Source organism: Megalobrama amblycephala, linkage group LG20, assembly GCF_018812025.1.
Source record: "Megalobrama amblycephala isolate DHTTF-2021 linkage group LG20, ASM1881202v1, whole genome shotgun sequence".
Classification (NCBI taxonomy): domain Eukaryota; kingdom Metazoa; phylum Chordata; class Actinopteri; order Cypriniformes; family Xenocyprididae; genus Megalobrama; species Megalobrama amblycephala.
This window is the reverse complement of record NC_063063.1, coordinates 9,617,443-9,673,088: the sequence shown is the minus strand read 5'-3', so window position 1 is coordinate 9,673,088 and position 55,646 is coordinate 9,617,443. Positions and strand designations below refer to the sequence as shown.

Genomic DNA, 55,646 nt, shown 5'->3' with positions numbered 1-55,646 from the left:
CTAAATTGAACTGGCCCCTTGGCAAGAAACAATCTAGCAGGGAATATGGAGGCAGTGAGTGCCCAGATCTGCTCTATTAAACATTCTCGATAGTTTAATAGCAGTCCCACTGTGTGGATCTGGTCTCTTGAGGTCTTATCAATTCTTTACCTATTTGTCATTCCTGTACCAAAATCAATTTCAGTATTATATTGTCATGACTGGACGTCATGCTTGATGCATGCAAAGCATTAATGATTCAAAATGTTTCTTAAATCAACTGCCCATTCTTCATAGTCTGCCTCTGCAGAAACAGTGTGGGCAGTGAGGGACTCATAAAACTGTGAATTTGATTATTATTGCCCTTTAAGAAATATTATTCAAAATCACGCCAAATCGCTGAGCTCATCGCTGGAGTTCCTCTAGTACAGTGGTTCCCAAACCTGTCCTGAAGGACCCCTAGCACTGTACATTTTGTATGTCACCCTTATCTGACACACCTACTTCAGGTCTTGCAGCAAAGCCACTGGAAGGCAAGCCTGCAACCTTTATCCAAAAAAACATAACGGCTAATGCTAACGCTCTGCTTCTGGCGGTACGCAGGGAAGGAGACCAGTGGATGTCAATGGATGAGAGGCTTCACTATGCTAATTAAACAGCTTAAGGAAATAGCTAATCATTTAATTAATCGAAAGCCTGTTCGCTAATCTTCAGGATGTTTTACACTAAACAATACTTTCGTTGGAAACTATATGTAGATTTTAGCTTGATAAAAATATATTTTTTAAGAGAAGGCAGATAGGGAATGTTGCGACAGGTAGTCATTTAAGGCATTTCCAACAGCAAATGTGCCGCATTACTGTTTAACAGATAGAACAATAGATGTTGTGTAAAAGCCAATGGAAGGCAAGCTTGCAACCTTTAGCCAAAATGGCTCCGGCTGTGGTGGTACGCAGGGAAGGAGTTTTGAACGGTGGGCACTGATGTCACTGCCATTATACAATAGGCTGAGAGGTGCCGCACATGATTACGTTAGCCGTTACGCTTTCTCCAATGGTAAGAGATACAGACCCTCTCATTTCCCTATATTATACAATCTCTGCTTGCAGTCTCTACTAATGAGCTTATGAGTTGAATCAGGTGTGTTTGATGAGAGAGACATCCAAAATGTGCAGGTTTGGGAACCACTGCTCTAGTACATATGGGTCCCATTTATCACAAATAACCCCAGAACTCACTTAACATGATTTTGCCCAGCAAGTCCTCTTCCTGGATCAATTAATCAATCAGGATGTGCGTTTATGGTTAGGGCTGGAAATAGGAGCATATTCCACTATTCACTATCATTACCAATCGATTTTAGGGGTTATGGTTTTAAACTTCAGCGGGAGCTGAGCAAGGCTATTTGAATATGTGATATTTAGATATTTAAATCTACATAAATAAAAATGTCATGGTCAATTTCTGTCCATTTTCCACAAACCTTTTATCCACTTTCTGTAGCTATTACCTAACCTAGGGTTCTTGTACTCACATACAGAAAAAAAAAAAAAAAAAAAAAACTACCCCAATGACTTATTTGGCCTATAATGGTTTGACTCATCAAACCACAACAACAAAATTTATTTACAGATATATTTTAAAAATATTCCCAAAATGGCTAAATGTATTAACATACATATATTTTCACTGTATTTCCTCATATGTTTATTACCCTAAATATATATATATTGTCCTATATATATTTTTATATATCCTATATATATTCTTGTATATATATATATATATATATATATATATATATATATATATATATTATTGTTCTATGACCAGCAAAAAATGTAGGTCCAGAAACGTTACACTTATCCATGCTTTGCCTCATACTCAAGGTTTATGATGGAACTTTGTTCATATGTGTGTAGAACTCATAGAATCTGGAAAATAAATAACAATCCATTAATATGACAGCCTGTATGGAAAGCTGTATAACATTTTCTGGATCAGTTGTGATATGCTGCCCTCATTTGTTGGTTTACTGGAGGCACAATGTGATCTGTCCACAGGAATACTATACAATTCTAGGCATTATGTAAAATGTACAGAAGTCAATATAATTAGCATATAATTAGCAGATTATAACATTATACTCAATATGTCTTCTGGCACACAAGCAATTCACAGCATATTAAATAAAATAAGGGATGTTTTTGATGACTTCAGGCTCTGGACTCGAGTAACAGGACGGGTTTGCTTTCATTTCCTCTTTTATCATAGATTCAGCTGATCTTGGAGGACAATGACTGGATCTGGGGTTGATCTGAGGGCAGAGATGACATAAATTAGGTCATTTAATTTAAAATTACAAGTCATATTTTACTGACATTCTGAGATGTATTTACTGGCAATGCATTTGTCTGTGGGGACTAACACTGCCAAATGTGTGACTGTTACATAATTCTAAAATGTATTACATCAAAAATCTATTGTCATAAAACTTTACAGCCTCTCTTTTAAAGACATGAATTGGCATGAACATTTCAAAGAAAAAGAAAATATATATTTAACAAAGAAAATGGCCATAATTTTGGATGGTAACATTATTTCTTTGACAGTTAAGCACATTTACTCAATTCTGTAATGAATTGAAACAATTGAATACAAAAACCTAATACAACAATGAAAAATCATTCTGTCCAAACACAATCATAATTTATTGTTAATTAAAATCAGCATAAATTATATTGAATACAGCAAATGCTTCTATGGTGTGTTCTGCCATGTATAATACAGTGGGTACGGAAAGTATTCAGACCCCCTTAAATTTTTCACTCTTTGTTATATTACAGCCATTTGCTAACACAGAAGTGTTGACATTTTTGCAGATTTATTAAAAAAGAAAAACTGAAATATCCACATGGTCCTAAGTATTCAGACCCTTTGCTGTGACACTCATATATTTAACTCAGGTGCTGTCCATTTCTTCTGATCATCCTTGAGATGGTTCTACACCTTCATTTGAGTCCAGCTGTGTTTGATTATACTGATTGGACTTGATTAGGAAAGCCACACACCTGTCTATATAAGACCTTACAGCTCACAGTGCATGTCAGAGCAAATGAGAATCATGAGGTCAAATGAACTGCCTGAAGAGCTCAGAGACAGAATTGTGGCAAGGCACAGATCTGGCCAAGGGCACAAAAAAATTTCTGCTGCACTTAAGAGCTCCTAAGAGCACATTGGCCTCCATAATCCTTAAATGGAAGACGTTTGGGACGACCAGAACCCTTCCTAGAGCTGGCCGTCCGGCCAAACTGAGCTATCGGGGGAGAAGAGCCTTGGTGAGAGAGGTAAAGAAGAACCCAAAGATCACTGTGGCTGAGCTCCAGAGATGCAGTCGGGAGATGGGAGAAAGTTGTAGAAAGTCAACCATCACTGCAGCCCTCCACCAGTCGGGGCTTTATGGCAAAGTGGCCCGACGGAAGCCTCTCCTCAGTGCAAGACACATGAAAGCCCGCATGGAGTTTGCCAAGATGGTGAGAAATAAGATTCTCTGGTCTGATGAGACCAAGATAGAACTTTTTGGCCTTAATTCTAAGCGGTATGTGTGGAGAAAACCAGGCATTGCTCATCACCTGTCCAATACAGTCCCAACAGTGAAGCATGGTGGTGGCAGCATCATTGCTGTGGGGGTGTTTTTCAGCTGCAGGGACAGGATGATTGGTTGCAATCGAGGGAAAGATGAATGTGGCCAAGTACAGGGATATCCTGGATGAAAACCTTCTCCAGAGTGCTCAGGACCTCAGACTGGGCCTGAAGGTTTACCTTCCAAACAAGACAATGACCCTAAGCACACAGCTAAAATAACGAAGGAGTGGCTTCACAACAACTCCGTGACTGTTCTTGAATGGCCCAGCCAGAGCCCTTACTTAAACCCAATTGAGCATCTCTGAAGAGACATAAAAATGGCTGTCCACCAACGTTTACCATCCAACCTGACAGAACTGGAGAGGATCTGCAAGGATGAATGGCAGAGGATCCCCAAATCCAGGTGTGAAAAACTTGTTGCATCTTTCCCAAAAAGACTCATGGCTGTATTAGATCAAAAGGGTGCTTCTACTAAATACTGAGCAAAGGGTCTGAATACTTAGGACCATGTGATATTTCAGTTTTTCTTTTTTAATAAATCTGCAAAAATGTCAACAATTCTGCGTTTTTCTGTCAATATGGGGTGCTGTGTGTACATTAATGAGGAAAAAAATGAACTTAAATGATTTTAGCAAATGGCTGCAATATAACAAAGAGTGAAAAATTTAAGGGGGTCTGAATACTTTCCGTACCCACTGTATATTTCTTTTATTTTATTTTTTTTTATTTAATACATCATTTTTACAGTATGAATGACATTATATTCAATAATGGAATCAGTCACTGATTCGATTTGTAAAGCTCCAAAGCAGTGTTTTGAAATCGGCCCATCACTATATTGTTGAAAAGTCATTATTTTGTTTTTTTGGCACACAAAAATATTCTCGTCGCTTTATAATATTAAGGTAGAACTACTGAACTCGCATGAACTGTTTTAAATATGTCTTTAGTACCTTTATGGATCTTGAGAGAGGAAATGTCATTGCTGTGAATGCAGGCCTCACTGAGCCATCAGATTTAATCAAAAATATCTTAATTTGTGTTCCAAAGATGAATGAAGGCCTTACGGGTGTAGAACGACATGAGGGTGAGTAATAAATTACATCATTTTCATTTTTGGGTGAACTAACCCTTTAAGCAGTTGTCTTGTATCAGTTTGGGCAAAAATTTAAAAACTGTATCCTCAGTTCCCAAAAAATTAAAAAGTTAAAAGGAAAGGTTATGTGACACAGTGGTAAACATGACTCTGTTCCAACTTTTTTGAAGTTTGTTACAACCATCAAACTCAAAAATCTGTTTATATTTACAATATACAATTAAATAGGTCAGTGAAAACATTGGAAATCTTTTCTTTGCACTGTTGTCAGTTAAATAAAGGTAGAATAGAAAAGAGAAAACAAACCACTTATTTTTTATTGTATTTTACGAAATGTCCCAACTTCTCTGGAAATGGGGTTTCTGCAATAATCCAAAAGCCAATGGAAAAATCCAATTGGGTTTTTGTCAAGGGAACCAGAGTCACTCTAACTTCAGAGTTGGCCTACAAAAACATGTAATGACTGCAGTACTCTATTTGATGGAGAGAATAACCAGTCCACCCTCCTTTTGTTCCTTACTCCTTAAAGTGGCATGACCCTCATGTCAGATTCTATGTCAGATTCCAGGAAGAACTAAATTGCGCACACTGTAAACACTAACACTAACTTAATTGTTTTGAGTAGGACAAACTTAAATTTAACAAATTAGTTTAGTTAAATTAACTGTTATGAGTATTTAGAACTTTCTTATTCTTTTGAGTTCACAACACTGACATATTTTAAGTAAACTGAACTGTTTTATTGTTTTGAGTTGTATGAACTAATTTCTTTTAATTTAGACTAACTTAAAGGGATAGTTCACCCAAAAATGAAAATTTGATGTTTATCTGCTTACCCCCAGGGCATCCAAGTTGTAGGTGACTTTGTTTCTTCAGTAGAACACAAAAGATGATTTTTAACTCCAAACCGTTGCCGTCTGTCAGTCATATAATGCATGTCAATGGCAACACAATCTATAAGAGTCAAAAAACATGCACAGACAAATCCAAATTAAACCCTGCGGCTCGTGACGACACATTGATGAAGAAACAATCGGTTTGTGTGATAAATCGAACAGTATTTGTATCATTTTTTACCTCTAAATCACCACTATGTCCAACTGCCCTCCACATCCAGTTAGTGAGGTCTGAATGCGCTCTGACAACGGAAATGATGTCTCGCACGCATTAAAGCAAAGCGCGAGCGTTTTCTGACCTCAACTAACAGGATGTGCAGGGCAGTTGGACATAGTGGTGTTTTAGAGGTAAAAAATTATATAAATACTGTTTGGTTTCTTGCACAAACTGATCGTTTCGTGTCTTAGGACATCAATGTGTCATCACGAGCCGCAGGGTTTCATTTGGATTTGTCTGTGCATGTTTTTTTGACTCTTATAGATGAAGTTCCCATTGACATTATTATACGATTGACAGACTGCAACGGTTAAAAGTTAAAAATCATCATTTGTGTTCTACTGAAGAAACAAAGTCACCTACATCTTGGATGCCCTGGGGGTAAGCAGATAAACATCAAATTTTCATTTTTGGGTGAACTATCCCTTTAAGTTTAACTAACAACTGGGCTGGGATTTCTATTTCCCAGCATGCTTTGCCCATGGCACTCGAAAGGGAGAGTAAATGCTAAAATTAAGTGTTATCTAATGTTTTTTTTTTTTTTTTTTTTTTTTGCAAAATTAATGGATAAGGGAGATTTAGTAGTGATTAATGTTTTGTTATGCAAATTTAGAAGAGTTTCTGTTAATGTGGGTTTTTAGAGAGTTAACCATCATGGTGACAAGTGGCACAAGCGGCTTGGTTTGAGATCAGGTAAGTTATATGTTTTAAGTTGCTGCACTCATTCAGAAAATGTTAACTTGTTAATTTGCTAACATGTTAACAATAGCAAGGTAGCAAAATAGCAATTTGGCATTTTCTGAATAGTCTTCTAGGGTTTAAAATTAAATAAATAACTCATTTGATTAAGGAAGACCTCAAAATAAAAAAGTTATTAACTAAATAATTTTGTTAATTGCTATCAAAGTGTATGAGTTAGCTAACTCAGTACTTCAAGTTAGTAGCAATTATCATGCATGAGTACTACAAACTCAAAACTTGATAGTTCTGCTTACTTAAAATTGGGAACAACATAACGCAAAAAAATTTGATGTAACCGATTACCTCAATGTTTTCGAGTTAGCCCAACTTATTCGGGTTTACAGTGCAGAAAAATGCAAACAAAAAAAAACTAATTTCCACTTCTTGATTAAATTATGAGTGCTTTAAGTATTTTCAGTGATACGCAGCCTATACATATCTGTTCACATCTCAAAAAATGTGTTTTGGGGTTTCATGACCCTTTCAGGTTTGAATGGTAAGGCTTAGATAGATGCATAGATGTAGATTTATGACATGCAGAGAAAATTAATAGGGTTCATTTTCATTTTATGTCAACTTTAAGGCTCTTTACTTGAGTTCAATCCATGAGCACCTGCATGAAGTGTGGCAGCAACACGACTTTGTTGATTCAGTTGGGCCAGTTTGACTCTGGTCCTCGGGGATACTGGCGTGGGTGTTAGCACAAAAACAGCCGCTGTTCGTCAGCGGTACCACCTCCACAGCTGACCCATTTCTCTGTGGTTACAAAACCCCTTTTGAAGTGGACGTCCCGCTCAGCCATTAGAAAACAACAGCTCACTGTTTGAACAAATCTGCCCATTGAACATCACTGTGGTGTAGACAGGAGACACCCATGTCAATCGGGATATAGTCTCACATGACAAGGCAAGGGTCAAACTGCCAACATAATAACAGTGGAAAGTTACTCCAAGGGGTCAAAACTGCTAATTTAGAGTTCTTTTAGTTATTTTTTTCATTGATTCATGTGGAGTTTCCTTTAGTGTAGAGTTTGTTCTTTCAGCTGTGTTTTCTTTGCTGTTCCTAAGCACCACAACTCTCCTTCACGGTTGATGGACGACTGCCAAGAATAGCTCAACTTCATGCTCATAGGATGCATGAGTGTTGTGGAGAAAGGTAGACGTGGTTTTCTGCAATGCAGGCTCTGAGACAACTAAAAGCTTATGTACTGAGAAAAGACTAGGTGAATGAGAGACGCAAGAAGAACTTGCATAGGAGTTTTGGGGATTATAGGATTTCCATTCAAGGAAAGTTCTGGGTTCAAAAGTTTGTGTGACTTGCTGCCAATTGCTACAAAAAAAAGAAAAGAAAAAAGTTTCATTCGTCGCTCAGTATGCAAAAAATATGTTTATAGTAACACATTCATCCAATGGAAGTCTAGGGGACAACAGAATGGTTTTAAAGCAGAAATGTGAAATTTAGATTTTTGTCAAAGGGCTAATTTTAATTGCTCCGCACCATAATCTTTTATTTGAGCTGTAATGTGTTAAAAATCTTCCTTTTAATGGTGGGACAAACTTTGGGTTTAACGAATGCTGCAATAATACTATGCCCTAACATTATGCACTCACAGTTTGCTCTTAATGCAGTAATAAATGTTAAAGTGCCCCTATTATGTTATTTTAAAAGTTTCTAATTTTGTTTTAGAGGACTCCTGCAATAGGTTTACATGCATCCAATGTAAAAACAAAACAAAAAAAACACTTCAATTTTCTCATAATATACATTGCACATCATCTCTTTTCTCACAGTGTCTGAAACGGCTCGATAAAGGATTCAGTGAGTGCATTTACATGCATATTCTTAACCCGATTATGTTTAATAGGCCGACAATGCACTTGGTCATGTAAACGCATTTACCCGTTTTCCTTTATCGGAGTAAGGTCATAAACAGCTTAAGCATAAACCGACTGACACAGCTAGATTTTTCCCCCTTACACCATTCGCTCAGCATATACTGTAAACGCAAACCTGCTTTCTGTCGGCTTATTGAAGTGCGCATGTGTGATATGTGACAGGAACTCGTCCTTAATGCGGATTTAAGAGCATCCAGACAGAGGGGGGAGGAAATATATTGCAAACTCAGACTCTTTCTTGACCCAAAGAATTATAAAAATGTGTTCTCATCTCGTGCAGCAGAAGCAGAAGTGGTACAGTCAGAAAGCTGCATCTGTAACTGCATGAGAGGATAATATATCAGTTTCCCGCTGACATGGTGCAATATCTTCTTCGGTTCTTAATGTTTTATTTAAATGGTTAGTTCACCCAAAAATGAAAATTCTGTCATTAATTACTTACCCTCATGTTTTTTCAAACCCGCAAGATCTTTGTTTCAGAGCACAAAATTAAGATATTTTTGATGAAATCCGAGAGGAATATGACTTGTCCATAGACAGCAATATAATCAACACCTTCAAGGTCCAGAAAGGTACTAAAGACATTGTTAAAACAATCGAAGCGACTGCGGTGTGTCAACCTTAATTGAATACTTTTAAGCGGCATAAGAATACTTTTTGTGCACAAAAACAAAACAAAAATAATGACTTTATTCAAAATTCTCTTCTCTTCCCTTGTCATTATCTTTACGCAGTTGTCGCAGTAAACACAGGCTTCTGTGTTTACGTCCGAATGCTGGCTCATATTGGCCAAAGCTGCACACGTGAACCGCACGATGCATGTGTGTGATGCTGACGCAGAAGCCGGCCAATAATGAGTCGGCGTTCTGACATAGAACCTGGGAAGTGCTGGACATAAACAATGTATGAGAATGACACAGAATAGAAGATATTGTTGAATAAAGTAAAGTCATTATTTTTGTTCTGTTTTTGCACACAAAAAGTATTCTTCGTCACTTTATAAAATTAGGATTGAACCACTGCAGTCACGTCGACTATTCTAACAATGTCTTTAGTACCTTTCTGGACCTTGAAAGTGTTGATTATAGTGCTGTCTATGGACATATACCTCTCAGATTTCATCAAAAATATCTTAATTTGTGTTCCGAAGATGAACAAAGATCTTACGGGTGTAGAACGACATGAGGGTGAGTAATTAATGACAGAATGTTCATTTTTGGGTGAACTATCCCTTTAATATCACAACCGACATAACAAATGAAATACTCTCGAGTCAGATACGCAAATTATTCACCTTTCATGTCACTACCGGGAAATAATCAGATTTATTAATAAAGTCATGTAAACGCAGTTTACCTGCATTGTCGGGTTACTGGTTTGCAATGTAAACCTGGACAACAGGTTATTTCAATAATTTTGTGAGTTATCGGCATACCGATGTGCTCAATCTAAACTTTATCTGCTCTGATTGGTTAGACGGCCCAGTCTGTTGTGATTGGTCTTCCGCTTACAGCACATGTCAGAAACTAAACCCCCATTTACCATATCTAAATTTCAGCTCTGGAGACTTCCTCTGCACATGCATACACGGCGATACGAACAGTAACAATGGGGTCGGTTTTACCATATAAATTCCAGCGCAAATCCTCCTCCTTTGGAAATGCATGCAAAGTGGATTCACAGCGCAGAAAACAGCATCTTCTCGACATGTCGACAACAAGACATGTTTCTACAACATGTTGCTTCTTCAGCTGTTGAGGGCAGGACATAGTATTATATAGACATTGTTCACAGGCATCCAATAAAGACCATAGACTGGCATTATGCAAAATTGTTACAAACCTACACAGATATGTTATTGAAGTGAGACGGGAATTGCTGACATCTCAATTTGGCAGTTGATTAATTGATTGATTCCTTCTTTTAGAAGACAATAACTTTATTTTGTCATGCACTTCACAAATTTACACACTACCCGGACAGCAACATAGTTTGGCCCAGATCCGGCCCACATCTGGTACATGTAGATTACATGCAGACCTGATGTGGGCCGGATCTGGGCCGACACTATGTTGCTGTCAGGGTATATGAAAGGTAATAATCGAAAAAACATACTAGGTGCACTTTAATATATACAAACTCTAATATTACGTTTTACCAAAGCACCCTAATAAGATGTAATAGACCCATGCAAAGGTAATATAATACTAAGTATAGTGTTATAAATGTACCTACATTTAAAAAAAAAAAAATTAAAATATAAAAAGGATTTACGATATTAATGACCGTTAAAATGCATCATCGCAGTCTGTAAAAAGGGTCTATTGTCATGTCAAGATGGGATTCATTTTAGGCAAATGAACAATGCATTCAGTGTCTTTCTTTTTACATAATAAAATCATTTCAGTACAAACTCAATATTTCATGTCTATTTCTTTCCTTAGTGATTGATTTTGTCAATATCCATAATTGGGTACTATTAGCTGCTATTGCATCTCAGATGTTGAAAGATGTGAGAAGTTCTGATGTTAGACTACACTGTTAAAAAAAAACTGTCAAATTTACGGTAAAATACCGGCAGCTGTGGTTGCCAGGAATATGTGGAATGTGTAAAAGACAATACGGTATACTGGTTTTGTAACCCTAAATTTTACAGTAGACAACGAATTTTTTTTTACCAAAATCATGGTAGAAAAAAACAAATATATTTGTCAATTATACAGTAATTTTATGTAAAAAATGCAACTTTCCATAGCTTTTTACGGATATTTGCAGTAAAAAAAAGTTATAATAATATATACAGTAATTTGTTGTTAATTTAACAGTAATACACTGTAAAAAAAATCCCAGTAAAATTTACGGTAAAAAAACGGCAGCTGTGGTTGCCAGAACTTTACCGTAAAAAATACAGTAGCAACGTTAAAAAAAATCTGTTAAATTTACGGTAAAATAAGGTATTTCATTAACTGATATAATGTTAATTTACCAACCTAATGAAGTACTAATATCGGTTTTGTACCTTTATAATACACTGATAGTCACCAAACACAGTGGTAATGAGAGTCACATGATGAATCAAAGTTCATCACAAGCAGATTTCCCACAAGCTGAGAAGGGCAACACTAACGTATAGAAGGCGCACACAGTGTCATTCACGCACACACTAAACACCATCATGGTAACATGCATGAAATTTAAAAAATGCAATAAACATTAATTTAACAACATTAGATGTAACATAAAACCCTAATGTACATAACTGATTAGAAAAAAATGAGAAAAACTAAGAAGAAACAGAGTTATTTCAACGAAAATATATCAAATGTGAAGTGTCAATCAGGGAATTGTGGGAATGTTAATTTATGGTTTTTCACTGTAATATTTACAATGAATTGTTATTTTTCACTTCCAAAAACTGTGAATTTAATGGTATTTTACCATAAAATTACATTAAATGTACCATTAGATTTATCACAGTTATTCACCGTATATAGTACGGAAACTTTCTGTAAACCAATTAATAGTTTTTCACCGCAGCATTTTTACAGTCTTTTACTGTTAAAATCACGGTCATTTTTTACAGTGTACATGACCATGTGTTCTGTACTGGAGACTGATCTGTATGTTATTTGTCTGTATATTATTTCTTCTCTCACCTTTGGATCAGAGTTTAAAATGATTCTCCATTCCAATCATCTGCACTCTCAGTGTCCTCACTGCTGTCTGTCCATGTTTATAACTTTTCCACTCACCACGTTTCCATTTTCTATAGATTTATGTTAAGAAATTATTAGATGTTTAAAAGTGAGTCCCTCTGCTTGAAAGTTGGCATCCAAAGCTTTGAGGGAAAATATATAGGCCTACCTCTGAATGCCATCTAGGATTTGTTGATACAGAAGCAACTCTGAAGTCCATCAGTTTCTATTAAAAAACCCTAGATGCTCCTTTAAGGAAGCATTTTATGATCTGCCATGGGAAATTACATCATGTGTGCATGTGTATATTATTTATGCTCTCACATTTGGATGGTTAAAATAATGTATGGTTTCCATTTGAATCATCTGCACTCCCTGTGTCTTCACTGTTGCTGTCCTCAATATTTTTTGACTTGCTTTTTTTTTTTTTTTGATACTTATCTTTTTCCCATTTTCCACAATCTTCTTATCTACCGGAAAGAGGTGTTATTTGTTTGGTTCAAAGTGCTTGTTAAAAAAGGTAAAATATCTACCTATGAATATCTTATAGTATGATTTGTTGATAGGAACATCAAATGGATATGAAGTCCATCAGCCTAATATCCATCAGAAACATCTCAAGATGCTCCTTTAAAATATGTTTTTATAACATTTTCTGATCTGACCTGGGAAATTACATTCCTGCATGTGTATATTTTTTGTCTGCATGTTATTTATGCTCTCACCTTTGGATGAAGGTTAAAATTATTTATGGTTTCCATTTGAATCATCTTCACTGTTGCTGTCTGTCCTCAAAATTTTGTGACTTACCTTCATTTTTTGGATACTTATCTTTTTCCCATTTTCCACACTCTTCTTGTCTAACGGAAAGAAAATAGGTGTTATTTGTTTGGTTCCCAGTGAGAAACTCCCAAGTGAGTTTCAAGAATATTGAGGGAAAATATCTACCTATGAATATCTTATAGTAGGATTTGTTGATAAGAACAAATGAAGTCCATCAGCCCAATATCCATCAGAAACATCTCAAGACGTTCCTTTAAAAATATGATAAAAATAAAATTTTCTGATCTAACCTGGAAAATTACATTCCTGTGCATGTTTTGTAATGAAGTTTGATTTGTCTGTAAGTTCAGAGGTTAAAATAATTCAAGGTTTCCATCTGAATCCTCTGCACTACTGTGTCCTCCTCATTGTGTCTGTCTGTCCTCAATATTTGTGGATGCTTTCCTTCTTTTTCCATTTGTCACATTCTTCTTGTATACTGGCCAACATATTAGGGGTTATTTGTTTGGATCCCATTCTCATCAAAAACAGCTCCAGATGCTCCTTTATGTGCTGCCGGATTGTTTTTTTTGTTTTTTTTCTGATCTGCACAATAAAATAACCAATTTAGATCTTATTCCTATTAAAAGATTCTCTATGCTAGCTGAAACGTTAGATCAAGTAATTTTTGTATATACAGAGCAAACTCCAGTAAACACAAAAGAACATGGTCATGTTCACTTTCTCCACCTGGGATGCAGCCAAACAAATCAAGACTATTAAAGGATTAGTTCAAGCTTTCAAGTGAAAATTAGCCCAAACTTTACTCACCCTCAAGCCATCCTAGGTCTAGATGACTTTCTTGTTCCTGATGAACATAATATTAATAAATATCCTGATGCATCCGAGCTTTATAATGGCAGTGAATAGGGTTCACGAGTATGGGCTGAAGAAAAAGCTTCCCTCCTCATCCATCCATCATAAATATGTGCTCCTCGCAGCTCCGGAGGGTTAAAAAAGGCCTTCGGAAGCGAAGCAATGCGTTTGTGTAAAAAATATCCATATTTAAACAAGTTATGATGTCAAATATCACGCTTCCGCCAGACAGCTTTCAAAATACACGTTACGAGGAAAGTGTGAACTGGCGTCACGTCCGTTACACTTTTTCCGTAAGTTGAATAGGAAACACAAACGCATCGCTTCAAAAGGCCATTATTAATCCAGATAGAAATTGGTGAAACCAGACGTTTGTTTTCTCACCAAAGGTAAAATCGGAGAGAAGATTCGGTGTAAATCTTCACTCTGTCAGACCTGTGGAAAAATGTAATGCAATAAAGGATTTAGAATAGTAAAAACAAAAAAAACAAAAGGATATTCCGAGCACGAGGGAGACTCGCTGTGCTGTTGGTTTCTAGAACAGTAGCTCAAGCTTTCTAGATGACACACCACGGCTATATTGTATATTTTCAAATTACCTCATAATACTTTAGAACGCTGTATCCAAGCAACTGAGACACAAGGAGCTGGAATTCAAAACAGCTAACTAGAAAAAGTAACTTTTATTATTATTTTTATTAACCTTTATTATTAATAATAGTCAATTCATTTTGTAATATTGTTTTAGTATCTTTTTGCTGTAGGTTTTTAAGCAGAAGTTGGTAACACTTTAGAATACTAATCCTTCATTAATGAATAAATATTCAGGAACAAATGAATAATGCATTATTAACACTCTAGTAACTGTTAACTAACAATACACTCTGATTAATGAATTAGTAAGTAATAGTGCTCAGTTGAAGGTAGTAGTTCACTATTAGCTAATCAGTAACTACTGTTTTTTCATACCTACCAGAGAACTACTATATACAGGTTCATAATTAATATGAATGATGCATAATGTATAATTAATTCTAAAGGTCATGGAAACCCACCAGTAATGACTGAAGTATTACCAAATCCTTCAGAAGGAATTACTAATTATTTGGATCAGTATTCTAAAGTGAAAAACATGGTAACTCTCTAGTAACTACTTAAGTCATTGTAAACAAATTGGCTCACAGTATCTCCACACAGACAAGGTTAAAAAGTGACACTGTTGTCCTGTAAAAAGTGTTGAGGGTACACTTTCAGGACATTGTATTTCAACGTTTATTTGGTTAAGTTTATTAAGGCTAGTTGTGTGCTTTGCTGTAAATGTCATCAATAGTATGTAACACATGGTTATGTCAAAATGAACCCAGAACTTTCAAGTAATATGGTAAGTATTATTAGATAAGAAAAAACATGACAAACAAGAGTTCATTGGACACATAGCAAACATGCAACATTATTCTTTAGTATAAACGGCATTTTAATGCTTTTTTTTTTTGTCCTTAGTTCTCCAGTATGAACAGTATTAACATATTAACATCATTTACACAAAGGCAATTTACAGTGGACAATACTCAATATTTGACACCGTCAGTGCAACCGTTGTTTGTACAACCTCTAAATAAGCTGTTGTTAACATTTGTACCACACTGTGAAAATATGCAGCTTCTAGTGCAATAGTACAAAAGAATAACAGAAAAAAATAGTTCTTGTAGCAGCATGAATAGAATTTTTTGGATAAAATAATTTATACATAGTATCAACAGTGTTAAGAACAGTTCATCAAGTAAGTTGTGATTTGTGAAGATCACCTGATACTGTTTGTTAATTACTGCACAAACAGTCTCTTGGGATGGACTCTTGAAGACCACCGACTGCTGTTTAAACTGTAAAACATTTCCATGAAAAGCAGTACAGACTGCAGGCAAAACAAAATGTTAAAACCATTTATGTTATAAAGGGACAGTGGAGATGAATTCTGCTTAAATATCTCTTTATAGAATATTATGGATGTCAGTGAAGCAAAAAGCTCCGGGCGAAGATCTTGCTAAAAGTGTTCAGGTTAGTCTTGTGTTGTTTACTGGTGTTGTTTATGAGAGAGCGCCTGCTGAAGCGTGATCTCCAGTCTCTGCTGAAGAGCGTCCAGACGCAGGTCCAGATGTTCCTTTAATCTTCTCTCCATCTCATCCATTCTCTTCTCTACAACCGTCTCCAGAATCTTCTCAAACCCTACACAGCACATATGACCCTCCCTGTAATACAAAAAAACAAAGAATGAGTGGACAATCTAATTAAATACATCAGAATGAATTGTCTTGAGTGTCCAGGTTAGTAATTTGCATAAAACACACCCAAACCATGCTTATATTTATATATTTAAAGGGGTCCTTGATTATGATTTCACTTTTTTTAACTTAAGTTAGTGTGTAATGTTGCTGCATGAGCATAAACAACATCTGCAAAGTTATGACGCTCATAATTCAATGCAAAGGGAGATATTTTCTTCTACAGAAATCACTTTTTTAAGGACTACAACAAACGGCTGGTAGGGACTACAATGACCTTCTTCCCAGGTTGGTAACATCATGAACCCCAAAACTGACATAAACCATGCCCTCAGGAACACAAAACAAATGGGGTGAGTCCATGTTGGGCTGCTTTAGAGAGGAAGAGTTGTTGTTGTAGTAGAGTGTTGTTGCCATGCTGTCATTTTACGCCGGACTTTTTCACAACCGAGGGTCAATTCAATGCTGGATTTGCACAAAAGATTAACATGACAGCACATGCTAGTCGATGAGTTGAATCAACTCCACAGCAACTACATAAATTTATCCACTAACCATTCAGAAACATCCAGTTGCATTCTAAAAGTTGTGACTTCTTCCTGAGTCTCTCCATCAGTGTCAGACTCCGGTATGAGCAATGTAAGGCTGAACACTGTTACTGACAATCGTCATTTTGGCTGCATAAGATTCTCCAGCTTTGTTGTTGAGCAACCGAATCATGAGCTGTTAAAGCCCCACCCTCTTCTGAAAAGTGGCCAGCTCATTTGCATTTAAAGGGACAAACAAAAACAGCGTGTTTTTGCTCACACCCAAATAGGGGCTAGTTGGTCCTATTTTTTTTTTCATTCAGAATAAATTTTAGAACAAAAGTTATTAATGAACCATGATTTGTTCATGAAAACGTTTGTACGCAGATTTCACACACACATTTGTGCATGCATTGGATAGTGAATGAGACCCATTGTTCACTGATAATGTTCCTTTCCACCAAAGCTCTTAAAATAGAGCACTCTGGATTCTGTAAAACAACTTCTTTTGTGTTAGAAATAATCTAATACAGTTTCCAAAAAAGTCTTCAGGGACATATTTACATTTTGGAGTCAACTACTGCTTTATCCTAAACAGGCTGAAAAGTAATAAAACCTCATGTGTTTATCGCTGCTATTATTCATATTAGTACTGTTACCACGATGAGCTGGTTCCCGCAACCAAACATTTGAGTGGCTTCAACAACTGTGGTAATTGAACCTCTGTTTATTGAAAACCACACATGACTCACACTTACCGTTCTCCATTCTTCTTTCTCTCTGGAGATGTGGCTTCCTCCAGACGGAGCTGTGTGACCTGACCGCATACGCTCTGCAGCATTGGAAGCAGGTCTGGGTTGATCGTGCCAGTTTCAGAGCTCAACAGGGCAGACATGGCACCGGGCATCTGGTTGCTGGTAGACAGAAGCTGCTCGAGGCCAGACGATGGATTTGGGCCTGACTCCGCCCCTGAGGCATTGGAAGCCACACCTCCTCTTGACAGACAGCCCAAAGCTCCACCTCCCATGAGCAGAGGAATGAATCCATTCAGCATGTCGGATTTATTCTGGACACGACACACACAAAGAGTGATTGTTCAGTTGTGATGAAGCTGTGTACTGGCTAGTTTTTCTTCTTCAATTTCTTCTTTCAAAGAAACTATTCTCCAAAAAACTCCTTTTGAGAATTGTTTTAAAAAAGGGAGGTGACAAAACATATATAATGCTGATAAAATGCAAAACTAAAAATACCAAATATACAAAAGAGTATATGACAGAACATATTTGAAATATACAGTAATAAATTTTACTTATCAAATTAAAAACAATGCTTACTTTATATCTTATGCTCACAAAGGCTGCATTTATTTGATGAAAATACAAATAGATAAAATATAAAAATAGTAATATTGTGAAATATTACAATTTAAAATAAATGTTTTCTATTTAATATATTTTAGCATTTTTTGTGGAAACTTTCATACACTAGGTATCAGTAAATAAGACGCATTCAATTGATCAAAAGTGACGCTAAATACATTTACAATGTTACAAAAGATTTCTATTTCAAATAAATAGTTATTTTGAACTATTTACTAAAGAAAAGCAAAGACTGTTGAGCAGAATATTACATTGATTTCTGAAGGATCATGTGACAGTGAGAACTGGATTAATGATGCTGAAAATTCAGCTGTGATATCAGAGGAATAAATTATATTTTACAATATATTTAAATAGAAAACAGTTCTTTTAAATTGTAATATTTCACAGTAATATATGGTGGTAAAGCATGATGAAGACATTGTCTGGGGCTGAGGCAACAATGCTGATCATATATATATATATAATTACTGGAAGTAAACAAAATAAAGCACAGATCATAACCACATACAGCCCTCCAATAGGAGTGGGCAAAAAATATCTACAAAATGATGTCAGACACTGACAGACTGTTACAAGAAACGCCTACAAGAAATGTTTCATGCCAAAGGGCCAAAATTTGCTGAACAGCAGAATATACTACATAAAAATGGCAGTGGGAACAGGACTTACCCATGTAAACCTCACCACAATGTTTGGGTTCTGCTGATATGTGTTTGCCAAGTTGTTATGGGTGATTGTTAGTGCATTTCTATGAGGCTGACAAATGCTAAGAGTGCATCGAGTTCTTTTTCATAGCTTATTGCAAATCTCTTGACATCAAGAACATCCCATTCTTTATTTTCTGATTCATGCATGTTTCTTTATCACTCTTATATGTATATAACTTTTAGTAGTACTGTGCTAAGCGGACATATTTACATGCCGCGAAATAAACAAAATAGTAAAATCTCGAACGATAGACACTTTAAACTGTGGTAACGATATATACCGTCATACCGCCCAGCTCTATTTATTATCTATCTATATTATATTATATTTCTTTTAGAGATGCACCGATTGCAATTTTCTTGGCCGATTCCGATTTCCGATTTTTTGTTAGTGAGATCGTCCAATACCGATTTTTGCCAATTCCGATTTTCTTTCTAAGAACTATAATTGACAACATATACAAACAAAAATCTACTTTTCTTCAATGCAAAGTTTTATTTTCATAAACAAAAAAACAAGTAAAAGTCAGTAATAAAATATAAACAGCTCAAATAAATGCAATAGATTAAAAGAGAGCTATGAAAGTTTTTTGGGTTAACTGGGTTTCTATTCAGGTAAGAAATACTACAGAAAATAAAGTAATCAAATGTAAAATGACACATTCAGTATTATTTTACATTGGTTACCTTAATTTCTGTAGTCTTTATTGTAAATATTAATACAGATCAATTCTTACCATTAAAGTTATAAAACATATTCAGTCAAGAGCTGAAACTGATTTTCTTTGTCTTTTGTTCTTTGATTAACATGACAGACAACAGCAGGAATATTGGTCTGCTGTCCCTTTAAGAGTTTATGAACGGTGTTCAACAGACCCAATAATGTTACACACGAAATGGGTTCACTTTCTTAGCTATTTAACGATTCAAAACTGACAGTGTTCATCTGTATACTCGCCAAGATTGCCTGTGCCGCTGGTTTTGACATACTTGTGTATGTATTTGACAGTTTGAGCGCAGGAAGGCGCTTATTTTGGTACTTGTGAGTCTGTTTGAGACTGAGCGTGGCTTGTTCACTTCACTAATATAGATCAGTGGAGCGTGCGCTTTCGGTGTGACCGCGAAACCTGCGGGAATGACTAAAATTATGTGCAGTAAGCATTATTTAACCGGAGCGAATGAGGCGAGAGAGAGAGAGAGGAGGCGCCCGCGCGGGTGTGTGTCATTTCACGTAACAGAGAAGAGAGCGGGAACGCGCATTTGACGTTATTGCCTGTGCCGCTGGTAACAAAAAAGATCGGCTCGGAATCGGTAAGAAGTGAGACTGATCGGCAGATCACCGATCCAGGCCGATCATGAGGAAAATCGGCCGATTCCGACCCCTGGCCGATCAATCGGTGCATCTCTAATTTCTTTTTATTAATAAAAGCCCTAAATGAAGTGAGATTCATTCCACAATGGAAAATGTGTGCATACTATGCAATATATCAAGTATGTAATATATCAACCATGTTAAAAAGTGAATATGCTGTAATAAGAAGCTGGATCCAGACCTTTTGCTGGCACTGCACCAGCTCCATGAGGTTCTGTGCTCCTGGTGAAAGGGTGGTGCCCATCTCCTTCATCATAGTCTGCACACGCTGAAGGTCGATGCCTGGGTCTGCACTCGGGCCACCTTGTTTGTCCTTGAGCGTCTCCAGTCCCACACCCACATGGGTGATAGCCACAGAGGAGCGGCCACCGAGAGAAAGCAGCTGTACGGAGACACCACACATGATGCTGAGCCAACAGACATCAGTTTGAGTGTTTGTGAAGAGAGCGTGGAGTTTATTTCCAGCTTTCCTTACCTTCACCTCACAGGATGCAGCAGGGCTTTCCAGCACCAGATGATTCCTATAGAAATGCCTCTTATCTTCAGAACTGACAGAAAACAGAACAATCAACAATAGTCTTTAAAAATATTAGGCTAGGTTCATTAGTTAAACAGTAAGTTAATGTATTAACTAACATGAACTAATCATGAGCAATACATTTGTTACTGTATTTACTAATCTTCTTTAACATTATTTAATGCAAAAACAGTTGTTCATTCATGTTAGTTCACAGTGCATTAACTAATGTTAACAAGATTTTAATAATGTATTAGTAAATGTCGAAATTAACATTAACAAAGATTAATAAAGGCTGTAGAAGTGCAGTTCATTATTAGTTCATGTTAACTAATGTAGTTAACTAATGTTAAAGATGCAATATGTAAGATTTTCTGTCCACTAGAGGCCTATTCAAAACAAAGGTGTAGCTTGATGACGCCAAATTTGAGCACAGAATCTTGGGACATGTGGTCTTCACCTCACGGCCGGTGGAAAACAATTGGGATAGGACTCGGGAAGAAATCATGTTCATGGATGCGATTATTAGTGTTACTGTAGTATGAAGCAGAGCAGGACCGAGTGTTGTGGGAGCTGAACGAGGCCACTGGAGCGACTGCGCAACACACGCCTCACGAGCAGCGGAACTTTTATTAGTCGCAAGCGCTGCTTCCGCTTTTCCAGTCATGAGTATGAGGTAACACAGCTCTGTTTATCATATTAGATATATTTGAGAGTGTTGAAAATTATGTTATAACGTTACTCTGTGCGTTCGCTCAGTGGCTGCTGTGAGACACTTGTTGCACACTGAAGTAAGCTAGATCGATATTAGAATATCCTATTAAATACTGGATGGCTTGTGTAGATAAATGGCATGCAATTAATTTTTAAACATACTCTATGATGGAGAAAATGCTGTATTACTGTTACTAAAAATAATAGGGCTGACCGATATATCACATGCGATTGTCACGCGCATTTCGTCAGTAAAGCCGGTTCCCTGATTACCGCTAAATCGCCATCACCTGCTTTCAAATGGAGCGGCATTTAATAGAAAGAGCCGTAGTTCACTGACAAGCCACGCAATATCGCGTTCATATCGCAGATGAATCGCCTTCGGGCTTGCTGCCCTTTGACATCATTGATCCCCACTTTGAAAAACCTGTTGTTTGCTGGGTCTGGTGTCAATAAAAGCTTTTATTGGACTAACAAGGAAGTTTTCAGCTCTAAAACTTACTGGAGTACTTACATCAAGTATGATGACCTTTTATATGTTAAAAGCTTAAGGAAAATTTGATTTCTCAGTTCATCACCCCTTTAAAACATGTAAATATTAAAGCGTCTTTGGTGTTTCCATGGTTTCTACAAAATAAAACCAGAAACCGAGGGTAACGCAGGTATGACACAGTTGACAGGCGACTCCTCACATGTCCCGGAGCCTTGGCTAAAAATGCAATTTTCTCACGATTTAAAAATAGTTGGAAACATTTGGGATATTTTAAGTACATGTATTTAGTTATCAAGTGAACAAAATATATAACACTGGCCTAGTGGTTTTTGGATATTTTACTCCAAAATTCTTACATATTGCAGTTCCCCGATATTAACTATTTCTTTGTTTATCCAAAGACTTTTTGTTCATTGCCTTTTCTTGTACTGTTACTGTCTTCCTTTTTTGCCTGGTTTGCCTTCACTAACTGCATAGACCGGTACTGTGAATTTTGCTTGCTGTTTCTCTGCCATTGTTTTGGTATTCCTAGGATCCATGCCTCTTGAATTCCCCAAATCAAACGTGCGCGCGCAAGTGGGCAGGTCATGTGTGGCAAAAGGGTGGTTGCCATGGTTGCGAGAGAGTGACAGCCGCCTAAGCCAATCCTATGTTTCGTCCCGGATGGAAATAATGAGCTGTGTTTAATACAGATTAAACGGTGTAGAGTCACTCGATTTTTATACTCTTTTTATCAGAGTTCTTACATTTTAATTATGCATGTATATATATAGAAAGTTTAAACAAATTTGGAACAAAATTTCTTACCTACCCTGCCTTTAATGGTTAAATTAAATGTTAGTAACAAAAAAGAATGTCTAATTAATTGAAATAATGAAACATACAATTTAACAATAAAAGTTGAACAAAAACCCTACGAACCCTTTTAGAACCCTACGAAATGTTTTCCAGTTTAATTTTTCTGAATTCCATTATAACAGTTTAGTCCAAATGTTTAATAACAAAAAAGTCAAACTTTCTAATGTATTAATTTATTATCATCATCATCATTTTTCCGCAAAATGCATGCAGTTTTGTTTTTTAACCGCTAGAGGGCCAAAAGGTACATTATACAATGTGTAACTTATACATAGTGTAAATTCAACCAAAATATTTTTTCCCCATAGTACAGGGGTGTCCAAACTCAGTCCTGGAGGGCCACTGTCCTGCAAAGTTCTAGCTTCAACTTGCCTCAACACACCTGCCAGGAATTTTCTGGTATGCCTAGTAGACCTTAATTCAGCTCATTCAGGTGTGTTTAAATTGGGGTTGTTGCTGAACTCTGCAGGATGGCGGTCCTCCAGGAGCAGGATTGGACACCCCTGCTGTAGTACCACCCTTGAAGTGAGTATATATAAAAAATAAATAAATAAAAAAATACCCATCATTGTGTGATCTTTGAACTTCCTCTCCACGGCAGGTGCCACAGTATTCTCCAGACAGTGAGTACACTTCAATAGTGCGGGCTTCACTGACAACCTGAAGACTGCTGATCACTGCTGAAGAGCTGGGTGAACACAGAAGTGTGACGACACATGGCGAGTCCTCCTCAGCTCTCTCCAGACTGACAGCTTCACACCTGGGAAAAATGTATGTGCACATATATTAATAACAAGTCACCTGATACTTTAGGTTTTTTAGATTAATATGACAAGAACACATGATAAGTTGCAGGTTAATGGAGATTATTTTATTGTGAAATTTAATAACTCAATATCTTTTTTAATAATTAACATTTTTATTAATATTTAACATTAATGACACTCTTGTGAGATTTGAAAGTACAACCATTTAGTTAATTTTAGTCCAAATTCATATTTTTCTTTTACATTTTTTTGGATTCTATTTTAATATTTCTGGACTTCGATTTAATGGTTAAATTAAATGTTAGTAACAAAAAAATGTCTAATTAATTCATGAAACATACAATTTAACAATACAAGTTTAACAAAAATAAATTTTAGTGCATAGTGCATCCAAAATGGTCAATATTCATATTCATATTTCATGTTAATCATTTATGGCTTTTAATTTATCAATATTACATTCGATTTCATATATTCATGCACTCCTTTATGGTTATTCTTCTTGTATCTTTAAAGGTGCCCTAGAACCGAAAATTGAATTTACCTCGGCATAGTTTAATAATTAGAGTTCTGTACATGGGAAGGACATACAGTGAGTCTCAAACTCCATTGTTTCCTCCTTCTTATGTAAATTTGATTTTTGCAAAAGACCTCTGAAGAACAGGCGAATCTCAACATAACACTGACTGTGACGCAACAGTCGGGATCATTAATATGTACGCCCCCAACTTTTGCATATACCAGCTCATGTTCAAGTAATTAGACAAGGCAGTATTAATATCTGGAGCAGCACAGAGCCAAATAACAGACTTTATGCAGGTAAGCAAGCAAGGACACCAGCGAAAAATGGCAGATGGAGCAATAATAACTGACATGATCCATGATATTATGATATTTTTAGTGATATTTGTAAACTGTCTTTCTAAATGTTTCGTTAGCACGTTGCTAATATACTGTTAAATGTGGTTAAAGTTACCATCGTTTCTTACTGTATTCACGGAGCCAGAGCCATGACGTTATTTTCATTATTAAACTCTTGCAGTCTGTATAATTCATAAACACAACTTCATTCTTTATAAATCTCTCCAACAGTGTGTAATGTTAGCTTTAGCCCTGTAAGCCACCGGAGCATAGCCTCAAACTCATTCAGAATCAAATGTAAACATCCAAATAAATACTATACTTACGTAATTAGACACGCTGCATGACAAACACTTTGTAAAGATCCATTTTGAGGGTTATATTAGCTGTGTGAACTTTGTTTATGCAATGTATTATAGAGTCGCGAGCTTGGGGGCGGGAAGCGCGAGCATTTAAAGGGGACGCACGCTGAATCGGCGCATTTATAATTAGGGCTGGGCTAGGGCTGGGCGATGTATCGAATGCTTTCAATATCGATATGTATCGCCGTCGATATTGAACGCGATATTGCGTGGCTTATCAGTGATCTACGGCTCCTGTCTATTAAATGCCGCTCCATTTGAAAGCAGGTGATGGCGATTTAGCGGTAATCAGGGAACCGGCTTTACTGACGAAATGCGCGTGACAATCGCATGCGATGTATCGCCCAGCCCTATTTATAATTAAGCCCCAAAATAGGCAGTTAAAAAAATGAATTTAAAAAAATCTATGGGGTATTTTAAGTTGAAACTTCACAGACACATTCAGGGGACACCTTAGACTTATATTACATCTTGTAAAAAGCATTCTAGGGCACCTTTAAGAGTATGCTTGCTATATTCAGTTGTTCTTCAAGTGTTCGTGGTTAGATATTGGACGCCATGCCAAGTACTGCAGAAGTGACAATGTTTTCAGAATTAGTTGTTCATTTGAACTTGATGTACCTTTGTATGAAAATATGTCTGTTTCCATTTCTTCAGACATGAGATAATGCAAGATCTGCAATATTCTCTTAAGGGTGTCAAAACAACACCTTTTGTATCTATTTTCATCTGTCTTTGACATGTGACCAGTCACTCTGACCCAACCGTTACACCAACTACGACTATGGATACATCTGTTTGACCTTTTCTTATTAGACCACAACATAAGTTTGAGTGGGATGTAAGTTTACCTATGCTTATGGTATAAATGGTATAGCTCTTTTTGCTTCTCGCATCTCTTCTACTTCTACTTCTCTTCTACCTCTCATTTCATTCTGCAAATATCTTAATTTTGTTCCTTCTTTCTCTATATTCTGATCTTCATCTATTAGATACAATACTCTAGATTTTATTATAAACTTTTAATTACTTAATTTGTTTGTCTCTATATTTTTTAATTGAATAAATTTGTTATTCCTTATTCAAATTTGATCACTGACATAATCACTGCTGGACTGCCTGAATCTCCTAGCCTCAAGTTTTGCATCAGTGTCGTACGAAACACATTTTAATTTTTGCTCGAAGACCATTTTATTTTTCTCAATTCTGTTTTCCATTTTAATTTTTCTGAATACCATTTTAATAATAGTTTAAAAAATGTTAATAATAATAAAGTCAAACTTTCTAATTTATTACTTTATTATCATCTTTTACAGTTATAGTGTCCTATGAAATGTTTTATTTTGTTATGTTGTGTGCTTTAATTTTTCTGTATTTATGATTTAATACAAATTTAACATAAAAATGTGGAAATCAAATGAAGGCAAAAAACATTAACAGTGTATTTAATCTTTTAATCGTTCAATTTTAATCAGAAATGTTATGAAATTAAATGTCAGAAATGTTAATTTTTATCATTTAAAATTAAACCATTTATTTTATGGCAAATAAATGCTGCACAACAGAGGTTTACAGTTAAAACTAAAACAGAAGAAAATTGTAGTTTTAATCATTTTATAATTATTATTATTATTACTTTGAGAGGTACATTCTACTAGCCACCAGCAGCTAAAGAAACGGACTCACATGTCATGGTCAAAGCTGCAGTCATCGTTTGGGCTGTTCTCCTGGGTTGTGATGAGAATATCACACAGCTGCTTCTGTGAGGAGCACAGCCATGAGCTGCGTGCAGAGATCACACTATCTTTACTCGAATACATCCTCATAAAATATCTTTATTTCCAGCCAAAAAAGCATCCACACACCAGCCGAAATGTGCGCTGGATTAAACCGCTTGTTCCCACACAGTCGGGATCATTACCATTATATACTGTACTCTAAAATCTGCATATTTCAGTTATGTCGCTCCATAGACTGGTTTGTGAGGGGTTAAAATACATATTAGCAAGTAAAGTTCAAAACATAACACTCCATGCCTGCACTACTCGAACAGTTATCCGTTTAATAAAAGCAATAAAACAGTATTTAAACAAACAGCGCTCAATCTAACAACGTCCATTCACATCAACAACTTCACATGCTAAGCAAACAGCGACGGCTACTGCTCCAGGACCCACAGAGACATCCAATCATACGCCTGAGTAAAATACTAACTATCTACGGAATTCTGTCATTTTACATTTTTGAGATAAAAAGGTATAGTCCTTAAGTAGCTTTAGGTAACAATAAAATACTATGAAGTCTTAATGCCTCTGAAGCTCTCATAGACGTAGAACAACAGTTACATGACCCTTATTTTATGGGCAGTGTGATGCTTCTACTAAATATTTAAGTGTACTAATAAATATTTAAGTGTATTTTTTTTGTCCAGACCACTGTAAAGGTGATAAGACATCTCTTGCTGAAAAAGATAATTGATGAAACAGATATTTGTTGGAGAAGGAGTGAAAAATTATTATTTGACGTCGATCTGTGTTTTACCCTATTGAAAATTCAATAACAATAATAATAATAATAAAAAGAAAGTTCGGAAAGGTTGATTACGATTTTACATTTGTACAGGACATAAATATGTAGCTCAAAGAAAGATTGGGCTTTATTAACCGCCGAGCGCCCCCTGGAGGAATAAACAGTTTGTGTTTCACCTTTTAAGAGGTGAATATACTATTAGACGCAACATACAAACAAACAAACAAACAAACAATATAGGACTGTTTCTCACTAGATTTGATTACACTTATAATAGCTTTGTGTATATCATGCCTATAATACCAGTTTTCAATCATAGATTGATTTAAGCTTTTTGAGTAATAACTTAACACGTCACGATAGCCTACGTAATATTTATAATAATATTACATGTACAAATGATGCATTTGTGTATGTATGTATACATGTATGTATGTATGTATGTATGTATGTATGTATGTTTGTATTATTTATTTACTCACCCACCCGCTTTTTTAATGAATTATATATAGGCCTATGGAATAAATCAGCCAACATGTTTATCTATACCACCGTCTTTAGCTATAAATAAATATACAATCCCTAAATAGTTGCGGGCCTGAAAGAAAATAAAAGAATGTCGCTCCACCTGTCTGACTGCTCGTGCACGCCCTTCGTTCGTGCTCACCTGAGATCAAGCGTCAGTACAGGGAAACATCATGACGCGACATGTATACATCTCCATTCTCATCATTACAAACTTCGCGATTTGTCCAGGTAAGAAAAATCCACTCATTTACACTTGTTTTCTTACTGTTGACTTATTAGGCTACACACAATGCTCCTCCACTGTGTGCAAAATATGAAGTCAACAGTATCACCATACAAAGAATCGTCGTGTTTACCCAACAACAACAAACTACAAAACTACTTTAAAAAACGTCAGTATTGGATTGTATTAATCATACAGGGGAAACAATATATTGGTAGACAGTATTATTCTTAATATCATTAGGTTTAATTAGATTATTAGTGTTTTGGTCTTGTTTAAAAATAGCACGTATAACACAGTGTCGCAAAAAACTACATGAAATCACTAAAACTGTACACTGTAAAAATATAGTAAAAACAGTAATATTGTGAAAAATATATTAAAATCTAAAATAAGTGTTTTCTATTCGAACAGTATAAAATCTAATTTATTCCTGTGATAGCAACGCTAAATTTTCAGCAGCCATCTTCAGTGTCACATGATCCTTTAGAAATAATTTTAATATACTGAATTGCTGCTCAAGAAACTTATTATTATCATCAATGTTAAAAACAGTTGTGCTTATTTATTTATTTATTTTTTTGGAAACCATTTATGATACACTACCATTTAAAAGTTTGGGGTAAGTAAGATCTTTAAAAAGAAAGATAGAAATTAATACATTTATTACTCATTAAATTGATTCAAATGACAGTAGACATTTATAGAGATACAAAAGATGTCTACTTCAAATAAATGCTTTTTTAAAAACTTTTTGTTCATCAAAGAATCCTGAAAAACATGTATCACAGTTTACACAAAAATAATAATCAGCAAAAACTGTTCTCGAGATTGATAATAATAAGAACTGTTGTTAATAATTGAGCACGGATAATAATTGAGCACTAAATTACAATGATTTCTGAAAAATCATGTGACACTGAAGACTGAGAAAATCCAGCTTTGCCATCACAGGAATAAATTACATTTTAAAATCTATTACAATTTTATTAAATATCACAATATTACTCTTTTTACTGCATTTTTGATCAAATAAATTCAGCCTTGGTAAGCAGAAGAGACTTCTTTCAATAGACAATAGACTTCATCAAAATCAATTTCTGCAAATGATCTAACTTCCATATTTAGTTATTCAGATATTCTTTCAGTTGTGTTTATTTGCTGCTTTTATCATATGCCTTCATAGTCCAGACCACAGACCAGACGTCATATCTGAAGAACTATGATGTTGTCAAACCTCAGCTGGTTCATGAGCGCTGGAGGAGAAATGCAGACCCCTCACACACACCTGCACAGGTAACATCACCTGTTGTGACGGTGTCTGGAAGTAATTATAATGTTGTTCTCTCCCTGATTTAAATTGATGTGTCTGATTCCAGGATAGACATGCTGATAGCATCACATACTCGGTCATGATTGATGGCAGTGAACGTATACTGCATCTGACAAAGAACACGTAAGAACTTTGGAAGTACTTTGGCTGAAATATTCTGTCTTTATTTAATGATTAAAAATTATACTTTGATCTCTTATTCCCACAGAGACTTTTTATCGAAGAACTTTGTTCGTGTTATCTCATGATGTACAGGAGAAAGGGAAAGTTGTAAGACTTGTTTTTCTTTTTTAATTTAATGAAAGAGACATTGTCCACCACCTACTTTAAATTTATTTTAGTTTGGTTCAGAATGAGGAAATGGAAAACAAGCTGTACTAAAACTGGTGGTTTTGTTTCAGGAGCATTGTCATTATCAAGGGTATGTGAAGGGTTATGAAGACTCTCTCGTAGCTCTCAGCACCTGTGAAGGTCTCAGGTATGTATGCTGCTTACACTTTCGCTACCTAAATTGTAGTCGTACTAGTTTGTTGGGTGCCTCGTCATTTATTAACTTAAAAGTTGTTACTGTGCTTGCAAGGCAGCTCTCTATAAAATTCCTCTTCTTCATTGGTGTAATTTGTGGGTGGGACTTTTTGCCAGCGTTCGATAGTGTTCCCACTTCTTTTGAGTGCTTGCATGCCGCTGTTGGCGCTCGTGTACACGCACACAGATGACTGCTGATGAAAATCAAAAGCCAAAAATGTATTCAGCTTTAACCTACAGGCTCCATTCAAACTTTAATTTGCAGATAATAGCAGTTGGTCTTCCTTATTTAATTTATTTGCATGCTGAATGGTGATTGGTCTGTTTTTTTCTAACAATCTAGCTATCTTTACAGTGCAGATCATTGCATTTTGTGTTGATTCTTCAGTCTAAAATGTAAACTTAACTTAAACATTAACACTAGTCTAGAAGTTCGAAATATGAAAGGTGTTTTGCATCTCTAAGTTGAACTAAGTTAATCATGTTCTGTTGAACATGACTGTACTTAATGTCTTTTTGTTCACAATGTTATACAAGAAAGGAGAATTATCATAATTTCAAAATGAACTTGACATTTTCCCTTTAGTTTATATTGATATGTTCCTCTGACCTATTCAGAAAAAATATGAGTATTTTCTTTGCACTAAGTGAAAATAGTGGCAGATACTATTTGAACCTCGGTGTATTGTAGTATGTTGTAAAATCATATGCAATAATAACATCTTATTTAGTCTATATGGTTATATTTATTAAAATCATAAATGAATCCTGTCTTATTGGGATCTTACACCTACAAATACCCCCTACCCGTAACCATGCTGACCAGTAAAGGTGCAATCGAAGGTCCAGGAATGGGAGCCACAGTTTTGAGCGTGTTAACAACTGCTGCACGTGTGGCGGTCAGTGTTGTTCAGACATCACATCTATTTTAAATTATAGACCTAATAAATACCCATTAGGCACTTTATTTCTACTTTCTGAATATTTTCTTCACTTTTTATTTTAACCCTTATAGGATCTTTGAGGTCTTTTTAGACCCGAAACGACATTTGCTAAAATAAAAAAAAAAAGGTTCTCTTTGTCCAAATGACATGAAACTTTGTACAGTTGTTAACACTTTCTAGATCTACAAATAAAAAAAAAATAATAAATGAAATGATATCTTGTTTTTTATGTTAGTGTAGAAAAAAAAGTCACACTAAGGATATTTGGGGTCCTTACAGACCCCAGGCAACAAAATGTAATTTTGTAACAAAATAATTGTTTTTAAGAACAAATGTAATTTTACTCTGTTTATTAATGTTTTGATGACATATTTGTGCAGTTTTTGGAGGATTTATCTTATCTTTTAAATTTATATAAATAAATAAATTGTTGAGTAGGTTTTTATACAAAAACAGCTTTTTATGTAAAATTCATGTTATAAAAGACCCACATTTCTAGCTTTCATTCATGGGGATAACATGGATAATTTGACATGGTTTAGTGTAAGATTTTTGCCCATCTTTTGGAAAATGCAGTTTTAAAACTGCACTGTTACCAGAAGACGGCAGAGCTCCACTATTTGCTATTTTACTAACTGAAAGTATTTTTCAGTTGGATTTATATCTAAATATTATGAAATCACAATTATGACAATAAAAATTACTTTTTGTCAAAGTTTAGATTTTTTTTTTTTGTACTGGAAAAAAAAAGTTTTTCAAAAATGTTGATTTTGAGGATGAATTTTTCTAAGTGGGTCTCATCATAATGTAACAATATTGAAAAACTGATTTTTTTCATTACAAAAAATACTAAACTTTGACAAAAAGTAGCTTTTTTTGTTATAATTGTGATTTCATAATATTTAGATGTGAATCCAACTGAAAAATACTTGTGAAAAGATGTCTTTCAGTTAGTCAAATAGCCCATAGCAAATAGTGGAGCTCTGCAGCCATTTACTGGTAAAAGTGATTTTTTTTTTTTTTTTTACTTTTAAAACTGCATTTTCCAAAAGATGGACAAAAACCATGTCAAATTATCCATGTTATTCCCATGAAAATTTTTTTATAAATGTGGGTTTTATAAAGCTGTTTTTGTATAAAAACCTATTAAAAAAAAAATTTTTTTTAAATTTATTTATATAAATTTAAAAAATATGACACATCCTCCAAAAACTGCACAAATGTGGATTAAAAACAGAGTAAAATTATGTTTGTTTAAAAAAAAAAAAAAACGTATTATTTTGTTACAAAATTACATTTTGTTGCCTGGGGTCTGTGGAGACACCAAAGACTCTGAGTGTACTTCCCAAACGAAGACCGCACAAGGGTTAAAATATATGCCTCTCAGAGGTGATATGATAGGAAAAGAAGTTGAATGAGATCTGAAAAAAATGTAGGCCACATTAAAAGCTACACATTAGCAAAACCTTCTGCAAGATTTTATTATTTTTTACAAGAACAGCTCACATAGAAGTAATTTTTAAACCACTCAGCTTTCTGCTGGTGAATGCAGCGAATTTTCATGACAAATCTGAACACTAACGAAAGCTGCATGGGGAACTTTTCCTCCCTCACGCCAAACTCCCGATCGCACGGATTCCTATTGAAATGACTGGATTTCAGGCACAAAATTTCACAGAGCAATGGTAAATGTGACCGCACCTTTATTCTCCACACCAGACAGGTTTCTTTTGTCATTTTGTCTAGCTCAACCTGTCATTGGTGGACGGAGCTAGTGTAAATAGCCTTAGCCAACAAGATGGGATATTTGCACAAAGTTAAATGATAACTTCTAATAAGAGTAAAAATAGTCATATCAAACTTTTATGTTCAGTGTTAGCTGTTAATGTTTTTTGAGCTATAAAAAGGGTCTCTCAAACATTAGGTTGTAACTTGGTGTGCTGTTGTGCACTGTGTTTCAGGGGGGTCATTCTCATCGGTAATGAAAGCTATGGGCTGGAACCCATCTTGCACTCCAAAGCCAATGAACACCTCCTCTTCCTGTTGAAGGACAGTCAGTCAGAGCCATTTGTATGTGGAGTGGCCAATGAAACATCTCCCAGTGAGGACCACTCCCATTACGCTGATATGTCCATGTTTTTACGGGTTCGAAAATGTTGTATTGTCTTATAAACATTTTGATGTTCTACAAACACAATATTTGATATTACATTGAATTTTTCGAATCCACAGAAAAAGCGAAATTTACCTCAGACCAAATATGTGGAATTGGTATTAGTGGTTGACTACCAAAGGGTAAGTTTAAGCCATTAGAAGCCTGTATTTTGGGAATAGTTTTTTCATCATTATACAGCTGATTCTGAAATGTGTGTTTATCTGTTCTCAGTTTCTCTTAAAGAACAGAAATACAACTGCTGTGCGTGATGAGATGGTCCAATTGACTAACTTACTGGATACGGTGAGAATTATAGCTATAGATAAAGTTATTGTTAGGATAAGCCCAACCCTAACCTCAGTCAATAATGTATTAAGACTGTTGTATTGTATTTCAGAGCCTTTCTTGTGAATGTTTGTTTATAGACTGATGTAATGAAATATTTGTGGCTGTTTCCATGTTCACCCTAGTACTACAAAGAGCTGAATATCCGGATATCACTGATTGGCTTGAAGATCTTTGACAAGGAGAACCCCTTCAGTGTGGAAGGCAGTGCTGGGGAAGTGTTGGGCAGGTTTGTGCAGTGGAGGAAATCAGATCTGTTACCTCAACTTAGGCATGATGTGGGACAACTCGTTGTGTAAGTACTCCTATTCAATGAAGTTTTTGATCATTCTTGAGCTGCTAGAATGTGGTTATGATTGTTTCCTGAAGACTCCCTCATCTGGCATTCGCAACCAGTGTTGGGGGTAACGCATTACAAGTAACTTGAGTTACGTAATCAGATTACTTTTTCAAGTAACTAGTAAAGTAACGCATTACTTTTTCAATTTACAACAAAATATCTAAGTTACTTTTTCAAATTAGTAACGCAAGTTACTTTTTCACATTTATTGACTGACATGTTGTCCCCATGTTGTGAGAAATAAAGTGCAGAGATATTGTGTGCGCTGTGTAAGCATGATGGTTATTGTAGTTCTAGACTAAATGTGAACATGCATTTACTCATCTCACTTGCACAAAAACATTCAGTATTCCTCAAAATGAATAAAAAACAGTGAAATGCAATCTCAGAATTTTTGCAAACCTGTAATAATTCACTATATTAAATTACACAAATATACCTTATGTATTTAATCTCAATTATTAACCAATGTCTCTGCTGCTGACCTTCAATATATCTAATTCAGCCATACTAATAAGCAGAAATACTTTAGATTAGATTTAGAAATAAGAACTAGAACTTCCTTCTCCTGTATCCTATTCTTCTTAAATCCAGAACGGCAGCACATCTGAAAGGTTCGTTTGTGGCCCTCTACTTACAGGTGTAAATATGCTTTTCCTTCAGCCTGAGGCTTATTGATTTCACTTTTGGTGTGAAAGGGCCTTTTTTGCCAAAAATAGAACTTTTTTGTTATTAAAAAACAAACAAACAAGCAAGCCGAGCCCCGGTGAGAAAAAGTAACGCAATATTGTAATGCATTACTTTTAAAAGTAACTTTCCCCAACACTGTTCGCAACCCAGGCTCATTGGTAAAATATGTCTGTGGTGACATTTGTGCAATATGATATGTTGCGTCTTGCATGTTTCGCAACACTTTTAATGTGAAATGTTATGTGTAGCTAAGTATGGTGACCCATAGTCTCTAGTATACTCTCTAGAATTTGTGCTCTGCATTTCACCCATCCAAGTGCACACACACAGCACTGAGTATTGAAAACACACACACTGTGAACACACACCCAGAACAGTAGGCAGCCATTTTTGCTTCGGTGCCTGGGGAGCGATTGGGGTTTAGTTGCCTTGCTCAGGGGCACCTCAGTTGTGTGGGTAATGTGAGTGGTACTGAGACTCAAACCTGCAAACTTCGAGTTCCCTCATTTGGACTGTCCTGCCCCCTCTGTCAAGATGAATGGATTTTAATGATGAAATAGAATAGACTATTTGAAAAATCACAATTGCCAAGTGCATAGGCTTTCTAGCATTGCTATCTATGTGAGCTACCAAGCAAGTCTGATATACACTATATTACCAAAAGTTTTGGGACACCTGCCTTACGTCCACATGAATCCCATTCTTAATCTGTAGGGTTTTTATATGGAGTTGGCCCACCCGTTGCAGCTATAGCAGCCTCAACTCTTCTGGGAAGGCTTTCCACAAGGTTTAGGATTGTTTATGGGAATTTTTGACCATTCTTCTAGAAGCGCATTTGTGTGGTCAGGCAGTGATGTTGGCAAGAAGGCCTGGCTCGCAGTCTCTGCTCTAATTCATCCCAAAGGTGTTCTGTCAGGTTGAGGTCAGGACTCTGTGCAGGCCAGTCAAGTTCCTCCACACCAAACTCACTCATCCATGTCTTTATGGACCTTGCTTTGTGCTCTGGTGCACAGTCATGTTGGAACAGGAAGGGGCCATCCCCAAACTGTTCCCACAAATTTGGGAGCATGAAATTGTCCAAAATGTCTTGGTATGCTGAAGCATTAAGAGTTCCTTTCACTGGAACTAAGGGGCCAAGCCCAACCCCTGAAAAACAACCACACACCATAATCCCCCCTCCATCAAACTTTACGCTTGGCACAATGCAGTCAGGCAAGTACCGTTCTCCTGGCAACCGCCAAACCCAGACTCATCCATTGGATTGCCAGAAAGAGAAGTGTGATTCGTCACTCCAGAGAACACGTCTCCACTGCTCTAGAGTCCAGTGGCGGCTTGCTTTACGCCACTGCATCCAACGCTTTGCATTGTTTTTGGTGATGTAAGGCTTGGATGCAGCTCGTCGGCCATGGAAACCCATTCCATGAAGCTCTCTACGCACTGTTCTTGAGCTAATCTGAAGGCCACATGAAGTTTGGAGGTCTGTAGCTATTGACTCTGCAGAAAATTCTGCGCACTGTGCGCCTCAGCATGTGCTGACCCCACTCTGTGATGTTACGTGGCCTACCACTTTGTGGCTGAGTTGCAGTTGACCGTGGAATATTTAGTAGTGAGGAAATTTCACAAATGAGGAAGTACCACACTTGAATTCACTGAGCTCCTGAGAGCGACCCATTCTTTCACAAATGTTTGTAGAAGCAGTCTGCATGCCTAGGTTATTGATTTTATACACCTATGGCCATGGAAGTGATTGGAACACCTGAATTCAATGATTTGGAGGGGTGTCCCAATACTTTTGGCAATATAGTGTATAAGAAAAGCCACACATATGGAGCTGGTTTTGTGATTTAAATATCAAAATGTATTGTTTTACAAATGATGCACTATGGTAAAAGTGTTTTGAGGTCATATTGTGCAAGGAACCATCCAAAAATAAGTCTTTATTGATCGATAATCTGCCCCTGTAATCATAATTTTGTGTGAAAAAGCAATAAAAGTTGCTGCTGCTTTTAACTGCCTCTAGTGTTCAATTCAATTGGAAACTGTGATGATTTGTATGTATTGGTATGTTTTGAGTTTTGAAAAAAATGTAAGTAGAGGCAGATTTTTCCAATGAGCCTGTGTTGGCCATTAGTAAAAACCATTGGTCGAAACGGTTGAATTTGACATTTTTGGCACTTTTGCGTTTTGCCGAACCCGCAATGCATTAAACCAGCGCCGTGTCATCGTCTTATTAGGTCACAAACTAAAATTGTGCATTACTGCCATCTATTGTTATATCACGAATCTTCCTGCTTTAGAGTTCACTGAGAAGAGATTGTCTGATGATTATGTAAAGGACATATAGGAGTGGCTTGATTTCCCATGAATGGACTAGTAAAGGTTACACTTTTGTATGTAATTTATGCAAACCAAAGAATAAAACTCTACCAGCATCGAAGACTTCAAGAACATACAGTTGAATAATAGCCTTTTAAATTGATTATTCTGCTCCATTGCACTCTCTGTATCAAATGCCAATTTCTAAGTGTAATTACAATGATGACCCACCATAGTTTATCTGTCCCGCCACAGTTTTGTAATGAACCTAAAAGATCACTAACGTTGTGTTCTGCACCATTGCTTTGGCAAAGCATCTGTCAATCAAACAGAAAACAAAATCACAATATAGCTTATTGCTCTTATCACATGGCAAAGGCTGTGACCTCATTAAATTGGTTGCTGCGGGTTTCAGAACGAAGCAGCTCATGATTCACGTCTCAGAGTGTGGCTTTGTTCAGAGTGAATTCTGAAAGCTCCATTAAGTAGTTTCAATTTAGCTGGCTGCTTTTTGATATTAACTTGTAATGTAGCTAACTACTTTTTCAGAAGGGTGGCTTGACTGTATCTTAAGTACTTTAACGTGTGAGTAGTTTTAGCTTGCTAAACTACAGTTTTAGAGTAGCTTCCCTAACACTTTGAATGTTGTACGTCCGGATTACATTCATACTACAAAAAAATCATGCTATATTGAACATACTTTTTTAACGACAACAAAGTACTGTGTAGACCATTTAATTTAATTTGTCTTGGGTCTCAGAGATGACACCAGATGTTGTTGATACCAGACCTGTGTATGTTTCATGTAACATGATCTGTGTCTCTGTTTCTTAAAGAGGTTCAGGAGCGTACCCTGGAGGTGTGCTCGGCATGGCCTTCGTAGGGACTGTGTGCTCTGTGAACAACGGTGGAGGAATCAGTACGGTTAGAACATTTATACTGCATCAGTGATCTTTACTATTATAATAAAACTATTGATTATGTTAGAATGTTCTTAAGTATTCTGAAGCCTTCAGGGGTGACAGTTTTCTGAAGGCAGTAATCTAAAACCTGCATGTTTTATTGATGAAAAGGCATGTTTGCAAACTGGCTGCCTGAAGGAAGAGAAGCAATTACCCCTAAAAAGGCTATCATAATTGATAATTTGTACTTTTTTTTAGCAAGTAAAAAGACTTTTTAGTATTGTTGTACATCCTCATTCAGGTTGTTTTTTTTTTTTTTTTTTTTTTTGCTTTTTGCTTACATCAGGCTTTTAGGGCTGGGCAAAAAAAAAATAGATTTTTCGATTAATCGTTTTTTTAAATGTGGTCGATTTGATATCAATTCTCAAAAGCCATGAATCAGTCTCTTTTTCCGTATTTATTTCCAAACATTGAACATAATATCTGATTGACATTAATCTTATTACTAGTCTTCTCCACTAGATATCGTCCTCTTATTTACCTTGCGCAACAGTGGGGACCCTGTCATTCATTCAGTGCTGAATATGGTGGATACAGATGCACCTTTTAGCGTGAAAGGCATACCAGACAGTTGAAGGAACTGTCACTGTCCCAATCGGAGAAGTGCTGCATGGTCATGAAAGTTTCTCATTTGTACGCGTTTTCAAGCCTTGCCAATTTAAGCATTCAAGCACAAGATGACGCGAAAGAGAACTCACACATTGTGCAAGAAGTTTTGTGTGCACATCAGAAGCGTTTAAACAGTTCAAACAAGTTCACACAAAATTATCTCAAAATGGCCACATTGTCGAGTATCCTAGTAAACATAGTCAGTTATGGCTTAAGTGAATGTAAACAGTAGAGAAGGACAATGCATCAGTATCAATAATTTGGATCCGTGCATCTCTTAAAGTGACATCAGCCTAGGGTTGGGCTGATAGATGATGCCATTGTCCATCGACACGATGTTGAGCCGGCATTGTGATATATATTTTTATTTATTTATTTTTTTTCCCTCTCCTGATTAGGTAATAAAAACATATTAAGTTATTTATGATCCCAATGCAAATTGCATTCAAAACGGTTCAGTGCTGTTGCTTGTAGTTTAATTATTTGTTCTTTATTTTTATTAATGACTGTTTACTTGTCTTTTTTCTGACTATTATTTCATATCAGACTTTTCAGGGTTGAAGCTGTTAACATGTGACATCTTTATTGAAATATTTATTGCATTTCATTGTTTTAATTGTCTGTGCTCTCACATACCTGCCTCAAATACATTTAGGTGTATATAATTTGCCAGCAATCTCTAATCTCATGTCTCCTTTGTTTTTCACTGTTATATCATCACAGTTTAGTAATGGCAATCTGCAGTCGTTCTCTACGGTGGTTGCTCATGAGCTGGGACATAACCTGGGCATGAGTCATGATGACGTCAGTGGCTGTAACTGTGTTGGGAAGTGCATCATGGCATCCACTAACAGGTCAGTGTTGTTTCATATAAATCCTTCATTAGTGCAACTATATGTGTGAATATTTTTATTTCTTTTTGGTTCTATGGAACACAAAAGAAATTCATATATGTTTGGAATGACATGGGTAACAGAATTTTACTTTACTTTATCTTCTCTTTAAGTTTTAAGTATGTTAAACAAAACAATTTGTTAAAAGTAATACAGAATTACAACAATACCAATGGTTACCCTTAATATGCCAAATAGTTTTCTGATTGTATTTACACATTGGTTTTTAATATGTGTCCCGTTTGACTCAGAAATGCATCTGCATATGAAAATAAAATGGAGAACATTTAATTTTGACTTTAATAAGAGAAAACCGTAGTACTGCTGTCCTTGACGTTTTGATGTTGTGTTTGGATGTGAATGCAGTGGAGGGACTAAATTCAGTGACTGCAGTGCAGACAATTTTGAGAGGTTGATTCTGCGAGGTGGTGGGGTGTGTTTGAGGAACCAGCCCTCTCAAGACAACATCATCACAGTGCCCAGGTGTGGGAACGGAATTCTGGAGAGTGGAGAGGAGTGTGACTGTGGCACACCTCAGGTATTTTTTAAAACTCAGAGGCTTAATAGAACGCAATCAGGACTTCAGTCTCAAGGGCTTCTAGTTTTTTTAAAAAAAAATTTTTATGTTCCCTTATCAATATTTAGAGTTATAATTAATTATATTTCCAATGTATTCAGTTTCCAGGCACTTTTATTCCAAAAACTAATTTATTACACACAATTTATTACCCTATCCTATTCCTTTATGCTTTATTATTTGTAGGTTTCTTTCTTTTTTCTTTTCACTAAAAAGTGATTCCAAACATTTCGATCACCCTCTTGGTGACTGGCTACTGTATAGGTCATAAACACCATCTTCTCCATGTAATCAAATGGGATGTGAGCAAAACTAAAAAATCTAAAAATTACACTTCAAATATTTTTTTTTTCCCCTAAGATGGTTCCTGTCATTTTAGGTAGTTATCACTCTGATGTATCTTCAAATATTCATTTTTCAAATAACTTTAATTTTAATTAGCAAGTTATTTGATGCCATGAAAACTGGGAGTAACGTCATGATTGACAGATGAGCTAGTACAGTGCCCTCTACTAATATTGGCACCCTTGGTAAATACTGTATGAGCAAAGGTGGCTGACATATTTGACACTCATAGTTAGAGTGTTACAGTTGACATGAAATCCAAATGGGCCTAATTTACTTTCTATTTGTGCATATTATTTTAAAAAAGCACTTATTTTAATAATAGTTAATCAAAATGTAATAGTTTGATCCACTTTTGAACATGATCCTTTTCTGTTGAAGCAACCAGAGATGTGTGAGCAGGAAAAATAATATTAACCAATACCATCCTAGCTCACTTTACAATATCCAATTCTCATGATGGATAAATCTATAATCCACAAAATCCACTGAATCAGAAGTTAAATGGGTTTTGATTGTCATTTCATGTTTAGTGTGACCTAACTGGTTTTCCCATTTGTTTTTATGGTCATTGATCATTTAAAATCTAAAGGAAAGACAAAGACACTTTGTCATCTTAAAAATTAAACTGATTTGCTGTATGACGCACTACTGACCTTTTCAGTCTTGCTGTACTGAATGTAGTGTTTCTTTTGTGTTGCAGGAGTGCAATAATAAGTGTTGTAATGCCGAAACATGCACCCTCACTAAGGGCTCGGCCTGTGCCGCAGGAAGCTGCTGTGAAAACTGTCAGGTCAGATCCCTCATCACACACATACATGTTGATCTAGCTATTTAAATATGAACATACTAAATACTTCTACTGTTTTATATAAAGCTAATTATAATGACTACAGACTAAGCCAAACATTAAAGGTGAAATGCGTACGATTTTTTTTATGTTAAAACACATTCTCTTAACACAGTTTATCATACATTGACTACTATTAGTACGCCATTCATGAATTTATCTTCACCAAAAGTGTCAATATTGAGCCTCCCAAGCACCCTCAAAACATTAAGAGTGGTCCGCTCAGATTCGTCAGTCTTTTTCCAGCACAACCTATAGTGAGAGTTTGGGGCGTGGCTACTATATCACATGGAGCCAGAGGGTGTTTAGCTGGTGTGTTGGACGATGGCTGACACGTTACATGGAAAAATTAGACCTTCAAAGATTAAAGGTGCCATCGAATTAAAAATTGAATTTACCTCGGCATAGATGAATAACAAGAGTTCAGTACATGGAAATGACATACAGTGAGTCTCAAACTCCATTGTTTCCTCCTTCTTGTGTAAATCTCATTTGTTTAAAAGACCTCCGAAAAACAGGCGAATCTCAACATAACACCGACTGTTACGTAGCAGTCGGGATCATTAATATGTATGACCCCAATATTTGCATATGCCAGCCCATGATCAAGGCATGAGATAAGGGCAGCCAGTATTAACGTCTGGATCTGTGCACAGCTGAATCATCAGACTAGGTAAGCAAGCAAGAACAATAGCGAAAAATGGCAGATGGAGCAATAATAACTGACATGATTCATGATAACATGATATTTTTAATGATATTTGTAAATTGTCTTCCTAAATGTTTTGTTAGCATGTTGCTAATGTACTGTTAAATGTGGTTAAAGTTACCATCGTTTATTACTGTTTTCACGGAGACAAGAGCCGTCGCTATTTTCATTATTAAACACTTGCATTCTGTATAATTCATAAACACTTCATTCTTTATAAATCTCTCCAACATTGTGTAATGTTAGCTTTAGCCACGGAGCACTATCAAACTTATTCAGAATCAAATGTAAACATCCAAATAAATACTATACTCACAGGAATGCAGCATGAATGACGAACACTTTGTAAAGATCCATTTTGAGGGTTATATTAGCTGTGTGAACTTTGTTTATGCTGGTTAAGGCAGTCGCGAGCTCGGGTTGGGGGAGCGTGAGATTTAAAAAGATTTATTTATATAATTATGGCTCAAAATAGGCAGTTAAAAAACTTAATTTAAAAAAATCTATGGGGTATTTTAAGCTGAAACTTCACAGACACATTCAGGGGACACCTTAGACTTATATTACATCTTTTGAAAAGGGGTTCTAGGGCACCTTTAAACGGCTCAAAACATGTCAAAGCGAAGTGGCATTGTGAGAGAGGCTGCTCATTACAGAGCCAATGTGTGGAGCTTGATGTTCAGCTCCCCCTCTCTGGACATAATGGCTGGAGTTTAAAGGTCCAGCCACACCCTAAAGGCCTGGGTATACTTCGTTTTCTGCATTTTGCTCCGTCTCGTGCACAGTTGAGCATGCAAGCCTTTCGAAGTATACTCCTTTGGCCATGAGCACGGAAAGACATGTTGTCTATCTTGCGGATTTTGTTCTGAAACGTTCAAGTCGCACATGCGCTGTTGTATTTGTATTTGGCTCAAGTGTTCAAGTGAGTGTGAAGACCGCAAGTGTGTGTAGAACTCCTGATTGCTCGATGGGACACACTTATAGTCTTGCAAAAAATGCAAGCGTTTACAGCTTTTTATTATTGTTGTTATTATTATTATCAGTACTTTGCATTTTAAAATACACTTCTAAATGTCTGTTCAGTGGTGGCTATGCAACTAACATAAGACACTGTTTTAAAATTGTGGTGCTTCTTTAAGTGATAAAAAGCAGTTGTAAATGTTGCACAAAATACACATAGGCTAGCCCACTTATCTTTGCATCAATAAAATGTGCAACACTTTATATTTTACTACCAAATTATATGTAATATATAATTAATTTAACTTACAGTCATATGTTTTCCTTGACATCTTGCGATTTCGCGGCATGTGAGTTCCCGAACATAATGCATGATGGGATACGCTAGCTTCGAATACCGCTCAGAAGTGGTATTCAAGGTAGTGAGGGTTTAGTGTGCATTAAGGGCACTGCACTTGAGCATTTTTAAGACACTGGACAGTCTTGCGCACTTACTTCCTGTCGCGTGCACAAGCTCTCAAGTGGCCAAGACCGCAAGTGTGGGTATTTGGACAAGGCTAGTAAGTGGATGGCTTAACCTTACCCTATCTCTAAACCTAATTAGGATAAGCTCCACCCATTACGTCCAGAGAGGATGTCACACAATGCAACACACTACAATGGATGTTTCAATATCATACAGCATCATCATGAACCAGTTCAGAAAGAAAGATATGCTGGTTTATGATGTTTACTTTGATGTGTAGAGAGCCTCAAACAGTTGTGGCTCGTCATGTCAAAAATGTGCCTGGTGCAGATTCTTTGATTGGGTTTATTATAAGCGAGACACTCGTGACACATGACACACAGCAACAAAATTAAAAGTATTCCTAATATGCTGAACCTTTTAGTGAAGTAGCCTAATTTTTACTTGTTAAAGGGTTAGAAAATTCTGTCATTAATTACTCACCCTCATGTCGTTCCACACCCGTAAGACCTTTGTTCATCTTCAGAACACAAATTAAGATATTTTTGATAAAATCCGTAAGGCCTCCATTGCCAGTAAGATAATTAACACTTTCAGATGCCCAGAAAGCTACTAAAGACATATTTAAAACAGTTCATGTGACTACAGTGGTTCAACGACGAGAATACTTGTTGTGCGCCAAAAAAACAAAATAACGACTTTATTCAACAATATCTAGTGATGGGCGATTTCAAAACACTGCTTCATTAAGCTTCAAAGCTTTACGAATCTTTTGTTTCGAATCAGTGATTCGGAGTGTGTATCAAACGATCTAAAATTGACAATGTCACATGATTTCAGTAAACGAGTCTTCGTTACATCATAAGTGCTTCGAAATTTCAATGGTTCACGTGACTTTGGCAGTGCTCCGAACCACTGATTCGAAACAAATGATTCGTAAAGCTTCGAAGCTTCATGAAGCAGTGTTTTGAAATCACCTTTCACTAGATATTATTGAATAAAGTCGCCCTTCACAAGATATTGTTGAATTATTTTGTTTTTTTGGCGCACAAAAAGTATTATCGTCGCTTCATAAAATAAGGTTTAACCATTGTATTCACATGAACTGTTTTAAATATGTTTTTAGTACCTTTCTGGGCGTTTGAAAGACTAAATTAACTTGCTGTCAATGCAGGCCTCACAAGCCATTTGATTTTATCAAAAATATCTTAATTTGTGATCCGAAGAGGAAGAAGGTCTTACAGGTGTGGAGTGACATGAGGGTGAGTAATTAATGACAGACTTTTCATTTTTGAGTGAACTAACCCTTTAAGACATGCCTTGACAATAACCCATAAGAGCTGCATTTGTGATGTTTGAGTTGGGGGAGGCACAACGCACGAAAGGGGCGGCTGCAAGGCTGTCATGTCGTAGGCTTTAATGATGCGTACGACAAAGGAGATGAGTTAAAAATGTTATTTAATAAATCCACAAACTGAACAGAACACAGTGAAAATTAAACAAAAACAGACTACACATTACAGTGCCACTGGTGTCGCAGAAATTTCATACTGTACTTCACCTTTAACCCTGAAAGAATGATTTATTTGGCTTCTATTCATTTACTTGTACTGCAAAAAAAAAAGTCATTTATGAATATCTTATGGTCCAGTACAAATATCTTGACAAGATACATATATCTGTAAAGCAAAATTGTAAAATTATTTATTCTTAAAACAAGTGATACAAATGTATAACACTGGCTAACTGTGAGCAGATCAACGTGGCTGGCACACCCTGCAGACCGTCTGTCAACCCCTGTGATCTGCCGGAGTTCTGCGGTGGAGCGTCTCCATTCTGTCCAGCAGATTTCTACATCATGGACGGCCTCCCTTGTGCCGGTGACACAGCCTTCTGCTTTGAGGGCCGCTGCCAGACATTTGACTACCAGTGCAAACAGCTTTTTGGCTCAGGTACTTCTCATTGTAGAGAGTTTTATCTCAAACATACTGGGCGATCATGTGTCACTTTCTGTCTCTCACTATGCTGCTTTTTCAAAAAATTATACAAAGCTTGTTTTGTATGGTTGAATTTATGTGTGATTTTTTTTTTTTTTTTCTTCTCTGTAGCGGCAACTAAAGCAGATGATAAGTGCTTTAGTCATGCTAATACTCATGGCAATGAGTTTGGAAACTGTGGATACTCTGGGTCTACCCCGAAACCTTGTGAAGTGCGGTGAGTACCTCATTTCATTTTCATCAGCCAAAACATGCCTGTTTTACATCATTAAAAAATACTATTATGGTTGTGTGGTTGATTCTATGCTAACTATTAGGGGTGTAACAATACATACTCATACTCATTATGATATTCTCACAAAATTTTAAAACAAAAACAAAATAGTTAAAATGGAAAGGTTTTTTTAATTTTTTATTACTTGGCAAACACACATGGTAAACAATTAACAAAAAGTACTGTACCAGAATTATGTTAGACACATTCTCTGTGTTAGACACAAGATCCTGACCAATAATTGATGCACTATTCTCTTGATGGAGACAAATGTTGTGATGTTATTAGCACCAAGAGAACAGTGCATCAATTTTTGGTCAAGATCTTGTATGTATTGACAATGCAAGAGTCAAGCACTCTGTAAAGTCTACTCCAGCACATCCCAAAGACTTTCAATGAATTTAAAGGTGCCCAAGAATGCTTTTTCACAAGATGTAATATAAGTCTAAGGTGTCCCCTGAATGTGTCTGTGAAGTTTCAGCTCAAAACACCCCATAGATTTTTTTTAAATTAATTTTTTTAACTGCCTATTTTGGGGCATCATTAACTATGCACTGATTTTTTTCAGCGCGCCGCCCCTTTAATTCGCGTGCTCCCTGCCACACGAGCTCTCGATTATATTACAGCACATTTACAAAGTTCACACAGCTAATATAACCCTCAAATGGATCTTTACAAGATGTTCGTCATGCATGCTGTATGCATGCTTCGAATTATGTGAGTAAAGTATTTATTTTGATGTTTATATTTGATTCTCTATGAGTTTGAGGCTCTTCTCCGTGGCTAACGGCTAATGCTACACTGTTGGAGAGATTTATAAAGAATGAAGTTGTGTTTATGCATTATACAGACTGCAAGTGTTTAAAAATGAAAATAGCGACGGCTCTTGTCTCCGTGAATTCAGTAAGAAACGATGGTAACTTTAACCTCATTTAACAGTACATTAGCAACATGCTAACGAAACATTTAGAAAGACAATTTACAAATATCACTAAAAATATCATGATATCATGGATCATGTCAGTTATTATTGCTCCATCTGCCATTTTCGCTGTTGTTCTTGCTTACCTAGTCTGTTGATTCACCTGTGCAGATCCAGACGTTACTGGCTGCCCTTGTCTAATGCCTTTCATAATGTTGGGAACATGGGCTGGCATATGCAAATATTGGGGCGTACACCCCGACTGTTACGTAACAGTCGGTGTTATGTTGAGATCCGCGTGTTTTCCGGAAGTCTTTTAAACAAATGAGATTTACATAAGAAAGAGAAAGCAATGGAGTTTGAAACTCAATGTATGTCTTTTCCATGTACTGAACTCTTGTTATTCAACTATGCCAAGGTAAATTCAAATTTTGAATCTAGGGCACCTTTAAGGTCTGGACTCAGAGGTGCCAATTCATGAGAGAAATATTGATTCTTTATGCTCCCTCCCAACCTTTCTTTCACAGTTTGAGCCTGATGAATCTTGACATTGTCAGCTTGGAATATGGCCATGATATGTCTTCCTACATTTAGGGTTAAAAGAACTGTTCCTAAACATATAACATGCTAGAAACATAATAATCCAATCATAGACTCTTAAGCACTCTTTTGGCCATTTCAATCCAAAAAGTGACCTTTTTTTTTTTTTTTTTTGGGCCGGGCAGTGTATATTTTAAGTTTTTAAATAATTTCCACAATATTTTGAATTCCATATTGTGCTTATTTCAAATAGATACTGTTTATCAGCATTTTATTGGCCACAGACTATAGATTCCAAACTTCTTTGAAAAGACCACATAGCCTTTTTAGCTAACTTCTCAGAGAGTGTGAGAAAATATAATATATTATCAGTATTTTTTCATATTTTTTTATATCTGATGACACATTTTTAGTTATTATTCTCTTTTAATTAAAACATCAGTGTTGATTAAATATTCGATAATTATTATATACTGTCAAACCAAAAATTATTCAGACATTTTTGATGTATTTTTACTAGTGGGTGCAGGACACTATAGTTCATTTATGTAAGTGAGGATAGCAAAATAAAGTATGTAAACTGTGACATATTATACCCAAAAATGATTCATAGAGTGGACTACCAGTAAAACTGATGAAAATTGGAACCAAAAATTATTCAGACATTTTTGCTTAAGTGTTATCTGACATAATTAAGATTATTTTTTTCTAACACAGTTTAACTCTGAGATCTTGTCATATTTTATTTCCATTTTTTTTAAACTATAGTGAATAAGCAGTATTAATGAATGAAATGTTCAAGGTGTCTGATTAAATTTTGGTTTGACTGTAGTTATTAAACAGTTAATGAATGTGGAATGAGCATGGGAGACAAGGTTTGCAATATGTTGTTATTGTAAAATAACCCAGCTGTCTATTTTTTTTTATTTATTTTTTTTTCATTTTGCTTTGTGTTCTTTATTCAACTAAAAAGCTGTGTGAATTTATTTTGTGTCTTTACAGAAACGCTATGTGTGGGAAAATCCAATGTGTATTCGACAGCAACAACCCACCGTTAGGAGCGACGGTCAGTGTGGTAAAATTAGAGGGGGGCACAATCACCTGCATGAACGCTAACTTCGGCCTGGGCCCGGATGTGCCGGATCCAGCCTATGTCAAAACTAGCTCGGTCTGTGCTCCTGGAAAGGTTAGAATGGAGAGCATTGAAAAAAACGAAGTTCTTCGTTTTGTAGGGTTTTAAACTTCTACCTGTATTGGAACATTTCAGACTTAATTTTATCATATAAAGAGACAATTAGCTTGAATGAAAGTAAGACTATAGCACAGATTTATGATTTTGAATGGACACTAGAACCAATTTTAAACTGTGTCCTCCATAATATGTACTGTTTGGATTTGCTTTTAAATTTGATACTCTCATTTTATTATAATCTATAACTTTTAAACAAACAGTTGAGTCCTGTATTTCTCTCAGGTGTGTTTGGACTTTACGTGTTTAAATTCTTCAGTTCTGGATCAGAGTCAGAAATGTGATGCCCAGAGAAACTGCAACAGTAATGGAGTAAGTTACTAACTACCTTTTCTTTTTTTAAATCCATGTTGGTCTTTGGTGTTTATTTGAATCAGTGCCAGTTCCACTTAATGTAGAGACCAGTTTTCACTATATAAATCAAGTCTCACCCTTTTTTTTAATAGTGTGTTGTTTTTGCACAGGTGTGTAATGATCAATTCCATTGTCATTGTAACAATGGCTGGGCTCCACCCAACTGTGACAAAGCTGGCAGGGGAGGAAGTATCGACAGCGGCCCTGCACAGATCGGTAAGAGCACACTCATACTGTCTCACTCTCTAAATAAACAAAACACACATTGACACTTTTAAATGGATGCATCATATCTTTGAAACTCTCTTTCTTTTTAGATTACTCCCTGAGAGATGGACTCTTGATCTTCTTTCTTCTGGTGGTGCCAATTTTGGTGGTCCTAATAATCGTTTTGCTCTACGTGTTCAAAAGAGACAGTCTCAAGGGTTGTCCGTCCAGACCCCAAAGGTCCATCAAACATTTCAGAGTTCAAAGTTGTTGGATCGCTGTTTATTTAGTTGCTTTCATGTCCACGTTATATGATGGATCAGTGACAGGGATTCACATTTCAATAGGTGGAATTCTGTCTGGTCTACAAACTACGTTTCACAACCAAACACACTATTGAACTAGTGACATAGAAAATAAATTAAGATCACGTGTGAGCAGTGATGGGAATAACGGTGTTATAAATAAACGGCGTTACTAATGCCGTTACTTTTTCAGTAACGAGTAATCAAACAAATGACTTTTTCCCCGTTACAATGCCAAATGCCCCGTTACCGTTACTGACAAAAAAAAAAAATGCCGTGTTACTGCTCACTGAAGCAGTTTTCATCCGAGTAGGCGCTCTCTCAGCCATAGTAGTTGTTCATTTAAGCCATTAGTTGACTAATCACATTTATATTCATTTGACTTCTTTAATACTGGAGAGAATAAACCATAATAATGAGCATTTACGTAATATAGGCTATATAGCACTATATGCCATAAAGAACCAGCAAAAATGATTATGAATGTGACAAAAACAGTAAGGAGACATTTTAATTGTTTATTAATAAACTAATGTTTTTTTGAATCCGTGTTGGCTGCAAAGATGAAGTTGACATTGCTGACTCTCATCATCTCCATGGACGCACTTGGAGGGAAAATGCTCGTTTCATTCATTACATAATCAGAGAGTAGCCCATTTCTTTTTTTTTTTAATTATTTAGTTGGCTGAAAAGAAAAAAAAATGGTAAAAGTAGACATTTTCATGCTTTCTATAGATATATTTCTCATGTCTGTGAGGCAGGCAGCCACTGAGTTTCGGTTCATTTAGCCTATAAGATGCGCTCCAGTTCACGTGCAAGTGATCACGCCGGCGCCATGACTATATTGTCATGATTATATTTTCTGCTGTATTTGCTTATTATTTATTAAATCCAGGCAATTGGTTGATGAAACATTGATCAAAATTAAGATACAATTTTTACAAAACGAAATTCACTTTAAATAAAGGCTTTCTACAAATCAAAATCATGTCTGACCCACACCATGTCTGCCGAGATATTGCGCATCTTATGATGTTTCCTATCTTACTCACGTTGTTCACTTTTCATAATCAAATAGATGAATTAAAAACATAGCATTAAACAAGTAATAATTTATTTTTAGACATATTTAATATTGGGGGCATCCAAGTTATTTGACATATTTGTTTTTTGTTTTTTTAACGTAATGCAGTAGTTACTTTCCCTGGTAATTAGTTACTTTTTTAATGATGTAACTCAGTTACTAACAGTTGCAATTTTTGAGAAGTAACTAGTAACTATAACTAAATACTTTTTTAAAGTAATATGCCCAACACTGCGTGTGAGACAGGAGTTCTCACGCAAGACTGGACTGGAAGTTTGTGATCTATATTGTCTGTGCGTCGATTTGCAGCGAAAAAGAAGGGTAACACTTTGGTGTGGGGAACACATATTCACTATTGTATGACTTTTGCCACAATAAACTCTTAAATTACTGCTTAATAATAATTAATAGTTAGTAATAGGTAGTTGTTGTAGCATTTAAGTTTAGGTATGGGGTAGGATTTAGGGACATAGAATATGGTCATGCAGAATAAGGCATTAAAGGCACAATATGTAATTTTTCGCCACTAGAGGTCTCCTGTTCAAAATGTCAAGCATTTGTGGGGTAATGCAGCACTGTTTTATCATATGATACCAGGTCTTCTCTCAGATCAAGTGAACGAGGAACGATTTGCCTCCGATTCTGGCATTTGTCTGCAATTTCCAAAACTGACGGCGAGTGAAAATCAGGGTTAAAATCGTGTAGTGTGTACCAGGCATTCTTTTTATGTTACTTCTGTCTTGGAACTTGTATTTTATGTTCCATCTTGGATGTTGTAATATTCCATATTTTATTAGAAAAATCAGGTAACGGCACAAACACAGCCACAAAATACTGCTGAAGCAATTGCACCTTATGTATATAAATGTTCCCACAAATATGCTGAAAGACATAGACCAGTAACATTTTCATACTTGCAACGATGCAAAGATTCTGCTGCTGTGAAGAAAACATACACATTCCTTTTAAATAAAATCTACTGTTACCATTGCTTTCTGTGGGAAGGATAAAAACATCATATATTGATGTTTGTTAATGCGGCACATTCTGTAATGAGCCTCAAGCTGACTTCATGTAACTGACTGACTTCATTTAAATACACACAGCATGTTGTTCCTCATGAAGTTGAATTGCGAGTGGCATTTAAAAAAATGCAGGTTTAAAACATTGCAATGCGATTGATTAGTGAACTCACCCAGAGACAGAAAGTTCATGTCAACAAACACAGAATAAAAAATGTTTGAAAATCTTCTAATATGTTGTTTAATATTTTTACAACAGGTCGACTAATGCAGCAAATGGTCCTTCGAATGCCCAGTCAAATGTGGCAAACGGCAATACAACAAGAGTGTCTACTCCACAGTCAATGACAGAGGTTCAAACAGCATGCCACTCACACAACTCTGACATAATGATGAAAAATGTGTTAACCCTAACAATAGAAACAGGGCTACAAATACACTGATACACATGAGTTCTTCTTAGAGACTGCCAGACATTAATGATAAATACATTGTCATGCTTTCATTTCCACAATCACTGTCCTGACAGAGCACATACATTACTCTAATGAACCACCCTCACTAAATAAAAGTTAATTTGCCTTTTTTTTTTTAAATAGTGATTTTAACAATTAATTTTAAGTAGTTAATAGTAAGTCAAATTCTGATGATCATCTTTATAGTAACTTTGCTCCACTTTTTTTCTTTTTTCTTTCAGCCAAATAAACCAACATATCCAGGTGGTACCTCAGTAGTTCAACCAAGGTAATGTTACTAGAAATATCTAACCCAACCTATGTTTTTGTGCTCTCTATTGATTTATTGGAGGTGTCTTAAAGTCCCCATGAAATCGTTTTTTGGCTTTTAATATGAATATGTTAGCCTTAAGATTATCAATAAGCTTTTTAGTGTTCTCCAAAACAATGACAAAATTCACATTCAGTCTCATTTCCGTCAACATGGATCAACGATTTTGATATTCTGCACTTCAGCTTCTCATCAGATTTTCTGTCCAGTCACATGCTCTATCTGAAGTGTCAGGCCTCTACACTATAAATAGAAGCTGCGGCTGAAATCGTGCACTTGTTTACACAATTACTATTTTCATTATGGTGAATGGCACATAGTGCACTATATAGGGGATAGGGAACGATTCAGACAGTGTAAATATGCTTTCCATTGGGGCGAATGAAGTCTGGTTCACGTTAGTGTCGTGTGAACTGCCACAGTGCACACAACATCTAAAGGTTCAATAAACTGATAGATTTTTTAAAAAAAAAAATAGATTTTTCTTACTATTATTTCATATGTTATGCTTTACAAGGTTAATACAGCTGAGACTGTCACAAGTAGTCAAATGCGGATCTGCTAGGCTGGGACTTAATAGGGTTAGTTCACCCAAAAATAAAATTTCTGTCATTAATTACTCACCCTCATGTCGTTCCACATCTGTAAGCTTCAGCTTCGGAACACAAATTAAGATACTTTTGATGAAATCCAAAAGGTTTCTGATCCCCAAGAGAAAGCAATTTAATTACCACATTCAAGGTCCAGAAAAGTAGTAAAGACATTATTAAAATAGTCCATGTGACTACAGTGGTTCAATCAAAGTGGTTCATTGTTATGAAGCGACCAGAATACTTTGTGTGCAAAACGAAACAAAAATAACAAACTTAATCAATAATTTCTTCTTTTCCCTGTCATTCTCATAAGCTGTTCACATTATAGAGACAGTGCAGCACTTCCAGGTTCTACGTCAGAACACCGGCTCAGTATTGGCCGATGCTGTTCACGTGAGCATCACAACGTATGCGTGTGATGCTGTCGCAAGGGCCGGCTAATAATGAGTTTGCATTCTGACGTAGAACCCAGAAGCCTGCACTGTCTCTTCAATGTAAACGGCTTAGTAGAATGACAGGGAGGACAAGAAATTGTTGAATAAAGTCATTATTTTTGTTTTGTTTTTGCAAACAAAACCTATTCTCGTCGCTTCATAACATTAAGGTTGAACCACTGTAGTCACGTGGACTATTTCAACGATGTCTTTACTACTTTTCTCTACCTTGAATGTGGTAATTATGTTGCATCCTCTTGGGGATCAAAAACCTCTTGAATTTCATCAACAAACATCTTAATTTGTGTTTCGAAGATGAACGAAGGTCTTACGGGTTTGGAACAACATGAGGGTGAGTAATTAATGACTGAAATTTCATTTTTGGGTGAAATAAACCTTTAAATCGAAAAGCTTTTGGCTATTTTAAAAGAAAAAGACACTTAATATAAAGTGGGTCTAAAAATTTTAATGGTGAGACATACTGTATCTAGCCATACCCAGAATATTAAAGAATTGCGCCAGTAATCAATCAATCAAAACACCCTAGAACAGGGATGGGCAAACTCGGTCCTGTAGGGCCACTGCCCTGCAAGTTTCGCTCCAACCCTAATCAAACACACCTGAACCAGCTAATCAATGCCTTACGGATTACTAGAATGCTACAGGCAGGTGATGTTTTATCAGGGTTTGAGCTAAACTCTGCAGGGCAGTGGCCCTCCAGGACCGAGTTTGCCCATCCCTTGCTTAAAAACACTCAGAATATCCAAGCAAATGCATAGCAACACACTTACAACCAATTAGAACACCTTATCAAGCACATAGAAACACCAGGTGGCAGGTGGAAAAATCTAGTTCATATGTACTTAAATTTGAAAACTCCTTTCATTTTAATAATCTCTTTTATTTCATTTGAGTACAATGATGTTTGAGATTATCATCACGTGACCTGCTTCTTAACATTACAGACAAGGACCTGGAGTCCCCAAACCAATCCCACCCAGACAGACCCAAGTACCAGTATGAAGGCATGATGTTGGACAGTTGTTGACTTAAAGACATTTTTACTTGACCCACTTTTCCAAAGAATTTGTCTGCAGCAAACTGCAAATTACTCTGAATTGTTGTCACCTTTTCTAGAATTTAAAATAGATGAAGGACCAATGCTGTTCTGAACTGGTCAGGAAAAAGTATTTGCTGCTTATTGTAATTTAAAAAAAAAAAAATGTTTACAGAGATTTATAATTCTTTTCCTATATTGAGCGATGACAGTGTACTCAGTCTGAACACACCATGACAGTTAATACTTATTGCCTTTGGGGAGAGAACTCTTCTTTCTTCCTCTAGATTAAGCTGCACTGTAATCCTGTGAGTTCAGTTCATGGATTCATCCAGGACATCAAACTAGAAATATGTTAGACATTTTGCATATTTAGTCACATTCAGAATAAAGGTTCACTGCTCTTTTTTTTTCTTTTTTTTTTCTTTCCTTTCTTTCTAAATAATGTAATGTTCTGTTAGTTAGGTTAGCTATTTTAATTCAGTTAGTTTGATCTAAATTGTAACATTTGTAATTTTAACTACATTATATGTATTTTATATGTACCATAAATGTCAAAATGAGAATAATAAAGTATATTCTGTATTTAAACGGTTTATCTCTTGCACTGGTCTTGCGTGCTTCAATACCTCAAGTATGTTATCATGATGGTTACTGATAAGAAATTAGCTGAATTCATTAAAATTTCCTTTTATATATACAGGTGCATCTCAATAAATTAGAATGTCATAGAAAAGTTCATTTATTTCAGTAATTCATCTCAAATTGTGGAACTCGTGTATTAAATAAATTCAATGCACACAGACTGAAGTACTTTAAGTCTTTGGTTCTTTTCAATGTGATGATTTGGGCTCAAATTTAACAAAAACCAACCAATTCACTATCTCATTAAATTAGAATACTTCATAAGATCAAAAAAAAAAAAGGATATTTTAAACAGAAATGTCAGGCTTCTGAAAAGTATGTTCATTTCTATGCACTCAATACTTGGTTGGGCCTCCTTTTGCATGAATTACTGCATCAATGCGGTGTGGCATGGAGGCGATCAGCCTGTGGCTCTGCTCAGGTGTAATGGAAGCCCAGGTTGCTTTAATAGAGGCCTTCAGGTCATCTGCATTGTTGGGTCTGGTGTCTCTCATCTTCCTCTTGGTTCAGGTCAGGCGAGTTTGCTGGCCAATCAAGCACATTAACACCATGGTCACTGAACCAGCTTTTTGTACCTTTGGCAGTGTGGGCAGGTGCCAAATCCTGCTGGAAAATGAAATCAGCATCTCCATAAAGCTTGTCAGCAGAAGGAAGCGAAGTGCTCTAAAATTTCCTGGTAGATGGCTGCGTTGACTGTGGACTTCAGAAAACACAGTGGACCAACACCAGCAGATGACATGCAGCCCAAATCATCACTGACTGTGGAAACTTCACACTGGACTTCAAGAAACTTGTTTTCCATGCCTCTTCCTCCAGACACTGGGACCTTGATTTCCAAATGAAATGAAAAAATTTACTTTCATCTGAAAAGAGGACTTTGGAGCAACAGTCCAGTTCTTTTTCTCCTTAGCCCAGGTAAGACGCTTCTGACGTTGTGATTGGTTCAGAAGTGGCTTGGTACATGGAATGTGACAGTTGTAGCCCATTTCCTGAAGACGTCTGTGTGTGGTGACTCTTGATGCACTGACTCCAACTTCAGTCCACTCCTTTTGAAGCTCTCCTAAGTTCTTAAATCAGCTTCGCCTGACAATCTTCTCAAGCCTACAGTCATTCCTTTCACTTGTACACCTTTTTTTTTTAACACACTTTTTCCTTCCAATCAACTTTCCACAGCACTCTGCGAACAGCCAGCTCTTTCAGCAATGACCCTCTGTGGCTTACCCTCATTGTAGAGGGT

The 55,646-nt window shown here is 36.1% G+C and overlaps 2 protein-coding genes and 1 long non-coding RNA gene across 4 annotated transcripts; 1 reads left to right on the top strand and 2 right to left on the bottom strand.

Annotated features, from left to right (window-relative positions):
- Positions 1-7,138: 7,138 nt before the first annotated feature.
- LOC125255740 lies at positions 7,139-13,226 on the bottom strand. Its single transcript, XR_007181990.1, has 5 exons — positions 13,113-13,226; positions 12,334-13,024; positions 12,126-12,235; positions 10,094-10,220; positions 7,139-7,903 (listed from the first exon to the last, which is right to left on the bottom strand). It is a non-coding gene; the product is annotated as an uncharacterized LOC125255740 (long non-coding RNA).
- Positions 13,227-15,258: 2,032 nt separating this feature from the next.
- On the bottom strand, positions 15,259-26,807 carry lg20h10orf88 (linkage group 20 C10orf88 homolog). Of its 2 annotated transcripts, XM_048171136.1 has the most exons (7): positions 26,507-26,806; positions 26,328-26,423; positions 23,214-23,411; positions 20,545-20,617; positions 20,251-20,451; positions 17,367-17,674; positions 15,259-16,048 (listed from the first exon to the last, which is right to left on the bottom strand). In XM_048171136.1, coding segments are annotated over exons 2-7 (957 nt in total). In that variant the 5' UTR covers positions 26,330-26,423; positions 26,507-26,806; the 3' UTR covers positions 15,259-15,873. The 2 variants fall into 2 exon arrangements, with proteins under 2 accessions (XP_048027093.1, XP_048027091.1); XM_048171134.1 differs by having other exon boundaries at positions 26,328-26,807.
- Positions 26,808-27,768: 961 nt separating this feature from the next.
- zgc:174164 (uncharacterized protein LOC570656 homolog) lies at positions 27,769-54,360 on the top strand. Its single transcript, XM_048171088.1, is given in 23 exon segments — positions 27,769-27,926; positions 29,108-29,217; positions 29,301-29,377; positions 29,463-29,487; positions 29,489-29,533; positions 29,656-29,732; positions 32,685-32,868; positions 32,956-33,018; positions 33,110-33,181; positions 33,349-33,518; positions 37,406-37,493; positions 38,864-38,994; positions 39,400-39,571; positions 40,659-40,748; positions 44,697-44,892; positions 45,049-45,154; positions 47,676-47,859; positions 48,148-48,234; positions 48,387-48,492; positions 48,594-48,723; positions 51,154-51,247; positions 51,592-51,638; positions 53,673-54,360. Coding segments are annotated over 23 exon segments (2,370 nt in total). The 5' UTR covers positions 27,769-27,868; the 3' UTR covers positions 53,731-54,360.
- The last annotated feature ends 1,286 nt before the right edge of the window (positions 54,361-55,646 follow it).

Bases quoted from the DNA above. Each gene is read 5' to 3' on its own strand.
- lg20h10orf88 (XM_048171134.1), bottom strand. From the start codon at position 26,467: ATGAGGATGTATTCGAGTAAAGATAGTGTGATCTCTGCACGCAGCTCA. The intron at 20,452-20,544 runs GTAAGGAAAGCT...GTCTCCGTACAG, and splicing joins CTGCATCCTGTGAGGTGAAG to CTGCTTTCTCTCGGTGGCCG. The intron at 16,049-17,366 runs GTAAGTGTGAGT...TTTGTATTACAG, and splicing joins AGAAAGAAGAATGGAGAACG to GGAGGGTCATATGTGCTGTG.